We start from the raw sequence: 72,089 nt of genomic DNA on the forward strand, positions 1-72,089 counted from the left end.
TTTGCCTCACTTGACCTAATTTCAGTAATTTAAAAGGTAAGTATTTAGGCTAAACTAGTTAGTTGGACTTTCATACTGTCATGGAAGGAAAATGCAAGAGGCTGCATACTGCATGTACCTTTCTCCACGGAGTGTGGAAGATTCTCAGATGTCTATCTGGGAGCACTTGTTGGTCTTTTAGGCTGCACTGTACAGCACTTGTCCCATAAGCTTCCTCCAGTACAGTTATCTGAACTTCATGCCAAGAAGGAAGTCAGTAATTACCAAAATCACTGTTTTCTTTGTTCCTTTCAACTTACCGATAAAGTTGAAGTCTGACAATTTTACTGGAAACTATTATTTAGCAACAATGTCAAGCTAATGGTCTTTTCCAGTTCCTTGTGTCTCCTTCCTTCTCCAGACTCAAAGAATGGTTTTAGTACTTACAAAACTGTAGTACCTACACTTACAGAGTGCTTCTTTATACAGGAGAAATCTCTGTAGTGATAACTTTTTCTCCATGTGCTTTGACTTTATGCTTGCCTCAAGTTAATCAAAAGTTGATGAAGAAGGAACATAAAAAACAATAGCCAAACGTTTCAAGAAAAGTCATAATTACAAGTAAGAAGTATGTCATTACTGAAATAACCTGCCACATTAATTTTAATTGATATCGCTCATTAAAAGAAATAATCATTTGAATTAATATAACTTTGTATAGAAAAACTAAGAAATGAGGAACACAAATATATCAGCTGGCAGGATGCAGCAGCAAAGTGGGTAAGTGGGGTTAGTGTCAGTGTTTATTACCGGAGTTAACAAATTTAATTCTACAGGAGAGACAGAGATGCTTAGTCAATTTTTATCCATTCTGTGTTTGTTGAGAATATGCACCCAGCAGATGGTACAAATCTGTGCATTTCAGTTCTTTGAACTCTTAGATGTCATGTCAAGAACACAATCAGTTAAGTCCCTGTAATCTGTTTCCTGCTGGTTATGTGCACTTGCCCCCAAAAGTCACATGTTTGCTCAGAGAAGGTCCACAGCTGGAATATAAAGATGAAACCTTATGTGTGTAGACACCTTTGTCAAAGGGCATTCTCTAGTGTGCTTGCATGTTTTCCTTCAGATAAAATTGTCATGTAATTTTTTGGTTTTGTTTTGTTTCTTTCTTTTAATCAGAAACAAAAATATTTTCCATTGAGTAATGGAATTGCCATGAAAATAGTGAGTTTATTTCCTACTAGTAGAGAACAAGTTGTTAACAGTATTTGAAATATTTTAGAATGTAGTACAGTTTAATTCTGCATTTCTTCAATGCTACATTAACTTCTTAAATCACTCAGGTATCATCAGGTTCTCTGCAATACAGACATTAGGAGCTTTTCCCATTGCCTACAATGAGAATAAAATTGTTTTTATGTTAAAGAATGTATAACATTAATTGGAGGAGATTAAAAATATAGTGAAAGTGTGAAAAATATTTTTGTTATAGGAGCTCATCTTTCTTAAACAGTGACAATTCATTGCAAAACACTAGGATTTTATTTAATTAAAAATATTAAAAATAATTTAATTACTGCAGATTTCTGAGGAGATCACTCAGATATCATGGCATGTAAAGATATAGTTAACTTTGGAGTAGGCAATCTGTTAAGTGATTTCTTTAGGTGCCTTCTAGCCCTATTTAGATAATTTCAGAAGCTGTAAAGAGTGTGTATGGAACATTTTTGCTTCTCCTGTTGTGTAATCCATCTTATCCTACATTTCTTTTGTTTGACACATATTGCCCCAATTAATTAGCTTTCTCCTATTCTTCTGTTCAGTTTCCCTTATTCCAGTCCACTGAGAACCCAAAACAGAACAGAGACCATAGTTGCTGTCTGATGACACCAGTGGCTAAATTTTGTTTAATATCACCTTGTTATTCTGCAACAAATTGAGACTAATTGCTTCTCCACTGCTCTGTTAGTTTATGTAAATGCCAGCAACTCCAAGTACTGTCATAGCTCCCCTCCTAATCTCTGTAAGCTTATACAGAAAGGAAACTGGCAAATGAGGTCTGACTGGTAGGTGAATGAAATATCATGATGAAAGATGTGCCCATCATTGACTCCTCTTCGATATTGAAATTCGTGATTTTCACCTCAGGTGTCATGTACATGAGCAGTTGTGACTCTATAAATCTCGTGGAAAGCTCTTTCTTCCTTTTTGCCCTCCTCAGCAAACAAAAATTACATTTATATAAACTCATGTAATGTCTGTTATTGGGTTTATCATGGGTAGGTTTGAATTTTTATTCAATTAATATAATTTCTCCCTTTCTTCTTTAGTGCTAAAAACTACACAATGGCTCTTTAATATTTAATTGAAGATATCGTTTTACGGGTTTTAGTTTAAAGGTAACCATAGCACAAACACATCCATTATTAACTGCCGAACAGCAGTGTAGGTTCTTGGGGATCCTCTTTGGCTTAATATGAGAACCCCTGTCAGCAGAAAACAGTGCTGGTATTGTTGGTAAGCGTGACAAACTGGCAGATCCAATGGGCACTACAGTGGAACAATGCAAACTGCTTATATCGGTAGAAGAGAAGATGTTTAAGAGCGAGGTGAAGGCGGAAGGCGAGAGACTGTCGAGGAAGGTTCGGTTCCGTGTGGCATCCTCTCACAGCGGGAGGGTGCTGAAGGAGGTCTATGCTGACGGGGAGGCCACTGACTCGCTGGACTCTGAATATGCCAGTAGCTCGGAGACCGACCAGACCAGCCGTCTGAGTGAGGTGGAAGGGCAGCAGAATGGACACGTCGGGTCTGAGTGTGATGAGAATGAAAACGAGCAGGATGACTTGCTTATTTTAGTCAGAGCTGCTAAAGAGAAGGGTTTTGGTACAAAGCGAGTCAACATTCTCAGCAAAAATGGCACTGTCAGAGGTGTCAAGCACAAAGTCAGCGCTGGTCAAGCCCTCTTTGACAATCTGTCAAAAGTATTTCAGGTAAGTGATGCAGTACAGCTGGCTCTAGGCCCAGTATCTGTCCCTTTTAATGTTGCACGTTATTCTGTTCCTTTGTCCAGATATCTCTCTTTGACAATTTCTCAGGCTCTGGATTCAATTCTGCCTCCTCCCCTTTGCTGGCTGCTGGCTGCTCTTTCTCAGCACAGTCTCATTCCTCTTTTTGGCTCCACCCTCCAAGCTGACTGTGATATTTTTCTGTCAAAATTGACCTAAAATTTGCTTACGAGCACTGGGTATACTGTGCTTCTCACATCAAGACCAGGAAAGAAACAAAATAGAGGAATTAACTGGGACTTTACCAAAGATCTGTATAGGGGATATGTACAAGGATGTGTCATGTTTCCACCTCTCTTGTATTAGTTCTAATGAGTTTGCAATGCTATCTACTGTCCCCTACATGTAAATATTTATACTTTTAAATTCCATTGTGTTTAATCTGCAAAGTAGATCAAATTAAATGCAGGATGGCAGCAATGACTGTTTTCCCACATGAAAATTTCAGAGGAATGAAATCTTAGTCACATTTATTAATTTATTAGTCTCTTTTATTAATGTCTGTTTTCCATTCATTTTATTGAAGGAGTAGAATATCTGTATTTGAAACAGTATGTGACATGCTGACCCCTTAGGCAGAGAAATACAGGCCTCAGAAAATTCAAGATAAAGTTCTAAAAAATTTAGTTCATATATATAATTTATCTACATAATTATTCAGGTCTTTCAGTCATTAATATTCAAACAAAGGAACAGGTATGCAACCAAACTCTCTCTAAAGTTTGTTAGAACCCAGAATTATGATGCCTATTTAAATTAGCCTATAGTGCCTTCAGTGCCTTCTTTTAAAATAATTTATGCAGCTTTAAATCATGGGGAATTTGATATTAGTAACAACGGCTTTTTGTATTAAAATTAAATATTCTAAAAGTTCTTTGTTACTCTGAAGCTAAGTCATTTCATAATATTTTAGGAATGGCTGTGGACTAGCATTCTCTTGCTTCTGAATACGAACTCACCCCTTATGCTGTACCTATTTTTTTTGTCAGTACTGATGTTTCTGTGTGAGATGACTCTTTCTTCAATGATGAATCATCTGTAATGTCTGTGTTTTGTTCTTTATATCACAGAGCACTCAGAGAAAGCACTGCTTTCTTTCAAGCTACTCACCAAAAACTTTGCTCTTGAGTTCCCCGCTCTGACAAACTCACTGGGGACTTTTTCTAATCCGATATGAGTTAAGAAGTGTTAGCCGGGACTTGTCTGTGTTCTTCTCCCACCTTGATTCCAGACCCTGCTCCATGTTATTTTCCTACAAGATCCTGTTTCCTTAGAGATAAAGTTTGAAGTATAGTGAAAATGGGTGGTTGTTTGCATATCTTTTATGTCATATTGTGATACAATTTTCTGTGCTACTTGGTGAGCACAGAGAAGAGCTAAACAGAGAAGTTGTCTTTGGGGCTGATTTGGAATGGCCTGATCCTGATTTGAAATAAGATCATACTCTGTCTAGCTACAAATGGAGTATAATTTTTTAGGATAACATTGTAAGATAATTTCTAGTTTTCTGTAAGTATGTTCCAGACAGTTTATTGTGCAGCAATACCATGTAGAGAGCAACAACCATTCTGGATTCAAAAATATATTAAGATAGAAATATGTCACTGTAAAAAGATATAACTCAAAATCCCTTGATCTGAGCACTTTCCTAAGTTCACTTGATTGATGTGAGAACATCTACAATTACATGTTTTGCTTCCCTTGGGAAAGCAACAGCAGATGTATAACAACAGCTAAAATGTATATGGAATCTCTTATCCTTGATGAGAGCCTGTTTCTGCCCCTTTGTTGATTCAGCAGTAGATGACCTCATCATACAATTCTCAGAATCAGTGTCAAATCAGCTATTTGTAATCTCAAAGTATGTTCATGACCTCTTGACAGTCCTAAACTGAATACTGATAAATTCTTGAATGCAAACATTTATTATTTAGTTTTAATAGATCACTTATTAACTAAAATATGTATGCAAGAAGTCAAATACTGTGTATTTGCGAGTGTCCTGTGACTGTGAAAGTACTTTTTTGTTTTTCTGCAGTGTCTGTCCTTTGATTCTTCAGACTACACCTGCACACCTCTATTACCCTATTATCCTGAATTGAATGGGATAGGATAGAATAGGATAGGATAGGATAGGATAGGATAGGATAGAATAGAATAGAATAGAATAGAATAGAATAGAATAGAATAGAATAGAATAGAATAGAATAGAATAGAATAGAATAGAATAGTTCAGTTGGAAGAGACCCGCAAAGATCCTCAAGTCCAACTGTCCTTTAAAATAAGTCACTTTGTTCAGATATTCTAAGGGTAAACAGGGATTCATTAAATGGTCCTTAAGTCACACAGTAAAGGTCTTTGATGTATGATGTTCAGAAAAACTTCTGGTATGCCTGTGATGAAAGCATTCCTACGTATTTTTGATATTCCATTGAATACTTGACTTTTTGACTAATTTTTCCCCATTTACTAACTACAGCCTTTCTACAGAATTGGTTTAGACAGCTCCTTCCCACAACAGTCTCATGCAGAAACCTTACATCTTCTGGAGTTTTTGGGAATGTGAATACTGTGAGACATACAGGCAGTATTTGTAGAGGAAAAAAAAAAAATATTGTTATTGTATGATACAAGATTGGTCTGAGAATATATATATACCACCAAATAGATGTGCAGCCCCAGCTACATCTTCCTGCAACCACATGCCAAGCACTTCCATCACCAGCACAGCCACCAAATTCCAATTTCAGGCATTTCTTAAAATGAACTAGGTCCCATGCATTAGCCTGGCCAATGACTGTCCCTGGACACGAGCTGCTGCGGCATAGTGACAGTAGGAGCTGCATCTCCCTTCCCCCTGGGAGGAGCCTGGGGAGCCCAGCAGGAGCATCCGTGCACAGCTGTGGGGCAGAGGTGTGGGGCAGAGAAGCATGTGCTTAGGGTAGCATCTCTGCTCCATGGCAGGAAGTGTTAGGGACAAAAATGCAGGAAGACACCAGCCCCGTTTATGGGGAATGGTGTCTTCCCATAGAAGACCTTCCCCAGGTCTTCAATCCCTCCAGCCTTTTTCTTCCAGGGGTGATGCCACAAGGAGAACATTCCCATAGCAACCATCTCCTGGAGAAAGTAGGCTGCTGGGGCTCCCCTGTGTCCAGTCTGTCCCACCACTATGTCCATCCTGTCCCACCACCATGCCCATTCAGCAGCCAAATCCACCTCACTTGGGACCTGAGGGGTGGCCTCAAGTTCATTTGTACAGGCTGACACTACAGTGGTCAGATAGTCAGAAATATTTTATCCATGAGAAATGTGCATGGTTCAAAACCCTGAAAGGACCATGAGCTCTTGGTATTCCTGGTCATCCACCTTCTCAGAATGAGTGAAATTATCTTAATTGAAATATTAAATCTGACCACACTGGCAGTTCCAGAGCTAAGTAAGTGACCTTCTGATTACACAGGGGCATAAGCTCTTTTCTGAATATATAAAGTAATTATTTTCTTCATGTAACTAAAGTGTTTGTTTTCTAATACTGAAACCTGGACATTGTTAAAATATGAATAGGTTTGAATGCATCCTATATTTTCCCATATGAAACAGAACAGAAATTATTATTGTTTCCTTGAAATAAAATTAATTCTTTTCATAATTACTTTGCGTGTGTGTATGTGTGTCTGGGTGTCTGAACAGGCTGTCCCTGTGATGGCTTCCAGGCGATGCAGAGCAAAAATCCTCGGGTTGCCCAGTATATTGCTAAGTAGTGCAATGTTTGTTTCATGTGAGACTTTGCTGTGCACAGCAATGGAGCTCAGTCAGAGCTTTCACACAGGTCTCCTCTCATTCCCAGTTTCATCACGGGTCCTTTCCTCTAATCCCAAACTTACACACTACACTGGCCTTCCAATATGCTCTGAGAGGTCACTTTCTGTTAAATTAGCTACAGATCTCATTCTCAGGCAGGGCCTGCTGACATCTATTATGGCAGGGCAGGCCTGGTTAACAGACCTGATTAATGCCTTTCTGAACATTGCATGAGAATGAATATGGGTGAAGAGGGACATAATGTGTTTGGTCTTAATGATATTTTCCAGTGCAGTATCACAGGTAGAGCTAGCATTTAACATTACAAAGTGCAAGTCAATATTCAGCCAGATAAAGAATTAGCTTATTAATATTTAGAGGGAGAGATGGGAAGGAAGAGTCAGATAGAGTTAAGAATCAGATAGAGTTTGTTAAGAGAATGAAAGCTTCTAGGGTGGTTAGATTCATTGCCATCTCTGTTTGTTAGTGATCTGGAGAAGTGAACACACTGCAAGACATGCAGATCTCACAAAACCAGAAGGGATGGCTAATACCAAGCCACAGAGAAAATAAAATGAAAGACAGCGACAAAAGCAACAGTCTTCCAAAGAAGGCAGATGCTGAAAAGTACTGGTAAGAATGTTTCTGGTGTAACAGTAAAAGCAAAGGCCTTAGATTGGGTGGCACACTGTATATCAGTCCATCCTCTGAAGTGTAGCACTGCAATCCCCAAAACTATGGGCAGAAGAGAGAGGAAGAGGTCTGTGGTTTTACTGGAGAAGTCATGATGTAACATCATTCCCCTCCATGATTCTTTGGTGGATGGTCAGTGTTGGTTGTGCTCCTGATTCTCCAGCATCATTGGACTCTCTGAACTCAAAAACTTATGCCAGGAATGGACTAAGTTTGTTAGAGGCCTCCTGAGCTTTCTCTTCATATTCTTATCCATAGACACTGTCCTGTGACTCCCAAACAGGCATAGTTCGCAGAAGGAATTGACATGCTGGATTCCCAGTACCTGTCTATAGCAATGGCAGGGAAACCTGCTCATAACCTAAAGCCACAGTTTTTTCCACCCCAGTGAGTTACCTTCTCTGAGATATAAAGTTCAAATGTTTGTTCTTAGTATTCATGAATCTGGAAAACTAAGTATTGAGCAGTGTAGCACTGAAATCCACCTAAGAATAGGAAAAGTTATAATTACAGAGAGTCAAATGACTAAAAAAAAAGGTGTTTTTTACAGAAAATTAGTGTTAACAGGTCATCTGGATCACTACTGGAATGGTCAAACTGTCTTTTCACCTCCTCCTTTGTACCTTCCTATGTACTTTTATCTTCAACCACAACACGTGGGACAGTGATTCAATTAATTCAGTTGATTACGTGATGGCTAAAAATGGTTGTTTCCAGAGCTGGTTGCTGAACAGCCACACTGATTCAAAAAGACAAATGTTCAGGTCTGTCAGTTTTTAACAGGAACCTGGGGTTGGTTTGTACTTAGGATATTAATATTGTTATTACATTGTCCTATAAATCAGCTCTCATATTCTCCTATAAATCAGCTATAAAGCACCAAACAAAAAAAAGAAGTCTGTATTCTTGAGACACTCAGAGCAGAGGCAAACCCCATAGACAGTTCAGACAATTAAATCTTTCTGCTCAGTGTAAATATATGGTTCTGCTTCAGATAAGCATGTACTTTGCTTCTGAAATCACACTTACATTTGCAGTTGAGTGCAATATGTTATAAAACTGAACTGGCATTTCCCCACTGGTTGTACTGTTTTTATTAATTTAGCACAGGTAGACAGGATCACAAAATGCAAGGCAACCGAGAACCAGCCTTTGTGCATTTTGCATCAGAAGTCAGGCATCAGTGATGTGAGTGGTGCAGTTTTGAACCTCAACAGGCTTATCTGTGCACACCAGCCCTTCCTGAAACAGAGACTGTATTGACACTTCCTAGCACTGGTCTGTGAACACCCTTGACACTTGAGTCTCATGTACAGCCAGACTCTGGCAGGAGCAGGATGGGAGCAGCAGTGGGGAGATCATTTTGCACTTTGTTTTCACCTTCTCCCTTCTGCTGATAGAAAGCAACTACTAAGAACTAACTGGTACTGAATAGAGATGTCTCAGACTCACCCCAGCTGGGGTCTAAGTACCCGTGGTCCAAGCAGATTGAGCAGCCTGTGTGAAAAAGCAGAGCTGTTGCCCTGGGCTGTGAGGGAGAACACAATTACATTTTTCTCTCTGTGAAGTCTACACCATGTGGCTACTTTCCCAAGCAGAGTGATTTATTAATAAGTCTCACCCTCTGGCTTTATCCTTTGCATAACAAAGGGCAGAGAGAAGAAGATATGCTTATACTGCAGTGAATACTTATATATGGAATACATATATGTAGTATTAGAGTGAACCAAGACTTTAGGTATAGATTCAAAAAAAGATAGGCTTCTGAATAAGGACTTACAACTAAATTGATTTTCCAAACCCCTCTTTTGTTGCCACCTTGTCTCAAAGGCAAAAAAAAAAACAAAAAAAAACCAACTTTTATTAATGAAAATTTGACTAATGATCTGCCTTGGCCATGTGCCTCATTATCTTGGTATTGACAGGACGTGACAGGTACCTCCTACTCATGTCCTGTGGGAACCACAAAATAGGCGTTCCTTTGCTTGTCTCAACTTCAGGGCTTGATGCAGTAGGTGTCCTCTGAGCATGCCTGGTGGATCGGATCCTACACAAAATATACATAAGCAGATGCTGCTTTGTTACAAAACATGTCTGCAGGAGGCAGTGGTGGGAGTAGTACTTTCAGTTAAGCAGTCATAAGACCACATGAATAAGTTGCTGGAGCGTGAGTGGGGGACAGGCTTGCTGAGTCTCAACTTGTCATCCCAAATACTATACTTGACTTGCATTTCTCTCTCTCTCTCTCTCCAGTCTTACACATTATAAGGTGATGGCATTACTACAGCAATAAAGTGTCCTAGAAAAGCTTGGAACCTGTGACTTACTTGTCAGGGACAGGAGGTAGAGAGCAGACTGAATCCAGGTAGACACGACCTGAGAGACTGCAAGTAACCATGTTCTGCCACTCTCTGCCTCCCTTTAAATCTGAAAAAAACAACCAACCAAACAAATAAACAAACAAAAATACAAAACCAAAAACATTTACTTTCTTTTTGAAAGAAAGAACTAATGTGCTTGTTCTCAGGCAATGAACACAAATGCCAAATGGAAAAAAGTGCCTCCTGGTTGTAGGAAGTAGTATTCCTAAAAATATTGCCCTCAGGAAATTCTCTGAGCTGAAAAGAATCATAAACTTAGAGAGTATTAGGGGGAAATACCATATATATTTTCTATCCTCTCTTAATTATCTGTCTGGTAGATGACCTGGAATACTAGATGAACACTGGTGCTGAGCCCAGTTGCGGCTCTAGTATTCTTACATAATGTCACTTTGCAGAGCTGCTCAAGAAGGTGCTCAGCCTTTGAATGAATGTGGAAAATGCCTCTTCTTCCTTTAAGCTGACCTTATTGGTGATTGAAAAAGAGTAATGTTAAGTAAACTGCTTATCAAAAAATTCTTAGGATATTAGTGCAGAAGTTCTTTCTGCTTATTATAACAGTATGATTATTTTTTTTTTCTGAGAGTTGGCCTCTTACAACAGAGATAAAATGATGAACTGGTTAAAATTAAATGTTAATCAGCAGCAATAACTTTTTTTTTTTTTTTTTTTTTTTTTTTTTTTTTTTTGTGTGTGTGTCTGTGAAGCTCAAATTGGTAACTCAGGAGGACAATTAGGAAAAAATGACTTTCAAAGTATTCTTAAAACTAGGACCATCAAGAAGAATTTAGGTTATTCTCTCTTCTTTGATATGGTACAACATGCTGCCTGCTAGCTCATTTGCTCTGTCCTCTTGCGAATAGATATCTTCATCCCTTTGACGCAGGACAAATGAAGTCTGTGGAACACTTAAAGCTGAAAGTTGAAATACAGTTGTCTACAAATACGAACCATCCTATATGCTTAGTTACTAGCATCAGTCTTGTTTATTTAGATCTAATGATTATGTGCAAATAAACCACCTTGCAACAAGACATTTAAGGGTCCTCATTGTACGTCTCAGGTGATGTATATTTTAGTTACATTTGCAAACATGGAAGCAAATATTTTAGGGCTACTAAGATGATTAAAGGACTGGAGCACCTGTTGTATGAGGACAAGATGAGAGAACTGGGCCTGTTTAACCTGCAAAAGAGAAGACTGAGGGGAGACCTCATCAATCTGCATAAATATATGAGGGGAGAGTGTCGAGCCTGTCTTTTTTCTGTTGTGCCCTGTGACAGGACAAGAGGCAATGGGCACAGACTGAAGCACAGGAGGTTCTGGCTGAATATGAGAGGGCACTTCTCTACTGTGAGGGTGAGAGAGCACTGGAACAGGTTGCCCAGAGAGGTTGTGGAGTCTCCTTCTCTGGAGAGATTCAAAACCCATCTGGATGCCATCCTGTGCAATGTGCTCTAGGTGATCCTGCTCAGTAGGGGGGTTGGACTGATGACCTTTAAGAGGTCACTTCCAACCTTCATTCTGTGATTCTGTGATTTTGCTAGAGCGGGCCAATTTGTCATTAGTTTGCACAGCAGTACAGTTGTGCAATTGTAAAAATATATTAATGATGAGGATAGAGCTCATTTATTTCAAATAATTTTAGCTTCAAAGAGTTAGAATTTTTCTTCACCTTAGCAGTATGGTTCTCCAGGTGTGTACTGATGTTTTTCATTTCATGCCATAAAAGACATTAACAAAAATACTTATTAACAAGTTAATTACATTATGATTCCATGTAATTTACAGATCTCAGAACTACTTCAGATCTGAATTAGGATTTACAAACCCTTTGAAATACCAGTATTTGCAAAGACTAGCTAGTCGACATTAAATGTACACATGCTTTATTGGTACTCTGTTACAATGACCCAAGTAAAGTGTATTTTAGTAGTTGACCAAAAACACATTTCAGGAGTCACCTGCTGCCAATTTAATTGTCATGTATGTGTCATCTCATTTCTTAAGAGAGAAGAAGTGAAGCCATGTTTCTTTGCAGATAATGCTTGCTAGACTGTTCTGGTCTGTCAGCAGCCTGCTCTGACATTTGTCTAGTACTGTTGACAGTTTATTACACACTACACCAACACAAGGTTTGTGATTAACAGTTTGAAAGAAAGAAGTGGTTATAGAGATACCTCTCTTTTTGGCTGGAGCTTTAGCCTGTGGCTGTAATGTTCAGCAGCATCATAAGTTTGTAGCTAAAGAGCAATAAAATATGCTTAAGAATGTAATTTGCAGCAAGAGAGAAAAAGGTTTGACTTTCAGGCATGAAAACCCTCTTCATTGCAACATCCAGTGCTACTTATTACAAAGCATAAAAGTTAAATCTTGCTAAAATTTTCCACATCTTATAAGGTAAATAGTAATTAGGATAACATCCCTAGACTGTTGATTTTGAAAAGGAGTAGGAAAAATATAGCTTCCCAACCAAAGAGGCAGTCTTGTGCTTTTGCTTGGAACGGTTATTCATATTGTAGAGTGTTGGCCACAGTACAGGTCTTTACAACCTCCGTCATACAAAGCAACAGAAATGGTCACAGATGAGCAACTGAAGTCAGTGAGGTAAAGACTTATTTCACACATGACTAGAAAGATGACAGAAAAGCCATCTATATTGCTAGTATGAATTGTGGAAAACATTTTAACAACTTTAGCACAATTTTGCTTTGGAACTATATCTAGAGACACCATCCATCAATAATGTCAGAGAAGTATGTCTTCCATACTACAGAAATGCCACATGAAAACTCACTCTTCCTTCCCTTGTCACAAAGAAATATGGGAAAGCTTACTGGCCAATAACTGCACAAGTTGATAACAAAATGCAGTGTTATCTTCCGCACTGACAAATCAGACAATGCTGGTGCAAAGGCAAAAAAATATTTGTTTGAGATTGACCCTGGTAAGATTTTTGGAATGCCACTGATTGCTAATATTTTAATGAATTTTAACAGTTGTGCAATGTTATTTAATAAAAAAGTATTTCCCCATGCAACTTGTGCATGTACATCAGAAAGTGGACAGTTTCTAAACCTGCATACACAATTGCAGATTTTAAAAGAAAATATGTTCTTTTCCTGCCCAGCTGCTCACATCCTGCTCTTGATGTAGTGCACCTAAATGCAAAGGACTCTCCCTTCCCACACAGGCATCAGTGAAGCATTTCATTGGTATTCAAGTGCAGAATGCCACAAGAGACAGGAAACATCCTTTCCTGATTAAAGAAGGGAATATTGAGTGATTTAACCATTACTGCTAGAGCTCATTCCATCTATTGCAGATCTTAATCTGCATCTTGAGAACTTCCCTTTCCAGGTGTTGGCTGATATTTTCAATCAGATTTCCAAATGTGTAATGGAGAAGTCATTTGTTCTTCTAAATCCCACCATCGTCCAACAATATAAGCAGTTCCATCCAACAGGCAGTTTTATCTCAGCTGCTCTTGCAGCTCTCTTTTAAAGTCACAACAGATAAAGGCAAGAATTGACAAAGAAAAGATGTCAAGTGAACTTTCTGACCATTCTTTCATTCTGTATCAATTATCATATTAGTAGAAAAGTATGTAGCAAACAGAAATATAATCAGTATGGAGTTTCAACATTGCTTGAAGATGTGATACGATATTAGAATAAATGTTCTTACTGTGTTTTTTTTTTTTTTTTAAATTATTATTTATTTATTTATTTATTTAGGGGATTAAATAATACCTATGCAAAGAAGACAGGGAAATGTTGCTCTAAAAGAAAAGCAAATAGCTAACTTAAATAACTCCAGCATCTCCATTTTTATTCATATTCTTTGACCACAACACATTTAACTACATGACATGATATAGATTATATCCCTATTATAAGTACATTATTATAGGAAAATATAATTTTAAGAATAAAAATGTATATTTTATTTTAAAACTATACATCTCTGGACCAAATCCTGCTTTTGACTAGAACATAAAGCTGCTTAAACTGTCCCTATTAAAAAATTTTCACCAACTACAGATGTGATATACAGGACAATTACATTGGCAGCTCTTTTGCTAACAGGTTGGGGTATTCATTTGAAGCATACAACCTGTTACATTCTGATTTTCAGACATTTTATCTATTTGGTTAAAAAAAGGACAAAAAAATAAAAAGCCTATAATTTATTTATTTATTTATTTTTGTCCAACAAGAAACCTATAACTGTTCTGCACTGAGATATAATCTACTTTTCTCACACAAAAATGATGGATGAGTCATCTGTACCTCTTTACATCAAAGCTAGGAATAACAGTATGGGTTATTCCAGGGCTGAGCTAGTATATTTATGCTGTCTAGGAGTTGCATCCTCTTTGTCTACATAAAAATCTCCATCTCTGCCTTTGGTTTTGGAATCCATTCAATAAGAAAAGGAATGATGCACCTTATGTGTTCAATGCACATGGCTCTTTAATTTAAAGAAACAAAGATTGAGTGTGTAATGAGTAATTAACTACTCAGAGTTTGAAGATGAAAGTACCAAAGTTCTAGATATTATTAAGTAATGAAGATATAGCTGAAAGCATAGTTCCAATTATGTTAGGTAATTTAGCAGGGAAACAGGGTCCTTTATCTCTCAGTGTTAATACAGAACTAAGTAGTGCTATAACTTGAAGACATTCCTGTTCATCACTTCCGTGTATTGAGTGATAAGGCTCTCTGTTGTTGCGGAGCAAGGACCGAGTCAGCACTTCATCAGCATTTTGTCAAGCTAAGCATTGCTCAACTTTGCTCTTTGTCTCATTCAGAGACTTGTGGAACATTCATTAGCAGAAGCAGAGTGTTTTGTGGTCCTGGGGGTGAGTATGCTCACTGCACACCTGAAAAAATTATTTGCATTTTCTTTGACTGTGAAGTACAAATGACAACTTCAACTCATTACAGAATAGCCTGTTTTTATCTCAACCCAGATGAGTAATATCTTCAGGTAGTATTTAAATAGTATAGAACAGTGGGAAAGAAAAAGGGAATCATTTTCCACATTAGTGGCAGAAGTTTGGAAATGAAAGTTATACATGCCAGGAGGGTGCTGGTTTCCCAATTTTGCTCAACACTTCTTGTGAGTTTCAAGATGCCAGTGCATATCATTCCAGTTGCCATTCACAGGAATAAAGTAAAAGATTAAATTACTTTTGACAGGTAGCTTATTATCTGCCAAGCATAAAAACTCCAGGGTATATCCCAAATCAAAGTAATATTCATTCAAATTTTTCCTCTGGTTTTCATAGAATAATTTAGATTGGAAAAGACCCATAAGATCATCAAGTCCAGCCATTTGATAGAATAGGAAGGTAAATTGTGAAGAATGGATTACAATTTAGAATTTTCTCTACTGCTGCTACTTGCAGTTCAGAAGTGGCACCAGCAACTTAATCCATTTATGCTATTGCTTTTTTTCAGCTGTTCTGAGTGAGCAGTAGTTCTATTGTGTAAGACAGACTGATTTTTGGTCAGTCTGTAATTTTCGTAATTAAAGGTAAGTTATCACCTGACTTAAATCTAACTGATAAGCGCTTTCCTTGATATTGGTTTGTACTTACACAGTATCTTTAACACTAGAAAAATTAACCTTTTCAGCACTAGTGCAATGTCATGGACTATTGCGTTGTTTCCTGATTTTTATATTTTTGTGTGTGATATACTCAAGGCAAGTCTTAGGAAAACAGAACCATTCACCACACACAGCATAGGTTGACCAAGAAGACAGAAGCATATAATATCATGACCAGGTTCCCACCTGATAAACAGTTTGTTCTGCAGTCAGCAGTGTGATGAATTACATTTGTAAGAAGCTCAACAGGCTAGAGTTCATTTTCATAGAGCAGTAATGCCTTTTAATTAAACAAACTGTAACTGACGTTTGGGAACTGCTGGAAGAATCACTATGTGAGCAAACTGCACCTGGATGTGTTTAAATGTAAAATGATTGTCAGAGATCTATGTATGCTTTATTACACTATTATTAGCATCTATCAATCTCTCCAGCAGTGTAAGGTTACAAAGGGGATATTTTAGAAAGGATGAGTGAGGGACTGGTGAAAGACTGGAGAAAGCAGAAAGAGTGATTATTTATTCAAGCAGAAATCAACCTGCCAAAATAGGAAGGAGTAGCAACCTTTTCTTTTAAAATTCATCTGCCTGCCAAAGAACAATAAACAGGGTTTTCCAAAGCTGCTGCCAAAAAGAAATGGGCTGGAGTAGACACGGTCATTTTCATGACAGCAATTTGCTGCTGATCAACACAACCCTGAAGTATGAAATGTTCCACCGGGGGAAGCAGCAGTGATTACAGACAGATGGGACCAGCATGCTCAAACCAGGACTCAGAGCCATGCTGTTTGCTGACTTTTTCACATGATCTGTGCTCTAAAACAGCTTAATCTTTATCTGCCCACCCTCAGAAAGTCTTGCTTTGCTTCACTTCTGGCTAAGGCCATCCTTACTTATAGGATATTCTCAAACAGGACACAAGCTGTACAATGGAGAGACATGCTCTACATGGAGAGACAACTCAATATTCAAATATCTTGAACAGTGTGATAAACATAAGCAAGAATAAAAGCTGTTTTATTTCTGAAGATAGGATTTGAGACCTAAACCTGTTTAAGACAATTAAATTGTGCTTTTATTTTTTGTTTGTTTGTTTTGTTAGTAATTCAGGGTGACATCATGGGAAGTGTAAATAAACCTTAGAATTAACCCCAGCATTTGAATAATTAGCAGAACAAGATGCTTCTACTCATGACAGGTAATCATATTTGAAAAATCATACTCATGTTATCAGAAAGCAAGGCCCAAAGGAACTTTACAATGTGAACTGAGAGTAATATAACATGCAAGAAAAATAATTAGCAATTCTAAATATTTTGTGAACACAGACAAATATAATCAACTCTAGGTAAGTTTAACATTTCTGTTTGGGCAAGTGGTGAAACACTAAAGACTAGTTACAACTCTTTCAAGTTGACCTATATGCTCTCTTTTATTTTCAGCCCATCTTCTTGTTTTGACTAGAACCAGAAAAAAAAAAGAAAGGCTCAGAAAAAATAAGCACATAAAATCAGAGTGTTTTTTAACTTGAGAAAAATTGCATTTTATTGAAACTCCATTCTCATTTTAATCTGTACCTCCCTGTTCCCAGTGATAAGGAGATAAAGGTGAAATAAAGAGAGAACAAATGTTGAATAATAATTCTTTTCCATACTTCTAGATATAACTTTTAGTACCAAGTAGTATCCTATAAACGTTAAGCAATAGGAAATTAAATGGTGTAATCTAGGTCAAATCTTCTTCTAAGAATAAAGACTAATTCTTAGATATCCAGGACTTGTAAATTTTTTAGAATTTCATAATTAATATTAACATTATTTTCATGATCCATCTGTGATCCATTGTTTGAGTTCTCTGGTCTTCCACACTATTTACAGAGGTATCTTTCGGTAGGCAGATGCTATGCATCTCCAGTCATACATTCATACATTTTTCATTTACGGATGGCAACATTTCTCTAAGTGATATGCAGTAGAGCAGTAGACTTTTTTTTTTTTTTTTTTTTTTTTTTTCCTCTCTTACAGTAATTAATTTCTGTTTCCAAGATGCTTTAGAGAAGTAGCAATGATCTTCCAATTTGCCTGTTCTCTGTTGTCTGTCAGCAGACACAGAAAATTGGTAGGAATGATATGTTGTGAACCACCATTTCTGTTTTCACACTTTATTTGATTTCCCAATTTTCCAGATATTTAGAAATGTTTATATCTTTTGCATGTCAAACGAATGTTGCGTAAACCGTTATGCTGTTCTGCCTCTCTTTGAAGTAATAAAATCATAAGCCATCACCAAGATAACTTAATACAGTGAAAGTTCATGCTAAAAGACTTCCAAATGATTCATGAAGCAAAATAATGTTATACAATTTTGTAGGCATTAGGGCTGTATACAGGCATGTCACAACACAAGCTATGTCTTCCAGAAATAATGTTCATGTAGAAACAGGAGGTTTACAGCTTAAAAATACCCATATTTTATCCTCCTCTATGGGGAATTTTCTTCCTAACTTTGTTGTATCTAGAAAAAACTCTAGAATAATTTTCAGCTAGGACTTCAGTCTGACAACAAGAGAATTTGAGGTTTTGGAAAAATTTTGCAGCTACTACATTTTAATTTTACTATTTTTTTTTTTTCTCCTCAGAATTTCTCTGGCACAGCCTACTTCTTAAGACATACTACTCAAATTTAATTATTATTTCTTTTATAGAATAACAACAATGTGAGATATATATGCATATGTATATTTATGTTATGTATATCCAGAAGCAAACCAGAGAGCTTATATCTCCTGTAAGACTGTAACATAATTTTGTAGAACTATAGATTTCAATTTCCTGATCCAGCAAATACATCAAAGAGAAGTTGTTTATAATGCCACTCAGACTGTTCAGCTGAAAGCCATTTATCAAACATAGCAGATAATCAAATGTTAGTAAAATTAGCTTATAACTCTTCTACCACTGCACCTGTAGAGAACAATTATTTCCCTGGTTGTATGTAAGGTTACAGTTAACTACAATAAATCTTTCAACATAAAATAGGCACATAAAGGAACATGACATATCTTATTGCCAAAGAAAATTATTGTTAGGACAGGTGTTGCTCTCTGCATGATGTGTTCTGTATAGGTTAACGCAGGTATTAAACATGTTCTTGTTAAACATACTCTAAAACATATATTAGAAGTAAAATATATTTTGGAAATTGTAACATTTCCCCACTGAAATTTTGTTTTGCTGGAAGAAAAATCTCTTAGAAGTTAGTGCTGCTCATTGTCTCAAAAGTTCCACTTTTTAAATATTATATTTGTAAGTAAAATAATACCACCACTTTTGTATAGGAAATCTTGGTCCTCTGAAATGATTGATCAGGAAAGGTAAGGTGAAGAAAGTTTAAAATAGGTGATTTAAGTGAGAGCAGTTTTAAACTTTCTTTACTTTCACGTTCCCAAACAGTTCATTTCAGAGATGATGTTACAGTTATTTAGTTAACAAATGACAGAACAAAACCGTACTATACAATGGCACAGCTATAGAAAGTTGAGAAGCTATCGAGCTCTTAGCGAAGATGAAGATCAACATCAGAAAAAACAAGTGTACCTTCCATTTGCTTTGAGGCCACTTTGTTCAGCCAACAAGCAAACACTGTATATAGTAAAATAAACACACTGAGAAACTGTCATGGAGCTTCACTCAGGTGAAGTCACTTCATGGATATGCACTGAAGAAAATGATGGTCCTAGGGTTGCAAAATCATTCTATGAGACTTGTTTCCAATCAAGTGATAAATATTTCTCCTTATCATAATGAATTCTAGGAACTACTGCAGTTTTATTCAGTTTATAATTTGAATGTCTTTCACTTGGTGCACAGCATTCTTTCCACCATGTCTCCTCATACTGACATGAATCCTGGTTGTCAGTTTGGACTGGCTAAAAAACTCCAAATGTATCTATATCATTAATAAAACAAATTGATATAAAATAATCATCCCAGAATGATGCTTTGTGTGGTTTATGATAATTGATATACTCAAAGAAACTAAAGTGATCAGACAACACTTAAACTCTGATTTTAAGTACTACTTAATTCTGGAAACATCTGTCACTAGAAAATCATTTTGTAGGTGAGATCATAATAAGTGTGAAAGGTTTCAGGTATCTGTTTTTTTGTAAGATCCCATAGCACACTTTGTAAATAAAGGGGAAAGTGTTTCTATACCTTGCTGAAACTTGGTTTGGATATTACCTGACTACTGACTTAAAATTGCAATAGAAGTTCTTGGCTATAAATAAACATTATAAATAAACATTATATTGGTTGATAACAATTTTCTGATATTAAGTTCTGTGGATACTGCTGTATCTTAATAGATAGTGCTGTAACTTAACAGATTGCACTGTCTGGAGTTAAGTGCCAGATGTTTCCACTGTGGATGCAGTCATAAAGACTTTGTACTGGCAGTGGAAGTTTCAAAATAATTAGCAGTCTAAAGTCAGTACAGGCCAACTGTAGCAAGGTTACTTGTGGGACAATTTGTCTAGCTCTACTAATTTATTATTTCTCTTGTGCATTCTAACACTGTATTTATCTTGGTGTCTTTATTATGTTGATGAGTGGAGAAGGAGATGCTAAGAAACAATCACAGAGATCTCTGCAACAGCTTATATATATATATATATATATATAAATCTTATAGATCTTATCTTTATATATATATATATATACATATATAAAGATAAGATCTACCAGGCTGATGAAATCTGTAAGGTGCAGAAGATAGAAACACTCATCTAGTGTAGACAACTAAACTATTACCTGTTCTAACCTGTCCCATACCCCAGACTACCTAAAAGCAGCTGCTACAAGACAATCTAGGTACAATTTTTCTGTCTTCAGGCCTCTTTCACCAAAGCCAAGAACATTTAAAAGCATTGTATGATGTTAAATTATTGTTGGACACTGCTACCAAAGAACCTTTTTCAAACAACTTCTAATGCCTTGTGTAAACTACTGAGGGCAAAACTATTTTTGGCTTCTTTTGCTTCTTCCCTTTCAATATTTGTGGGCAGTGAAACTGTGCGACAATGAAATCCTTTTCTTTTCTTGCAAACCCATTCAACATTTCCAAGTGAGACTTCCCAGAAACTCTCTCCCTGTTCTTCTGGAAGGATTTCTTGGAGATATCGAATTGGTAAGCATGAAGAGAGAGAAATAAAGAGTGAGCGAGCAAAAGAGGAAAATAAGCATTATGTCACAGTGAGGTTTCTTCCAGGGAGAATTCCAGGATAGATTAGAATTACTCACAGAAATTATTATTATTATTATTTTTTCTAATTTTCAAAGGCCTCATTTATTCCTATCGTATGCAAAAAGGAATAAATACATTAATAAGAAAATACTGATAGGCATCCCAAAGTATGATAAATAACATCCAATTAGGCATGGACAGACACTGCTCTTTTTTTTTTTTTTCCTACAAATTTGAACACTCTATTAAATTTTGCACTGGCTGACTTCCTTAAGTAAATCAAATTATATTTTATATATTCAAATATATATTCAAAATATATTTTATATATTCAAATTTTATTTATTTATTTATTTATTTTTAAACCAGAGTCAGTGCAATGCTGGTAGCAGGCAGTTTTGGCTTTAGAAAGTACATGCAAACAGAGGCATCAGGGTATAGCAGAAACCATGAACCTGAAGGAGATAACTTGTTCTGTTAGCTGGGGTGGGGTCACCTGAGAGCAGGCTGTATGAGTGTGTGCAGGAAGAATGGTAACAGGAACATTGGGAGGTGAGCTCAGATGTAGTCTTTGTACTTCATGAACCCTTCATGAACTTCATGAATAGCTGAAGCATTACAAAGAGTTGGGAGAAGCAGGGTCACACCCTGTACTCCACTGCTGTGATATTGCAATTATTTTTTCTGGTTTGAAGTGAAAACTCTGACACCTCCTGCACAGCAGTCTGTGCTGGAGAGTATGTGGGAAAGCCTACAGTGGCAGAAAAAATACTATGTCGTGTTATTTGAGGAACAGAAAGGGTCACAATGCACTTATACATGGTGTGAGAGGTTGGACAGGCCTCCTTTTGTTTTCTGAGTACTCAGTCAACTGACTTTTTTTTTTGTCTTTTTTTTTTTTTTTCCCATAAAATGAGGCTTGGGATTCTTTTGGAAGAAAGGAACTATATAAAAATCACATGTAACATTATCACTATTTTTGTTATTTTCATCTGAAATCACAATATTGACATATGATCTGAGAAGTAAAAATGAATTACAGACATCTGTAAAGAAACTATACATATGCCTTAAGCATAATGAAATCCTATATCTATTTTATATTGCTGTTGATGAGCAATTTTGAAGATGCCAGCTTTAGGGAGGTAAAAATGTGCTATTTTACAATCTGCAGTATATGGTGGATGTACAGGCAAGAGAGACAAGAATTGCCCGGGAGCTGGAAGATCAAACAATTCAGTTTCCTGCTGGATCTCAGCCTTTCTCTGTAACTGTGACCAGCTCCTCAGAATTAACTAGCCCTAAAACTGAAACAAATAAAAAATTAGATGCTTCATGCCAGTTTTGGAACATGCAGTCAAGCAGAAGAACAGGTTCTTCTGTACCGCTTTTGGAAATGGATATATTCCTAGGGCTGCTGTTTGTGGAGGAGCAGAATGCCAGAAAGTAGGCAGACAAAAGGCACACAAGTACTTGTGCTATTTTGAAAACTGAGATAAACAGTGACTGAACCAATTTCTTGAACACAACAAAACTACTGTCTGTGTTTGAGACTGTTCCGGTCTCTCTGTCTACCTAGTTTAGAGGTGCAGCTCTTGATGCTGTCATTTGTAAATTGGTATTGATACATCTTTTCAGCTTTCTCATGGTTATGAGTATGATAACTGGTGATATAATTTCACTGTTGCAATGACAAGGTGTCACAAACTCCAAGTCCTACAGTTATGGTCCCTGCAAGTACCAAACCAGATAAGAAAAAGTGTAGTGCTATCAAAGTGATACTTTTAAGAGAAGGTCAGGACATGATTTGATTCGAGTATATGACCTGCTATGTTTCAGAAAATTAGTCTTTATTTTACAGTGCACTACTAAAATGCATAGATTCTTGTATTTAATAAAGTTCGAGTTCTGAATTTTCCCAAATGTTGACATAGTGCCAGGTCCTTGAAGACAATGTAAACAGAACTACCAGCCTTAACATAATAGAGCACTTTAGAGAGTGCTTAAATTAAAAAATAAGTGAACGCTGTGCTTTTGCTGCATGAGCCTATGGAGGGTTTGAACTACAAACAGTGAAATGGAACAGAATGTGATTTTGTACTGAGAGTGCACACCGTGACTGTTTGCAATTCCTTCAGTATGCATAAACAGACCTTACCTGCCAAGGAAAAATATGTTATTTTGGAATATGAGATCCATTCATTGCAAGAGGTCTTATGTCCTGGGAATCAATGCTTTCTGAAAAATGCCATTACATCTTTAATTTGAAATAGACAACCAACAATGACAGACCAAAGGGACTAGTTCACAACTCTATTAGCACTGTACAATGCTGTAGAGTTTTCACTAGACCACAAGCCTTCAGTCTCCAGCCATCTCTTTCAAAGAATGTTACACATCTTCATCTAAAGAGTTTCCTGGTGTCTTTCATTAAATACTATGCATTTTGGAAAACACGTATGCCCTGAGGAAATGTCATGTAAAAAACAAATAAACAAACAAACAAAAAAAAAAAAACAAACAAAAAACATTTTGGTGATTGTTTTTTATGTTAACTTTTCAGAAAGAACACATTTATATTAGTACACATTTAGTATAGATTTTGGAAATCTTTTAAAAGTCAAAAGACAGTACAAACTTTTCAATCTTGAAGAAATTAAATGTTTATTTTGTTTTTCTGCTAAATTTCTTCAACAGTCAGTCATAGTTGCCATCCCTTCCGAGTGTAAAATAAAAATGAAAATCCAAAACAAATCATCATTAGAAAACTACTGTTAGACCACAACTTTTCTTGCCAATTTTTAATACTGATTCAAGCCCTAAGTTATGCAATAACAGTTTTGAATTGAACAGCTTAATTTAAAACTTGTAGATATGCAAACATATATAAATATATATGTGCATGCATTCATGCATACATATATCTATATATACATCTTTTCTCTTGTACAACATTTTCTTTAGGTCATGAATGTTGCATTTACTCATTGAAGCATCTTTTGGTGCAGGGTTTGTAATGTACTTTAGATTCCTTCTTCAGCCAACTTAGTGGATAAGAGATACTTTGCTGGTCTGATAGTATCTAATTGCAAAGCCAAGAGGTGCATATTTCAGTAGAACACTGTGAGATGTTGAAAGACGATATTTTGAGACAGAGAAGGGCATATCAGCCATTGATTTAGGTCAATGAAGCAATTCACTATTGCATGAATAAGATTAGTTGAATGTTATACCTGAACATAGTAAAAATCTTTTAAAATCTCTTATGTGATAAAGGCTGGCATTAAAATTTGGGCTTTTGACAAAGTATTATACAAGCCCATTAATCTTACCAGAAAAAGATTCTGTTTTTACTAGAATTGAGTTGCTCATATAAAGTAAAATAGAGCTGGTTTTCTTTGCTTGCTTGTTTTTTTTGTCATTGGAAACAAGTACTTTAAAAGTGCAAATTTGCAGGTGACACCACCATTGAAATAAATTATATATGAGTATGAATATAAATAGATATTCTTTTCACACCAATGAGATTAAAATACGCATTTATACTTCTGTCCAGAGGGAAGATTATAAAAAACAAACAAACAACAACAACAACAACAAAAAACCAAAAACATCCCCTGATGACTTTCAAAATGTTGCTGTCACAGTTTTCTTTTACAAGCAAATGAAAATGAGGCTAACAACATGGATTCTTCTCCCTGCTAAGTTTGTCTACTCGCTTGTACACATGGTCATATACAAAGGCTTTCAGAAAAAAAAAAAAAAAAAAAAAAAAGGAATTATAACTGCTTAAGAACAACCCCAAGGTCTACCAGTGGTCCTTACACAAGTAGAAAACTGTCAGCTTGGACTACTTCCTCTGCTCTGAATTTGACCAGATCCCAACTGTGCTGCAAAAATATCCATGATATGAATTTTGGTCCAAAGAACCACTCAAAGTCAGCAAGGCAGACATAAAAATGTCATAAAAGATATTAAAATCTTAGCCTTGGGAAAACAATTTATGACAAATATGCTGAAGAAATAATCTAGTATTATTATTCCATAATTCATTTTATATTTTTCCCTCACAAATAGGATTGTGAGTGCTATCTACACAGACTGGAGTAGTGGTCAGGGCCAGCATAGATATGTGATAAGCAGAGGAACACGGACTTTTTTTGCTGCTACTTCAGTTGCAATGGGATTTTGAAGCTAGGTTTAAGATACATTGGGGCAGATCTGAGCCCACAGACATCTACGGAAATTTTACAATGTATGAATTTAAAATACTTTCAGAAGTACCATGGAAACTCCTGGCTGTTACGCAATATTTTCAGAGCTATTGAGATGTCTGTTATTATTGTTGTGGCAGCTGTTGTATAGAAAAAGTAAATTCTCAAATAAATTTTGAATGTGAGTCCCAAATATTTCATGATATTTGTGCAGCTCCAGCAATATGCCTTGCTTAAAAAACAAACAAACAAACAAAACCAAAGTTTTTGTTTGAAACAACTTGGAGATTTGTATATTCCATAACATATTTGCTGTTGAGTACTTTCATTGGCTACCAGGATTTCTGTTTAAAAAAAAGGTTCAAAATGTCATATATTAGTGACCTTGTCTCTGCTTTATTGTTTACTACATTTTGTTTCACTGTCTGTATTTTCTGTCATATTTCTTGCATTATGATTTCTACATTTAGTTTGTACTGCTCGAAATTTGTTGGTACCCAACAAATTATTTTTTGCTTTATCTTTTTTTTTTCTGTTGTTATTTCTGTCTTTTCATCTCTTTTTTCAGTCTCCTACATCCCTTCTTTTTGCTCTTTTTTTTTTTTTTTTCTTCTTTTTGTTCTGAGAAATAAAAAAGAAAAAAAAAACGCATAGAAAAGGCAGCAGTTCCTCAATCACTTAGTGGCATCTGTGTCATTAAGTCATGTAGATTATGTTGCTGCTGTTGCTGTCTACTAGATGGTCCCAAGCCAAATTTAAGCTGTTCAGACTGACACAATAAAACATCCAATGACTTTGTATGCTTCTTTGGATGTTGGTAGCACAGTGTTATTAACTTATGAGCTGTAAATGATGCAGAGCACTGAAACTAAAGCAGGTTTATTTCCATCTGCAGCCTTAAATCTCTTCCTTGACAGTCTTTCTCTATGGACACCTTCTCTGAAACACACTCTTGGCCCATGTGCAAGAGACTTTCTTAATTTGTTACAAAAAGTTGCTGCCTCTGGCCAAATGGTTTTCATAAGCTACAGGTTTCAAGGAGAATCCTAGTTAAGTATAAGAGAATGGTCAATGTAAGTCACTCCAAATCTTTTGGTTTGTACATCTGTCCAACATCCACAGCCTAAGCAAAATTTTGTCATGCCCATTAACATGAGAATTACCTTCTGTTTAAATTCAGCTCAAATTTTCTATGCAAGTATGAGTCATACAAGATGATTTTAATTTGAAGTTTGTTATATTAAATTGTAATATTCATTTTAAAGATTGCCTTTCTATTCATTTGCTTACTTTGCTTGCCATTTATTATGTTTTTGCAACAGTTCCAGCCTAGGAAGTTCCTTTTCCTAGGAAGGAAAAGCAGAGGATTCAAACATTATTCTGCTGATTTATTTCAAGAGCATATTCTATCAATTAAACGTTACAGGCTTTAGCTGTTGAATAGGATAGAAAAATAGAAATTAACATAGATTCTCATTAAGGAAAAAAAACACACACATGTAAATCCCTCTAATTATCTTTATTATTATTATTTTTTTATTAATTACCAATGTGGTTCAGGAAAGGTGAGAGGAAGGATTTTCTCTGGTATGATAAAGTCCTGCCAAGGATAAATTATGTGCATTTTTAGCAATGAAAACAAGGTATTTAATAAAATTTCCCTAAAGAATTTTTTAATCATCAATGCCCTTGATATTTCTTCGCAGAGCAAACAAGAGCTATTCTTCACTGCCACATCAGGGAAAAATAATGGAATAAGTGTAAAAGTGACTCTGTGTACACACCTTCCACTTGATATCTTTCCAGATTACTTTACAACTTTCCATTTTTCCATGTCTTCAGCTGCTTGTTTGTATGCTACAGGGACACCACAGCCCTGATGCTTTGCTAGATAATGACTGTCTGTATCTCTTCTGCCAGCCCCTGCTGTCTGGGAACAAACAGCATTAAAGATTAGAGCTATGAAGCAACACGAATTTCCATCCTGTTGAATGGTTTTCCACTTCAAAATGTATTTTCACTCCAAAGAGGAGAAAACAATGAGTATGTGAAATTATCTTGTGAAAGAATATTTTAAGACCTCCTTTTGGTTACTTCTGCAAAGGATGAACTCATCTTCCTTCCATGCACAGTTACTACAATATTCGGCAGTGTCTAAGTAGATTACTTGTCTTTTAAGCAGAGGACAAGCTAATCCTTTCACTTGGGATGTGTGAATAATATTCTGGAGAAGAGTCAATTTGCAGTAGAGATATAACAGATTTTCAGCACAGAAAAAAGACTAGAGAAAAGTAGCTCTCTTTTTGTAACATTATTTATAACATTTATTTTTTTTTTCCTAAAATGAAAGCTCTGAATTCTATTCAAAGAGAAATAAATACTGACGTACGACAACATGCTTCTTTCCTAGGATGGCAGATGGAAAATAGGTAAATTACATATATCTGCAATTAAACTTCCAGTGATCTGTAAGTGATCTATAAAACTCACGTGTTCTTCTGAGAATTCTTTGCTGTACATTGAACCATGTAGAAATCTTTTTAAATAGATTATGCTTTCAAAGAAACATTTTTCTTCAATTTAAATAGTAAGATAAATCATGACCATATTATTTGACAAAATCTCCAGTGGCTTCTACCCAGTTTTGTCTTTACAATTATTACATGACATGGTTCAAAAGTATCCATACACCCATCAAGCTTTGCTTTGCATAGATTGCTACAGTGCATTATAGGTATCTTTACTTATTATTTTCTAACTTGTGGTTTTACTCCTGGAATAGCACTGAAATAATGAAATTTCCTTTGCAATATAGTATAGATAACCTTGGGAATGTCATACTAACTTTTAGAAAAGCAAGGATTTTAGCTATTCATTAGTACATAGTGTCTTTGATTAGAGCAAAGATTCTCAGGATTTTTTTTAAATATACTGTTCTCTCTTGGACAAAATAACCCCTGTAGTATTTACACTCCATATTTTTCTTCATCGTAGAAATGAAATATGAGGTATAAACTTATACCTATGAAGAATTGGCCTGCATATTACGGGCCAATATTACTTATTACAGTCAATGGAACTGTGTCTCCTAACTGCAGTGAACTTTGATTTGGAGAATGAGTACACACAAAATACACTTTTTAATGTTGGCTGGATTTTAGAATGATTTTTTAGGTCCCCACTAAAAAATTAGTGATAAATCTGTCCTCTCTCCAATCCAGATCTAGCTCAGCATGGAGATAAATTATTCTATGTCAGCGTTGGTTCATGGATGTGATAGAGCTTTTAGCATTGGTTCTTGCTTGAAGGTTCTTTAGCATTGACCTTGCTGAAAGGAAGCTGTTAACACCTTAGCTATCAAGTCTGGACTTCATCTGGATACTACAGATTGTGTTTGTATAAACGCAAGGAGTCACTGTTGTAACAGAATCAGGCAGTTTTAAAAACAGTGGGGAACCCTGCATTCAAGTTTCTGTTGTTTCTTTGAAGAATTTGTGCTTTTGCAAATGAAATGGGTTTAACCCAAAGCATTGTGTCTTACAGCTTGGGGAAGGTTGGTGAATCTGTATACAGTACAACAACAAAAGAGTGATGACTTACTCAAGTTTGGAAGCCCACCAGTTCTAAAATATGTCTGTTTCTTGAAAATGTTGTACTTGATTAACTATCTCCAAAGCTTTCCAAAAGAAGTAAAGTTTGCACCTTACTTTGATAAGCAGTTTAAATTGCCTTAAGGTGGTGATTACAAACACTTAGTTCCTCACACTCCATCTTTACATTTCAATAAAGTACAGAAAAGATTGTGTTTCTCTTTTTTGCTTAAATAATATTTTTAATGAAATTATTCAGTATGTGGATGTTACAGCAGCCAGAAAAAAAAGAAAAAAAAAGAAAAAAAGAAACAAAAAATCTTTTAACACTTCATATACTTAACACTTCATATACTGCAAGTGGAACTTTTTTTTTTTGTTTCCTTTCCAGGTGTCATCAGTGCCAGAATTTGGCCGTATAATAATTTATACTACCAGCCTTCGTGTGGTGAGAACCACTTTTGAAAGATGTGAACTGGTTAGAAAGATCTTTCAAAACCACAGAGTTAAATTTGAAGAAAAAAATATTGCTCTTAACAGTGATTACGGAAAAGAACTAGATGAGAGATGCAGGAAGGTGTGTGAAGTTCCCTCCCTCCCTGTTGTGTTTATTGATGGCCATTACCTTGGGGTAAGTAAAACATGAGACTATGAAGTCTGTAAGAACAGAAGAAAGTCATTATGTTTTTATGAAATCGTTTGCAATGCTGGAATGATGGGAACAAAGACAGAGGCCCCTTTGTGGGATGTGTTGTACCCATCCACACTGGTAAGTTTGATGTAAAGACACAACAGAGCTGGAGAGAGGCTTTCAGGAGGGGAGTAAGATGTAGTAATGCAATGGAAGTGATGCTGTGTTTCTAAGAAAAGAATTCATCTTTGTAGTTGAAACCATGGAAATCTAGAGAAATAGAGTTTTTTTCCTCATGAAAACCTATGTATATTATTGACCTAGGAAAATTAACACACAAAACATACCTGTCACTTAGTAATAACTCTTTTGGATATTAGAATGTCTAACAGCTTCAAGTTTAAGAACTTAAACATGCACTGAATTTTATATAATGTAGTCTGTATTGGGCAACTATAATCAGTGGAACATTGTTTTAGGTACAGGATTGGTTAATACTTAAAATCTAGCAATAAAACCAGCCTAACTCTGCTCTGTTGTGAGACATAACTCCAAGTAGAAAATTATAATAAAAATTTGTACATTGGTACTCTGTGTCTAAAACTGCACCTTTGTATTAGGGACAACCTGTTCTTTAGAAATGTGTCTTTCATAAACTGAAAAATCAGAGTTTAAAAGCAAAACAATCTGGAAAGCAACCAACGAAATAGGTTGGGATCTCAGAAAAGGTATTTGTCTCAAGTGTTGAAGAATTAGCAATTAACACCAACTGCGAGACCATGATTTGTGGAGGCAAACTGTATTTAAACACAGCAGGGTTATTTTGTTGGTATTGCCTAACGCTTTCATTTTTATAAAAGATTTAAGTAATGGAATAAAATGCAATCAACAAACAGCATATAATTGGTGCTGGGGCTGCAAAGACACTCAAGCACACATTCTTCCCTTCCTTTCGTGGCACTGGCAGGACTCTGTCAAACTCTTAATGCTCTGCTTAGGACTGGTTTCTCTGAGCAGTCCACTTCACCAGACAACACTAGTACTTGCAGAATGGGCCATGCGCAGGGTATTAGCAGACAGAGAAATTTAGTTCAACATAGAGACTGCTTTTATCAAATCCAGGAAACAGAGATGTCTCCAACCAGCCAACAACAGAAGTCCTTCTTCTAGAAAAGCCTAAAATTCACCAGGATTCAGACTAAGATTTGCTTACCCAACTGTCATGTTAAAGAAAATAATAATTAAAAAAACAACACGAGTTATGACCAAGTCCAAGAAAATCTCACTGTGATCAATTTTGTCAAAATAAATCATGTAAAATACTGAAATGTATTGACTAAATTATTTGCTAAGCTCTAGCTGATGCCCAATTACAGTCACTTTGGTGTGATGGATGGCCCATTAATTCACTGCCACTTTTTTTTTTAGAAGACCATACGAAACTTGTCTTTAACAGATGAGCAACAGTGTAACAAGCAATACAATTTTATTAAAACTATTTAATTATTTTATGAGATATTTAACAGACATATAGGAAGGAAGGAAAGTGAATTAGGAAGCTAAATAAATGTGGGAGAGATATCAAACTGTCAAACTACCTGCTGACACCATTGGTTAAAAATTGAAGAAAGAATGTAGTGTTCTGGTCTACACACATTTATTACAGCATGGAAGCTCCATTCATATTGTTTAAGACAAGAAAAAGTATCTGTTGATCTGGTAAAAAACAAAATTGGCCAAAATCAAATCACTGTGGAAGAGAAATAAGTTGGAGGACAGTTTGCATATAAGGAAGGTTACAAATGTTTTACCAGTCTTTCAGGATCTGGCCATGAAGCAATCACTCCCCAGCTATTTCTATGCCTCATGGATGTGACATCTTAAGAAAACAACTTGTCAGGGACTCACAGGGCAGCAAGCTGGCTGCATCTTTCACTGGGCTTGTGTTTCAGCAAAATGTGATTGAGAACTCACACAGAATTTGGTCTCACTGGTAACAGTGGACATTTCTGTAATGGCTTTTATGATAATTATATTCTGATATGCAATCATAAAACAGAAATCCACAAGGCTGGTGTGTCAGTAAATTAAACATGCAATATTTTCTCTCTCTTGCTCTCTCTCTCTTTTTAATTTTGAATATTTATTTCCTGGCAAATCCCTCGCTAAAGGAGATCGCATGTAGCAATACAAAAGAGAATCTCTATTGAGCCAGGAACCTTTCAATGTGTCATAGGATAAAAAAACATCCTAATTAAAATATGAAGAGTTTTGAAAAGGGACAAGATTATTTTTAATGAGATAAATGTAACAAAAGCACCAGAACACAGCATATGTGCATGTGACATAGTACACAGTATTCGAGCTGCTCAGAAATCCTGACAGGGTTGCTAGAGTACTGCAAGCTGTGTGGATAAATCTTCACAATACTGTGGAATTTATCATTGCCTACACAGGGGGAATGAGACAAATCAGCTACTTGGGCAAAAGCAATAGAAAAATCATATTTAGTCCCTGTCAAGTAAAGTCCAGTGTGCTGTAGTACAGAAAGTTTTTTAATCTTTTCATTTCTTTCAGGATTGAATCATTGTATTTTTGACACACGCTGTCTAAATATCAGTCTTTCAGGAAATGTCAGGTTCTTTCTGCAACATGTTCCTTCCCATTTGATACAATACCACCCCCACCCCCCCTCCCTTTTCACCTGAGGCTGTCTCCATCTCTCCATCTGAAATGGAATTATGCCATCTGCTGGGGCGCCAAAGCAGAATAAAAAATAATTTCCAGAAAGCAGAATGCAATGCAGAAATAAATAAATAAATAAATAAAAAAGGAACATTCTCTTACTCGTACAAAGGAACCCAGGATTGCTAGAGATTTATGTTATGTAAAAGCCCACCTTACTGGAAAAGAGATGCAGATAAAAAAGACAGAGCCATCCCTAATATACATATTAGCTCATTATAGATATTAATACATAATGCACTATATTTTAAAAATACATTTGTTTATGTATCACTTTAAGCACATGAGTAAATTCCAGTATTCAGCTGCCTTTCACAGAATCTCAGAATGGCCAAGGTTTGAAGGGACCTCTGAAGATCCTCTAGTCCAACCCCCCTGCCAAGCTGGATCACCTAAAGTGCATTGCACAGGATGGCATCCAGGCAGGTTTTGAATATCCCCAGAGAAGGAGACTCCACAAACTCTCTGGGCAACTTGTCCCAGTGCTCTGTCACCCTCACAGTAAAGTGACCCCTCTCATATTCAGCCAGAACCTCCTGTGATTCAGTTTGTGTCCATTGCCTCTTGTCCTGTCACTGGGAACAACTGAGAAGAGACTGGATCCATCCTCTTGACACCCTCCCCTCATATATTTATGCACATTGAGTGGTCTCCCCTCAGTCTTCTCTTTTGCAGGCTAAACAGGCCCAGTTCTCTCATCCTGTCCTTGTATGACGGGTGCTGCAGTCCCCTAATTATCTTCAAAGCTCTCCTCTGGACTCACTCCAGTAGTTCCATGTCCCTCTGGTACTGAGGAGCCCAGAACTGGACACAATACTCCAGGTGCGGCCTCACCAGGCCTGAGTAGAGGGGGGGGGAATCACCTGCCTTGACCTGCTGGCAACACTTTTCCTAATTCACCCCAGAATACTGTTCTTCTTGTCCACAAGGGCACACTGCTGGCTCATGGTCAGCCTGCTGTCCCCCAGGACTCCCAGATCCCTCTCTGCAGAGCAGCACTCCAGCAGGCCAGCCCCCAGCCTGTACTGGTGCTTGGGGTTATTCCTCCTTAGGTGCAAGACCTTGTACTTTCCCTTGTTGAACTCCATGAGGTTCCTCTTGGCCCAACTCTCCAGCCTGTCCAGGTCCTTCTGAATGGCAGCACAGACGTCTGGGGCATCAGCCATTCCTCCTTTCAAACTTAGTCAAAACATTTTCAAATATGTACATTGTTTTACATGAAGAAACAACTTCCTACTTAGTCTTGTAATGAATCTACAATGGCATGAATTTTACAGTCAAAATATTCTGACTCATTGGTTATGACCATTTACTAAGAATGATAAAGTTATTTTTGTAATTAACTTTAGAAAATACCTGTGTAAATTCTGTTTCTTTATTAAAATATTAACAGTTTCCTTTTTGCCTTTTTTCCAGTGGTCAATTATGATTAGTAGTTCTCCATTGCCTTATTGTTTTGCTAGAGTAAAAGCATTTTCCTGACCTTCACTTGATGGGGTAAATATCTGCTCTGTGGCAATAAAGCTATGATATAATTATTTCATTCAGTCATCTGCTTCCTCTGTTTTGCAGTTTAACATTTCAGGAACAGCAGGGTTTAATTGCATGTCCTCTTAATACAAAATCTGATAGCTCTTTGCATATCAAATCTAACATTTCTTATGCTACAGTCACACTTTTATCAGTTTATTGGCAGATTTCCAGGCATTTAATCAAATTCCTTACAAGTCCACAACAGATACTTGGGTTTGTCTATTTCCTGCAAACCTAACTCTCTCACATGGTGGTCAAGGTTGGTTTCCAGCCCACTCTCATTTAACATTTCAGTGCTGTATTAATTTTTCTCTGAATGTAGGAAATAATGCAAAAGAGAGTCTGCTACCCCAAATCAGCAGGCAGTCTAGTACAGCCAAATGCAGAACATTTGCATACAAATGTGTACATCTAGGTGCATTCCTTGATGAGGAATTACATCATGAAAATAGTAACAGGTTACATTCATGGTGGATTATCAACAAGCTGGTTCACTAACAAGACAGAGCTGGAGCAGTAGAAAATTTACTGGACTTGTCCTAATTCTGCAGATAGTGGGACCATGCCTGAAATATGATGCTAATTGCTAAATATCTCAAGGGAAAATTGGGAAATATTTTGAAGCAAAAAAATAGTTTAGAAAACCTGTTGAATGATTTAGCAAAGTCCGTAGCATTAACAGGTGGGTGCTTTGAACCTTAACCTGGTTAACAAAATGTTTGTGTTTGGAGGGACAGATTCTTAACTTTTTCACATCCTTTTATGGGTAATTGTGGACAGAACACAATCTAAGAATAAAAAGAAAGGTGTCAATTTTTGGTCAGAGAGCAGCTATTGGACATATTTTACAGGTGCTTTCATTATTCTATTAATTGCAGGCACTGAGAATTAAGATTCACAGATCTAAAGGGTAGATTAACCTCTGCAAAGTATATTTTATTCAAATTTCAGTTGAGGCAGACATTAATCACAGAAGACATACAGAAACACTTAAAAATGTTGATAGACATTTAGAACTTTGGTTTTTAATTTTAAAGCTATAATAATAAGACTTTCCACTTTGGAAATAACACAGCTAGCTGATGAATGTCATCTGAAATATAAATCCTTTGAAATATCAATCTATAATGGGAAACCTGTCAGATTTTTAATTACAGGGCTGCAAAAGCCAGTCAGCATTACAGTACAGTACCATTGTATCACAGAACAGAAGTCACAGGAATGCTTTTTGCCAGCTGTTGCCACGGAGAAGAGATCCCTGTCTAAATGAGGGCAAATCATGGTTTGTCCAGATTAGGGAATTTGCAGTGCCACAATTACATCAATAAAGCTCCAGATACTTAATGTTTTTGCCTAGCACAGGCAGTACAAGCTCTGTCTTAAGCAACTGCAGAGCATTCAAGACCAGAGCTAATACCCTGTGGTTCCTGGCAAACCCTTGCTTTTCTGTGCCAGTCACTCCTGTTGCCCATTCTGTGTGAAAATAGAGAAATATTAGAGGGCAAGCGTGAAGGAGGCTGGTCAACTGCTAAAAGCTTCTCTTCTGGGGACACAGAGGGATGCAATGCATATGCTGAAGCTGGTATACACTGAACCTGTGATATATAATAGATTTCAACAGAGGAAGACTCAGCACAAGCAATGCTAGCTGATCTGAATATCCTGTCATCTTCCACATAATTAAACACAAATAATTACATTGTAAATACTTATAATAATAATAATAATTATTATTATTATTATTATTTAATCTCTTTGAAAGTGTAGCACTGAAGCAGTAGCATTCACTGCAGAAGTTACACTCACATCCACTAAAATATTAATACCTTGCTTTTTAAGAGAAATGCAATGCTGTGATTACAAACATCTCTGAACAAGAAACATGAACATGGTAAAGAAGTCAGCAAGGGGCCTATTTAGTATATCACCATACACAGAGTCAAAAGTCTTTGTAGAAAGCCACAGCTAAAAGACCTTGCAGAGGCAAACCAACCTCACTAGGGTGTCATGCAAAATCCCTTGCAACATTTCTGTGCCCCTTGGCTGACGTTTGTGTTACACACTGAAGTGGTTCTGTACCCTGTGCTCAGCTATTGGTAGAGCTGTGGGCTTCTTCCCTTCTCCCTGCTGTGCACCTTGGTAGAAGTTCCATCCGAATGCTAGCTGTGTGTGTGTGTTGGGTCCCTGGGTCCCTCTGGGGTTGGTCTGTGACCATGGCTTTACAAGACAAAAAAGGGATACTGGAAAGATGATGCAGCATAGGAAGTCTCTAGCAAGGCACTCGTCTGACACTAGCACATATGTTACTGATGTATATGCTCCCTGGCATCCCTTCCTGTACCTCCACATGATGGGGAGAATGGTGCTGGTGAGGAGCAGGAGCTGAGAGCCCCTCAGGGCCCTGCAGATGGCCATGTCTTAGTAGACATGAGCCGGCTCAAGTCTTAGTAGTTTGCCAGCATTCCACTTCCAGCATCCCACCACACCTCCCAGCTCATGTGGAGTCTACAAAAGATGAATTTTAGCAGTCTGGGCATTCAGTTACCTGAAAAATGGGACAATGAGTGTCATGGAACCACCACTTGTGGCCAATTTTCCACAGCAGTGAGTAAGCACAAGACAGTGAGGTGAGAACATAGGTCTTATCTGAGCTCTGCTGTAAGCTGGCTTCAAGACTGTGCAATTCCTTCTGTCTATGCCTCAGTTTCCTTACCTTTTGTAAATTTTTTCTGAACCACTGATTAAAAGTACTTGTAAGCATTCAGGAATATTTAGTAATCAGTATATTTGGCTATATAACTGAAGCATAAGCATTCAAATATGTTCCTCTAACTACAGAGGGAGAAGAAATTAAATTAATTAAAGAAAAGGGAAAAAGAGATTTACATCATCTTTGACAGTTTTGTTTTGTCTGCAATAATCTCTCAGCCTTTACTGTCAGAGGGAAAAAGAACTACTTGAGTGCTGTCTTGGTTCAGATCACAGAACCCCTCAGAGGCCTAATGTACTCAGACTAAATTATTATTATTCATTGTTGTGTCTGACTTTAATGTTGTTATGGTATTTTCATTACCCTTTTTTTCCTTCTGTTATACATTAGGCATATTATATCTTAATTCAATGCTAAACTGCTATAATACTTGAAATAAAATTTCCTCCTCTCATTTAGTTGCAGTCTCTGATGTGTTTTATATTTATATAATTGTGATTTTTGACATAGTAACTAGACATATTTTGTATTCTGTCAGGAACCACACCCTGTAAAATAAAGTGAACACAACCAGAATTTCCGAGCCATGTCACCTTTTACAAAGGGGAAATGCAATATGACATCTGGTGACTAACCTCAAACAGTTCTACCACAACAATGATTAGATTCTTTCCTTCTAGCTTTCCTAATGTTGACCTAATTACAAAATGCTTAATGTGAGTCAAATTTGTCCTCAGCTTGTTTAAATTTCAAGGACAAATCTTCTAAACATCTCTACTTTTCACGTTAAACTGGCTGACCTTTTTCTTCCTCTTACTAATAGGGTGCTGAGAAAATTTTACTAATGAATGAATCTGGGGAACTGCAGGATCTCTTAACCAAAATTGAGGTAACTATTTCTGCAAATAATCACAGTGAATGTACATTGAATACTTGCAATTGAGAACATTTTTCTGAATGGATTCCCTTTCTTCTGTTATCTTTCTTGTTATCTGTCTTCTTCCTTCTTTCTTCTTTCTTCTTTCTTCTTTCTTCTTTCTTCTTTCTTCTTTCTTCTTTCTTCTTTCTCCTTTCTCCTTTCTTCTTTCTTCTTCTTTCTTCTCTATTCCTTCTCTTTATTCTCTTTATTCTTCGTTTATTTCTCTTTATTCTTTGTTTATTTCTCTTTATTCTTTTCTTTATTATTTCTTCTCTATTAGTTCTTCCTCTGTTATTCTTTCTTCTGTTATATAATGATCCCAAATGCTGGTTTGTTTTTTGCTCTTTGAATGAATGATATCACAGTATCACAGCCTATTAAGTTTGAGAAAACTCAGTGATAACATGAAACCCAAATGTCCACCTACTATATTTTTTCTTATTTGCCACAGCGAGAAAGGCAGGTAATTTTCACGTTCCTAGAACTTTTGACAACACCTTTGATATTTAATCTTCACCATGTCCCAAAGGATTCAAGCCTCTTGTGTGGATGCTGACCCACTTTCTCTGTGCCACAGTGAACATGCTTTTCATGCACATCTCCTGCATTCTGGTTAGACCTGAAAGTGGACATCTAGAAAATCTGAGCAAAGTTGGAAGTTTTCAGTCACACCAATTTACACAAAATTACACAGACCTCACATTACAGATTGTTATGCCTTTCTCCAGCTCTTAGTTTGCCTTGTTAGTTCAAGTACTTTGGGGCTTATTTGTCTTTAGTTTTGAACATTTGATATACTCTCCCTGAGGACTCTTGGTCTCAGTGCAAGACTGCTCCAACTTGTGCATTCTTAGCTATCTTACTTAGCTTTCTACATGAAAAGGTTGCTATTTATAAGCATAAGAAGTAATAACGAATTGAATTATTACAATATTATCTTAAAAAGTTGAGATTAATTACAATAATGTCCAATGAAGTAAACTTCCATCTTAAATTATGAATGACGTGCACTCCCAAGATAGAAGAGAACAAAAACATTACATTATATTCTTCTAAACATTGTCCCTGGAGAAGTTAACAGTAAAAGGAGTTGTATGTCCAGTGAAGAAGAATGGCAAATTTATGAACTACAGTACAAAACAAACAAACAAATAATAATAATAAAAAATCCGATACTATTATACTGCATTTCTATTTGTTTTGTCCCTCAAAAATTTCCCATATAACTTTGATCTTTGTTTGACAGATGTATATATCGCATAATCTGTTAGTCATGCTGTGTCTTCTGCTAACCTATAAGGATAAGCTAATGGACAAACATGCCAAGCACATGGCAAGAAAGATTAACGGAAATGTTTTGCAAATCTATTAAGAAAAAATCTATCTTAGAGAGATTTGCACTACAGCTCCTGTGCAGCAGCCCAAATACTGTTGTAGCAACAGTACTGACAAGTGAAATAAGTAGAAAGCTACTTCTACATTACAATAAAGATTCAGAACAGAAAGATACACCAACATGACAGCAGCAGCAAGTATGATGCTGCAGGTGCATCATACCTCTGTTAGAGCCTATACTATCCTTACTACAACAACCCACAAGCCCTGCTGGGCGTACTGTGCACTTTGAAATCTGCATTTCACCTAATCAAACCCATGTGAAAATAAGTTTTTGTAGATTATGAGTCAGATTTTCTACTACATCAAACTGACATGGACTTCAAAGCAGCTGAAATGACTTACATCAGCTAAGACTCTTTCCTTTCATCTTATACTCTTTTTTTTTTTTTTTTTTTTTCCTAATGTTTATCTAAGTTGTCAACAGATGAATGCTGGTTTTAATAACTTTGCAGCAATCTCTTCAGTTTTCTCAATGATGCTTAAAAAAGGGCTATGTTAGTTCTACATATTTTAGTATGCTTTGGTAACATTTTTTGACTAATATTTTCAGTGGTGTATGATTCCTCAGAGCAACACTAACAGGAATTTTATGGATTACCCTTCTTCCTTTATAAATAAATCTACAAAGACTTTACTCAACAGCACAATATTAAAGCTAAATATCTGTGCTGTGGTAACTACTGGTCTACTTTTCATTTATTTGGTACAGAACTTTCAAGCAACCACTAAATAAATTAGCAATATTTTCAGTAACTGTAACTTAAAAATGTCTTCAAAATATCTTCCTGTGTTCTCAATCATCTTTAATCCATCACAAAGTAGAGTTAAACTACTGTTTTACTCATGAAATAAGAAAATTGAGGGAGCCCAAGTATTTCCTGCAGCAGTTTTCTCCAGGTATAACTGCTGAATGTTAATGATCTTTCTCTTTCCTACTTAAAGCTTCAGCATTCTACACCCGTAAATTTGAATACCTCACTTATTTCCTAAAGCACTCCTTGTCAGAAACTATGATTTGCTTTTTTTGATATGATCAGCTCTAACTGTAATAGGAACAACATATTCATCATGAGCATGTACAAATGATAAAAGTACTCATATCTTAACATATAACATAGAAAAATGTAACATCAACATAAACTGCCTGGAGTTCAGAATCAATCAATTGCAATACCTGTTAGAATTGATCTAGGTCTAAGACTACATCAGTGTAATGTATGCAAGGATCACTTAGCCAGCTCTTTTGACAACTATCAACACAGGCTTCTGAGGTGTAATGTGACTGATGATCCCACAGTGAGCATTTCTAATCATTGCATGTGGGTCCATACAGAGGCAGACGTATGGGTCATCTGTGATGGTATACCACGGGGTGGGGAAGTGGATGTTTCTCACGACAGAAACCTAAATGTGTTTCTGAGAAGCTGTCCTGGAACCTTCTTTGTCCTAGAGATATGACTGTTGAGGAGGTAACATTGTGATCTTTCTTACTTTCTTCTTTGAGCAGAGAGTCCAGCACCCTCATGAGTGCCTCTCTTGCGGGGGCTTTGGATTCCTTCCGTGCTCAGTGTGCCATGGGAGCAAGATGTCTGTGTTTCGGAACTGCTTTACGGACTCATTCAAAGCCCTCAAGTGTACTGCTTGCAATGAGAATGGGCTACAGCGCTGCAGGAGCTGTGCAGGCTAAGAATGGCATTTCCACATGTGCAAACTCATTTTACTGTACTGCAGCAGTTTGTAATATGATTTTTTTTTTTTTAAATGAATCTGTTTATCTAACTCAGTCAATAAAAATCAATTTATAGTATACTTCTGCTGGTTTGATTATTGAAGCCATTTAAACATGACCGTATCATGAATCTTGAAGTGTATGTTTCTACAGTCTTTATAGAGAGATTTGTTGTCTACTGAACGTAGGGTATTATCAGCCACTTGGGTGTGAATTCTTCCTTTTTTTTTACATACAGAACAATGAATAATAGTGATCTAGTGAGAACACATGATAGCTTTATAAATTGCATGGAAATTTCTGATCAGGCTGCTGTTATGTTTCAAGGGCTGGTCTATGCCCTAAGTATGGCTTGCAAAAAATTCTCTTCTGAAACTTTGTTTCTTGATTTCCCTTATCTGAATCAACAAAAAAAGAACTTTTCCTCCACTTTCATTCCACTTGCTATATCTAGAGGTAGTAGTTAGTGATGAGCTGGAGAAGTTGGACTAACATATTTTTGAACTTTTGAATATAGAAGGCTTATGTGTATTCTATGAGATATTAAATGTGCAGGCTTGAAAGTGCTATAAGAACCTACTGCTCTTCTAGCTTCTATAGTGAGGCTCAGAGGGAGCATCTGGATCTTCTGCATAACATGAGAGAGATTATATTTTCTAAAGAGAACATCCAAAAAACTTGGCAACACCACAGCTATAAAACTGAATTGTGGATGTGTTTAACTGAGTGTATGTGGAAGAAATTAAAAAAAAAAAAAAAAAAAAAAAAAAAAAAGAAAGAAAGAAAGAAAAGAAAATACGGTTCCCTTTACAGTTCCCTTCTTGTGTTTAATACCATCCTGTAACCTTTATTTCTGGCAAATATTGCAGTCCACACTGGTGTAGTAGGGAATGAAATATAACACAAAGAAGAATACTGATTCTTAGAACCATCATTTCTCTTGCACGAAACCTTATTTTTTTAAGATGTTAACATATTGTGGCTCTAGGGGGTGAGAGTATTCATGGTAGCTAATACCAGACCTCACATGACATAAACAAATGTGTTCTTGAGGGAAATTATTTTTGAAGAGAATGCTAGTGTATTTGTGATTTTTTAATTCCACAGTCTTTATCCTGGATAGACATTTACCTGATGGCATAAATCATGTCACCATTCTTCCACTGAAGTACTACATGGCTAAATTGTTATAACAGATAAGAGTATGGTTAAAATTTTCATTGAAACTAAATTCTTCATCACTCTGGAGTAAGGGTTTGAAGCTGTTTTCCTCACCTCTCAGGGGATGAGAGAATTCATTCTCTTAAGAGTGAGATGAATAAATTAAATCCAGTTCATTCCATTGCCCAGGGGGCATGTAAGAAACCTAGAGAGACTATCCAAGCCTAGGCATTACTGTTAGAAGTAACAGAGACATTTCACTCCTACAAGCAAAGATGAGATAGAACTATTATGGATTTTTGAAGAAGAAATGATGAAAGCAAAATGTCATGTTTTTTAGAATATTTTTAAGAAACTAGAAGATAACATTATAAAACCACAGGACAAGTAATGATCATAAGTAGAGAATTCCTCAGGCACTATTTTTTCAAGAAGCCTATGAAAATTTTCCAGTACTAGAAACACTCTTGTGTTTTGTTTTGTTTTGTTTTGTTTTGTTTTTTTTCTTTTGTCATCAGATGAATTACCAGCCTTTTCTCTCCAGCTATATTTTCCTTGTAACAGCCTGCATGAAAACCAAAACCAGATAATAATTTGTTGCAAGAGGATGCTTTTACTACATGGTTTGCTGTCTTTGCTAGAGCTTTAGGTCTGGTTCCTCAGCTCACTCCAATCAACCTAGAAGCACTGAGGTCAATGAAGACAAGATTTCCAAGATTTCCAAGGCAAGTCCAGGAGCCAGAAAAAGTCAACAGCAAGAGCATCATTTCAGGGGTATGATACTTTCTGGTGTAAGAGATGTATTGGGCAGCTAGTAATATGACTTTTATGCCAGTATGAGAATAGAGAAGGAGTGTATTTCTGTTGTGATTAGAATTAGCATAGCATCTTTGATTCCAAGGAGTTAACAGTAGTCTCCTCTGATATAACAAATAAGACTCAGTTGCATCTTTGCACAAGAAATTTTCTTTTTTAAAACACGTCAAGCTTGTTTCTGGCCCCCTGCTACACTGAGGTAAGGAACCATGTAGATGTTCTTTGGCTGACAGCTCAGCATATTAACATATATGAGAGCAAGTAACAGAATAAGGTAATCCCTAGGCTGTCTGTATTGCAAAAATAATCTTTTTTAATCCTGAGAAAGATAAAGGTTTGGAGTTCTCAGTCCTGTAGCCTCCATCATGTTTTTCAGTGGCTTTGCATCCCTCATACTGATATGCTACAGCCATCAGGTGGCCTGGCTTTATCAGGATTCATGCCACAACATAATGTAAATCATTGATTTTACTATAAAATTAATTTCTCATTTCCCTATTTCATGAGCTCTGGTTACTCTTTCTTGTCATGAAAATTAAACAAAAAACAGAAATTGAAATGCTGCAGGGAGATGGCTTCCACACTAGAACCACTTGAAATCTCACATTCCCAAACTTCATGGATAAACTAAAGCTGTCCCATGGCAAAGGCTCCTACTGACTGAAATATAAAGGTATTGTTTCAGATATGAGCAACAAAGACTCTGCCACTACTGCTTTGGAGATTGTATATATCATTCTAAGTAATTGGCCTGACAAATATGATGTTGCAGTATACATACATATATACAGTATATATAAATTGACCATCAGATTACACACATTTTTGTGGCTTCAGGACATTTTTAAAAGAAGAAAAATTTTGAACTAATTGCCTAAATAAAGAAACTTAAAAAGAAATAAAAAGGGGTGCTTAGAAGAGAGGGGAAAACAAAACAGAGCTGACCTATGTTCCCATTTCTAAAGTTTGCTGACCCCAAACACAGTTCTCTCAAATTAATTAAAATTATTCTAGTGATTTAAACACCTGTTTGATTGGGTCTAGCTTATCCTTTACTAGTGAAACACTGCGAGAAACTGAATTACCAAATTAACTCCGTACAGTACATAGTATAAATGTCTCTTAAAATAATGCATTGTATCTTGAAGCCCTCCATGTTGTTCACTCTGTGAGTTAAATTTTTGCATGCAGGAAATCATACTTATGCATGAAAGGAGTCTGATAGGTCTTTGTACTGGGTCTGGCTGGGATGGAGTTAACTTTCCCTGCATCAGTCCATACTGTGCTGTTCTCTGCACTTGTAGCTAGAACAGCACTGGTATCACACCAGTGTTGTGTCTATTGCTGAGCAATACTGACACAGCATCAGGATTCCCTCTAATACCCCCAGAGCCAGCAGGCTGGTGGGGAGCAAGAGGTGAGGAAAGAACACTCACAGGCAGCTGACCTAGACCAACCAATGGGATATTCTATACCATGTGGCATCACACTCAGTCATAAAAGGTGGAAAAAGGAAGAAAAGGTGTGTGTGGGGGGTGAACTCCTGTGAAAATGTCTGTCCTCCTGAACTATGTTGAGGCCCTGTTTCAAGGATGTGGTCAAATATTGCTTGTTGGTGGGAAGTAGACAGTAATTCCTTTCCTCTGCACTTTCATGCAGCCTTTGTTTGACCTTTTTCCTTTCCCTCTTTCCTTTGTTCCTTTAGTTAAATTATTTAATTAATGATAAATTTCCCTTAATAGTTATTTTTCCTTTAATTAAATTATCCTTATCTCAACCCATGAGTTGTTTTCCTTTTCTTCTTCCCCTTCTCTTCTGAGGAGAGGGAGTGAGGGGTTGTGATGGAGTGATGGAGTTCAGCTGCCCATCTGGGTTAAACCACAACAATCTTGAAACGTGAGAAACTAATTCTGCTGTAAGTAAACTTGTATTTGAAGAAAGCTTTCTACTTTTGATGTCAGTGACACATGAAAAAACAATCAACAAATTCCTGAGAGGTTTGTGTTTTTATTAATGAAAGTAAGAAATGAATTTTACTGAGTTGGTTTTCACAGTTTTTGTGAGAAAATTCATAATGGTAGACACTTTGGTTACCTTTTCCAGCTATTGCCTTTTTATTATTGCATTAAATTTAACTTTATTCACTTAGCCTTAGATACATTATTTGATCACAAAAGCATTCAACAGGGAACATTTATGCCCTAAATAATTTATGAAGGAGAAGAATTTAGATTGCTTAGCTTACTTTAAATAATTTAGAGATGATAGTAAAAGACATAGTAATCCAACAATAATTTAAAAAGTAGAAATTATTAGAAATAAATCTTTATATTTAATCCAATTTTTCTTCCTTCTTCCATTAATTTGCTTAGGGGTGATGAATCAGGAAATAATTACGTTAGACGGAAAGGGCTGTAAAAAAAACTTGCAGATTAAGCTTCTTCTAGCTTATCAACTCTACTTTGAAAAATTGCTTTAGAATGTGTTAGAAGAATTATGAAATCCAATAAGTTCTCCACTCAAGAAGATCCACACTATAATACAACATATAATGCCTGCCATTTTTCTCTTTGAGGTCTCCTAATTTTTCCCCTGAAGGAAGGATCATCTTTTTGAAAGCAAAGGTTTATTTAAAAAAAAAAAAAAAAGATTAGACATTAAGTACAAGAAAAGTTATTATAGTTTACTGACCTGAAATTTGAAAGTATATATAAAATAAATATTTTTCAGGGCAATGCCCTCTAGTAGGTGACAAAGAGTTATACTTTGATATGGAGGAAAAAAGCAGTTGTGAGTTCTCAAAACGAGCAAGGATTTTATGATCACTCAGAAAGGCTGACTGTAGCTGTTATTTTTATTATTGATCACGATCTGTTCAAAATAAACAAATAATGATCAGTAGAAAATCATCAAATCATCATTTAAATGTCAACATTCATAAAACTATCACTTAAAATTTGCTGGTTTATCACATTAAATCTGGGGGATACCCTCTTGACTGTCAAATACAAAAGAAATTCCCTTCTAATCTCAGTTCAGTTAAATTATGAATGTGTGAGGATGACAAATCTATGAAGCATCATATAAATCTGAGTACTTTGTTTTATTCTAGCTTCAAGACAACTGGACTTTAAAGTTCTTTAGTCTTACCACAAAAGTTCATTTGTGCATTAGTTTTCCTCATCCAAAGACAACTGGGAATAGCACAGTAAGAGAGAGATATTATACTTCAACAAAATCCACCAGATCTGTGGGATGATATATTTATGCTAAAGTTTATGCATCAATAGGGCTGAACTGGCAACTTGCGCTTTCTACTGCCTCAGGGGTCTAGTCAGACAGACAGGACATAAAATCAATACCTCAGTCTGCACATTTATAGGACTCAGCAAAAACTTGTCTTTTTATTTTTTTTATTTTTAAATATAAGCACAAATATAATAAGCAGTCATCGTCATTACTCATGTCTTTGGGATATTGCAATCATTGCATTTAGTATTATAGGAAAATCATGCTGCCTCTCATTGCAGACTGATGGTAATATACAGTAAGTTTTGCCTGTCATCATAATCACAAAAAAATTTCCATGTATGCTATCAAACAATAAAACCGCATTTTTAAACATAAGTAGAATATTATTATTGTTATTCCATACATTGTTAAGATCTCAGGAATACTGACAAAGAGAAATATGTCAGAAGATTTAGGCTATAGTTCTCTTCCCTAGTGTTTTGAGACACCTGTGCAGAATTTTGCAACAGGCGTCCTTGATGTTTGATAGAGTCCTCTTCCAATATCTCCTGGCAATGCACACAGTGCACCCAGACAGCTGGTGTTATGCTTTCTTTTTCCATGTCTCATGTTCTTTTACCAGTTTGGGACATAATGAGCCTAAACTTGTCATTTTTTTCTCACATTATCAACTAAATGTTCACATCCTGTGTCAAAAAAGAACTAGCAATAAAATTCTCTCCTCTCTTTATAGCCACTATAGCTGGTCTTCCAGCACATACTTTGTGAGCAATATGGTTTGAAAAACCCTATAATATTTTTCTGTATTTATTCTCCCCTCTTTTATCTGGTCTATGATGGTAATAACTCTTTCCTATTGCAGCTTGTGCATCTTACAGAGCATCTTGTGTTCAATAATGTCAAATATGTCACACTGCACTTTGCACTTACCTACAGCCAACTCAGTATAGCTACTTATTATATGATTTATAGCCTCAGAGTATAGCCACAAATCCTATTGTCCCATCTTGGAGCTTTCCTACCACCTGCCTATGCTGTTCTATAACTTATGGTGCAGAATATTTTACTATACCATAACTCAGTTTTACAGTTTGATCCCACATTCACACATTTCATCTTCTCTTCCTCAGACGGCTTGTTCATCCTGTTTAATAGAAATAGTTTATTCCATCCTGTTATGCCAAATTCACAACTGGTGTCAGGCTTTGTCCTCCACTCATCCTGACTTTGGTAGGGGTATTAACCAGTATTAACCTCTTCTAACCAACTGTCTATCCAGTGTACACCTGCAGAGCAAAAGTGCTCAAGAGTGGAGAAGATCCCTTTTTCCCTTTCCCTTTCCCTTTCCCTTTCCCTTTCCCTTTCCCTTTCCCTTTCCCTTTCCCTTTCCCTTTCCCTTTCCCTTTCCCTTTCCCTTTCCCTTTCCCTTTCCCTCTCCTCTCCTCTCCTCTCCTCTCCTCTCCTCTCCTCTCCTCTCCTCTCCTCTCCTCTCCTCTCCTCTCCTCTCCTCTCCTCTCCTCTCCTCTCCTCTCCTCTCCTCTCCTCTCCTCTCCTCTCCTCTCCTCTCCTCTCCTCTCCTCTCCTCTCCTCTCCTCTCCTCTCCTCTCCTCTCCTCTCCTCTCCTCTTCTCTCCTCTCCTCTCCTCTCCTCTCCTCTCCTCTCCTCTCCTCCCCAGCTTAACTTCATAGCAGGATTTATTTTCAAGAGTTTTATCAAAATGACTTTTTTTTTTTTTTTCCATTATGGAATTTCATATTGATAACAGTAACAATTACTAACTGATAACGGAATTCCTGTCTGTGGATCTGAAAGTATTTCATAAACAGTGAAAATCATCACAGCAATTCTGAATGAAGAGTGAGATTTAGTATCCCTGTTTTAGCATCCTGGCTTGCCTCAGAGGCAATGAGGGAGAAAAAATTAATCTGAATCGCCAGACAAAAGCAATCTTTGCTAATGCTCATATTCATGTAGAGGTTATTAGGCAGAAATTGTAATACACTAAGTCTTCTGTCCCCTAAATAGTTCCTTTGAAGGATTCAGCTACCCCTCCCCCCCCCATCCTTTCTTTTTTTTTTTTAAAAAAAAAAGAGTATAGAGCTTGCCAAAAGTTTGCTATCTGAAAAGCTAGAAGTTTCTGAGTTTTCTAATTTCCTTCCTCAGTTCATGCTGTTAGATACCCGGAAATGCCATGCTCTTAGGTACCTGGAAATAATTAAATTGTTAAAAATATCTATAGCACGACTGTCTTAACATTTAAAATCTGATTGTGTACAAAAAATCATATATATTGTAAATTGAAAAGCTTTGTGTTGTAAGTGTGCTACCTAACTCTGATCAGGCAATTCACCATGTCATCACTGTTCATTAGAAACAGACATCAATTGTAATTTACTGGTAGCAAGTTTGGTAATGTTTTCTCATATTTATGGGTATTTGATTCTTTCTATTACTATTAATATTTTCAGCAGTCATTACACTCAGTGTTTTATATGGCAGTACAAAAGGATCATATCATGTCTGCAGAAACAAGGATTCATGCTTCATACTGAGAGAAGTCACAACAAGTTTTTGGAAAGCTTTTTTGTTTCTGAACATTTGTGATTGTGATTAATAATCTGCAGTTGAAATAGGATAGTTGACTATGGATTTTTTTCTTTTTGTAATTTATCACATATATATAAGAATTTTTAAACACTGTTTCTATGGACAAAATATGGAAAAATGTCTTATCCACAAAGAACAACTACTACACTAATTGCAAAAGAAAAAGCTAATGATGATACATGTATTAGCTGGATACTTCATCTAATTAAAAGAAAAATAACAACCACCCTTCATGGATGTTTGTGTGTTTTGCTGTTAAATGTTTCAATCAAATTGAGATTATTAACTAAATACAATTTACCTTCCTACTCTTATGAACTTTTGTTCTAGAGCTTGATATGTGTGCAATCTGTTCAGAATGTTTTTTCTTAATTGAAAGGAGATTATGAAAAGCTGAGATAATATTTACAAGTAACATCAGTGGCTGAAAAAACAAAAAAAACAAACAAAAAACAACAAAAACCCACCACAAAACAGCTAAAAACAAAACTCAGAGTAATAAAGCCCCATTTTCTTCCTTTGTTTCTGAAGGAAATAATACAAATGCTTGTCCCATTGTTCCCAGCAATTAACAAGTTATCCTGTTCACAAGCATTCCTCACTGACACTTTCAGTCCTGCATGAGACACAATGGACTGCAGCAGAGGCTTTGGATGCCACATTATGCCACTTGTACCTCCATGCCTGCTCCAGCCCCCTGGTAGGATGGCACACAGAGCATATTCGATGCAGTAGCACCTGTGTATTGGATGCAGTAGTACTGCTAGTGCACCTCCATGTATAGGCCAAAATCTGCATTGTAGCCAGGAAAATGCATCCAATCTTAGATAATGCTGTTGTAATTCACAAAATAAACTTAACTTTTATGTTACACAGCCCAAATTTGATAACCATGTTTTTTAAAATATTTTTTTGTGTGTGTGTGTGTGTGTAACACTTTTGAAGTAACTTATTCTGTTAATGTTTCATTTTATATGATCTGTTTTAAGGCTAGAAGTTGTTACTAGTAAATGTATACAGACCTATGGCTAAGACAATGTATTTCAAATAAGATGTAAACATTTCTGTTCACATCTAAAAATATAAAGGAAATGTAAAAGCCATCTATCTTAAGCGTTCTGTTTAGAATGAAAGACTGGATTTCTGCAGTTATACTTTCTTAATAATTATGTCTTTGTTTCAGAAAGATGGAGCAGAAGAATGTTTTCTTCTATTTAAAAGATACATTTAATGACTAGAGGTGTGTATAATTAATTGACAGATATTTATTAATGACATTATATGCTGGAGAGAGAAGTGTACTGTTTCAGTATAGTTCAGTGTGAAACAAAGAAAGAAAGAGCTAAGGTGAACTTATTTACAATGTTCTAATACCTAAGCAAACAATAGCATATTGATTGTTTGATACCTAAAAAATCAGTGATCCAGTGATCACAGATAAAGTAATTCTATTAATTTGTCTTGTAGTATAGAATATAACCTCGTAATAATAACTACCAAGGTGTCTCTATATACATACATTTATATGCTTAATTTTATTTAAATAACAGTTATGTCTTCTGACTCCCGCTCTCACAATTTTAGATTCCATAACCCAGAGATTGAATTAGAAAAAATTGTTTTGCTTCTGGGAAAATTTCCCTACTTTCAACCCTACATCCTAGCACAGTGTTTTCTCTTCCAGCATATTCTCAGAGGTATAATCTGAGAACATCCTTCAAAGACCTCACATGTTCTCCCCTGTACTCCTGGAAAGATCTTTTTTTATATTTTATTGTGTCTGCTAGCTTCTCAGATTTTCTTTTATGGAAATTTTTCAGTTATTTTCTTTCTTTCATAACAAGGAGTCTTGAATTGTTCACAGAGATTTGAGTTTTCCCTTATCAAAAGAAATTAAAAAAAAAGAGGCAACACTACTGGTCTGTGCAAAGGGAGAATAATTTCACATAGACTTATTCCTCCTTGAAGAGGAAATTATAACAATTTTTTGCAATCACGTCTAATTTGTTGTTTGCTGGACATTTTCACATTCTTGCAGGCGGATCTTGCTACACTGAACATTTTCTCTTTGAAGCACACTATCTAAGTTATATCTTATTCCTTCATTTCTTGGCCAGTTCCTCTTATGTGTACTAATTTAATTTCTATTTTCTACTGTGACAGTAATCAACCTAATATAATTAAATAAGCAAAAAATCTGTGTCTTATATAGCAATTATATTGTGCGACTGTTACATTACTAATGGTTAGAATAATAAAAAAGATATTTTGATACATAGCATTACTGGAAACACAGTTTTCTAGAGTAAGTGAGGAGGGGATTTCTTCCTTCTTTTAGAAGTAATTGATTATTTATATATTTATTTTCTAATAACAGGGAAGTTAGCCTGATTAAATCCACCAGGACTATATAACAAATGGAAATTATTGTCTCAATCAAAAGACGGTGATCATATGATGGTATTAAATGTACATAGAAACTAAAAGCAATCCCCAAAATAGTATTTAAGTAGTGCTGATGTATAACTTCACTAAAGAATTCAGAAAGATCTAAGATGGCACCGTGGTCTCATGTTACCTGTAATAAAGAATGGGCTGACTTGCGCTCTAGCATTAACTGTGAAGGTCTTTTCTCTGTTTTTTTTTTTTTTTTTTTTCCTGCCCTTACCCAACTGGTTAAGGAGTGTGACAAATCAGAGTAGACATTGACACTGTGAGACCTGTAGCAGAAAAAATAGTGAGACGCTGTAGTTTCTTTTACTTATACTTTCTGGACTTTTGGGGAGCTTCAGGCAAGTTGAGGATTTTCAACACTGACCTTATGTTGCAAATATCTTTGTATTACTGAAGGATATTCTCTACAGCAATTGAACTCATAAATGTATTTTTAGAATAGATTTTTGTCAGCACTGATTTCTTAAAAAAAAAAATAAAATGGATTTGCTACTGTAATAGCTATAGATACGGCTGGGACCAGAAAATATTACCTAGATATATTCAAGGTTATCTGATCTGGAGGTAGTCAGGTAGTCATTTGAGGGTCTATTTTTACTTCATTGGGAAAGGACATGAAATCCTGAAAAAATATTGCTGGAAAATGGCAGACTGCCCATAGCAGTCGTGGAAAGGGAACACGTCTTCCTGACTGAATGCAACAGAAATTGTGGTGCAGCAAAACGGATGCTGAAGGACTTCTGGAGTCCCTTTAAAGAAATTGATATTAGAAGCAGAAGTGCAGAAGTGTTATTTAATTTAGGGAAAATAGTGATACCTTTGAGAAACAAAGAGCAGCCAAGAAACATCATTGCTTTTCTCTAACCTTGCTTAATGATACTTCTGTATAAATGATGTAAATAATACATAGATTGTTGTAAATGAGAAACATCATGAACAGGACTGAACAGACAGTGAGAACAGACTTGTTTTGAAAGAGATGGTGTGGATTTCATGTTCCTGATGAAAACTAGATGTTAGTTTTTAATGTACCTATCTTACTCCAAGAGTTTTGGTCCCTCTAATTTTAGCTGCTCGAAGCTCATGATTTAAGTGCATATCATATAAAGCTCATGATTTACGTGCATATCACATATCATGAGAGATCAGTTAGATGAATTGACTGAATTTTATTGATGTGATGGGGGAAATTCCTGTTGTGAGGATTCATGGTGATCCAGGACAATAGCTTAGATTCCAAAACTGTGAGAAGTATACTGGTCTCAGCTTGGACCTTGACAATTTTGACACAGATTTATTATAGAGCTCGATGTGAACCAGGACATTTAAAAATATATTGGAGTTTTGGCTAGTTTTTCATCCTCAGAGATAATGTGGTATACAAATCAGGCAACGGAGGAAAATATTGTTCTGTTTCTTTATCCCTGAAAAATTGTTAACGAACCAAGTTTTTGAAGTAAAGTTGTAAAGTCTCCTTATTCTTCTCTAGATATGAGGAATAATAAACAGAATTTTACAAATAAAGAAGTACAAAATTTAGATTGCTTCTTCAATGACTTCCTAGATTCTTGGACCAAGTAAAGAATGTAGACGTGTCCAAGTTTTTGTCTATTCTTGTATGCAATAGGCATTATTCATTTTAGAGTTCAGAATATCTTTTTAGAAACTAATCTTCATCTCACAAGAAAAACAAACAAACCTTTGGATTTGTATCAAAATTGTCATGAACTTGAATCTTGTCATGTTATCCCAGCATCATACAAAGTTATATTCTTCAGCAGCAATCTCATTAAAAAGGTGTAAGATTTCTACCCTCCACCACTGTGTTATGAGATGAATTGCAAGTTTGCTTACAAGAAAACCGAGATTGTAGATATTCTTCCACAAATTCCAAAAGATCAAATTTTGTTTTGGAATTTGCAATAGACACTGCAATTAAAAAGGCTTGAAGGAAGTTAAAAAAAAAAAAAAAAGCAAAACACAAACTACCTGAGAAACTTCAAATCATAAAACTCAAGCTGCTATTTACTTCTCAATTCTTCAGTCTGAATAGACAAATCCAAAGCACAGCTGCTGAGTGCCATTGACACCTCCTGAAATGCTGAGAGGGGTCAGGAACTCCCAGAAGAATTCCTAAGTGAGCATGTAAGATAGCTGAAGTGCTTTCCTTTGATTTCCTACCACTGTACTGAATTATGATTAAGATGGGAAGAAGATGCAATTGATCTCCATCCTGTCTTTGACCAAGAAAGCACACAGTAATGTGGTACATGGAATTATAGCCAAAAGCTGCTATATATTGTTTGTGCTCTGAACTTTCACATCACAATGGCAGCTGTTTCTGAAAATGTGAAATACCCTGTTTGTAATATCAGCAGTGAACTGCAGGGATTAGAAGAATTTTCAATAAAGAGAACGATATAGTAGGAAACACTGATACCACAACGTTGATGAAAACAATGGAACCAGAATCTGGAGCACAGCAGAAAAAAAACATTCTTTCTAGTATCATTGTAAATCAGAACCTGTCAGAGTAGGTAGAAGTCCATGTGGGATATGCTATATATTACAAGAGAACCAGTGTGCCGAAAGCATTTTATTATCAGCAGTTTTATGAGATACCAGGAGTAATTCAAAATGGTTAGGAAGCTCCTTAATGACCCTATTGTTTACACATTGGGCAAAATTTGTAGTCACACTGAGAGAACTAGTGATATGCCATTATATAGTGTTACAATATTTTCTTGTCATATTATTTCCTTTCCTGACCACATAATAATAATAATATTAATAATAACAACAACAATAATAAATATGATATATAATATAATGGATAATATATCATAATATATAATGTATATAATTGTAGTGGGTTTACGTGGCAAAGTTTTGGTAGCAGGGGGCTACAGGGGTGGTTTCTGTGAGAAAGATCTAGAAGCTGTCCCATGTTTGGGAAGGGCCCCATTGTTTTCCAGATCTGAGCCAATAAGTGATGTTGTTTTGTGCCTCTGTGAGAGCATATTTAAGACAGGGAAGAAAACGCTGTGCCACACAGCAGCTGGGAGGGAGAGAGCAGTGAGGAACAGCCTTGTAGGCACCAAGGTCAGTGTAGAAGGAGGGATAGAGGTGCTCCAGGTGCTGGAGCAGAAGTCCCCTGCGGCCTGTGGTGAGGACCATGGTGAAGCAGGATGTCCCCCTGCAGCCCATGGAGTACCATGGTGGAGCAGGGTTCCACGCTGCAGCCCGTGGAGGAGACCACGGTGGAGCAGGTGGCCCTGCACTGATGGAGGCTGCCGCCTGTGGAAGACCCCTGCTGGAGCAGATTCTGGGCTGGACCTGTAGCCCGTGGAGAGGAGACCACGCAGGAGCAGGTGACCCAGCAGGAGCTGCTGCCCGTAGGGGAGCCAGGTTGGAGCAGTTTTCTCCTGAGGGATGGACCACATGGTACGGACCCATATCTGGAGCAGTTCTGGAAGAGCTGCTGCCTGTGGGAAGCCCACGCCAGATCAGTTCATCAAGGACTGCATCCTGTGGGTGGGACCCCACAGCACAGGGGACGAGAGTGACCGAGAAGGAGCGGCAGAGAAGAAGTGCTGTAGACTGACCGTAACCCCCATTCCCCCATTCCCCTGCGCCGCTCGGGGGGAGGAGGAGGAAGGGGGTGGATGAGGGGGGAAGGTGCTTTTGGTTTCTTTCCTTTGTTTCTCACTTCTCTAGCTTGTTAGTAATGAGCAATAAATCTTACTATCTTATGCTGAGTCTGTTTTGCCCGTTACAATGATTATTGTGTGATTTTCTCATCCTTATCTCAACCCTTGAGCCCTTTTCACATATTTTCTCCCCATTCCTCTTTGAGGAGGGGAGTGAGAGAGCAGCTGTGGTGGAGGTCGGCTGCCCACTCGAGCGGAACCACGACAATAATACAATATTAATAATAATAATATGTACTGTGGCATAAGAGGGACAGAACTGTTTCTTTACCTGCTTCTTTGCCTGTTGGCTGCAGAATTTCCTGTTTCCCCATTCTGTTGCTCAGCAGGCTTGTGTCATTTTGACTACTGCAAAGCTTCATTGCAGCTCCTGAAACCTTCAGAACAGGGTAAGGTTAAAGGGGAAGGAGAAAGCATCCAGCTCTGGAAGACTGAGTTTACAATTACACAAGAATAATTAGTTGCCTATGGTAAAGGAATGTTGTTTTCACCATGCACAGAGACAACCCAAATACCACATTCCTGGTGGACAAGAAAATGTCTGGTGAGTACTAGCAGAAGTTGAGGCCCATCACTCACAAAGAGAGGCCATCCAAACTGTGACACCAGTGCTTCTCAGGTTGAGATCAAAAGGAGTGAATGCAGAGGGGGGAAATTTGTGTTGCTTTAATATCGCTGAAATATGACGTAAAAGAATCTTCTTCAAAGAAATAATCTTCACTAAGTTAGCCTTTTCCATCCTACAGGAACGACCACAGAGATTGTCACTGTGGTGTTTTCTCTTCTGACCCATGCAAATACTACTGAATTTCAGCTAGCAAAAAAACATTTTAAAGATATACATAACTATTTGGATGAAATATTTTTGAAAAAACAAGAGTGGATCAGTACTGTTTGGACAACTGTAAATATGGGCAGGTAAACTCATCTGAAATTAAACCATGCCTAAGAAAGGTGACCTTAAACAGGTCACAGACATGTTAATTATACACACATATTTATATATATTTGCACACACACATAAATATACACTTAATATATTTTTATGTATTTATATATACAATGTACATACTATTGATATGGAATACATATTTGTACACACATATAAACAATAATGTTTGGACCATGAACAAGCATGTAGGTCTGTTTTAGCCTTCTCATTCATCCTTTGAAATGCATCATCAACTATCCACCCTGCTTATATATTTCGAGTGTATGATTTTTAGGTCACTGAATGCTTCCCTTATGCTTCCTGTGACATATATTTATATGGAAAAAATATAATAAATAACAAAAATATTTACAAATAACAGTATTTTTATACGAGGATATCATTTTTCTGAGGCCTTCCAGAACCTTTCAGACCTCAATAAACACGACTGATCATGATTTAGTAAGACAGAGATTGTTTTCCCTTCAGACTTGGCTTGGAAAAGAAACAAACTAGAACTTTATCTGTACAGGGCATTTCTGCATTCTGGCAAGAGGTGGTGGATTGTAAAGATGTTGACACATTCATACAGGAAGTTATCAAGGTACAGCTGTCTCTATTTGAAAGATAATTTTAGTCATAAAGAGAAAGCAAGAAAATACATTGATCACTGATGATATTATGAACTGAGGATGAAAAGGTAAAATAAAATGTGCCTGTATGGAAACAAAAAGCATTTTACAATAATTTATATTTTTATTGTGCAACAACAAATCCTGCTAATGTTGTTTTAATTTGGTAGTGATGATAAATTGATATCAGATAAGTGTTTCAGTAGTAATTACTCAGGTCTGGGTATGTAAAGGTATTAGTCTGGGTTATACAGAGAAAAAAAGTTTTTTCAGTTCCTAATTTCAAAAGCATGTTTTTTCTTATGTTCCTTTTCTTTCCTTCCCCCATTTCCTAACACAGAACTGACTAGGCACAGACTTCAAATGTGAGATAAAAAGTACTGTAAAGGAAACTGTGCTCATGTAATTCCCATTGAAACACCATGAAGTAAAGAAAAGCTGTCAGGTATAAAACCTGCTGATCCTTAGGGATGACTTGGAGGACATTTTGCCTTTAATAGCTTCATCCATTACCAAGCTGTAATTCACTTACATTTCTGTCAACATCCTCATCAATGTATGACTATGACTTTCATGAAGATTACTGTACTATAAAACTTTCTTTTCTATGTGATCTTAATTGATTGCTACACAGGAGCAGAAAGACAATAGAATCATGATACCGTATTATTTTGCCTCTATTCTTCATAACTATCTCTGCTAGGTAATAAAAAAAAAAGATGTAGCACCTCTGCAAATGTTTTTTTCAATGCCTTTAATAAGACAACAAGCCAAAGGGCAAGTGACCTTAACCAGCAGAAATCTTCAAAGATATCTTAGAAAAACACCTGAAGTGAAACAGTTTGGGCTGGGGTCGGTCAGTCAGTCTGTCCAGCCATTGTTGTCATGTAGGAGCATTCAAATGTCAGGGACTTCTTTAGAAACTAAGGCTTTGCAGTCTCTGGGCACTAGAAAGTACTTAAAGCCTAGCATTTACTGGGCTCCCCTGCCATCGACATGACAGCCATAATTGCAACAGAGGAGTAGCTGGGTATTTCTGCCTGTGTATGTTAGCTTATCTGGATCACAGGGTAAAACACAAAAGCAGACTCAAGACATTTTGAGAAAGTCTTTGGTCTTATCCTGAAGGCAATAGCAATTTAGTGAAGGAAGCCCATGGGAACAAGACTGGAGTTGCTGTGCACAAGTTGAGCAACAGAGGTAGAAATGAAAGCTGCCTTGCTCCTGTACAGAAAGTTCAGCTTCCATCAAATGAGTCAGTTTGTGGTCACAATGAGACCAGCTGGCTATAAGAAAACTTAATTGGCTTCAGCAAAATTTGGGAAAAGACAGATGTTGCAGGGCTGGCTGTGTTCCTGCAACATGATTGTCATAGTGTAATTTCCTGCTGGTGTGTTTCATATTCTCGTAAGCCCAATTAACAAACTAAGCTTTGCTTGCAGCAAGCAGAACTAGGAATGCACTGGTTTTCCCTTGGGCTGCTACTTTCTTGTTTTCTGCATCCAGAGAAAAATAAAAAAAAAAATTGTCTTATTCAGTTAACTGAACCAGAGCACCAGTGCTTTATACTAGTAAGGCTTTTAAAGCAAGGCTTTAAAAAGAGGCTATTCTATATATTCAGAATGTACCCATTATTTATCCATGCATTGTAATGTTTTCCTTCCAAAATGACACCTTCAGGATTTCTTATACCTTTTTCTGGGCAACATATAATTTTATTGTTATATCTGATTCAACCCCACAGCCCTCCAAGTCATTTCCAAAACATACTGTTTCTTTAGCTGTAGCTCTTTCATCACTGTTTTCAGGACTTTACACTTCTTATCTTGGTTCTTCTGCTTACTTTTATTCCATGGATTTCCCTACTCCCCTCATATCTACCAAAACCAGCTGTACTACAGCCATCCCCACATACACTACACACTTTTAATTCTTTAAAGAGTTCAGTGAAAGCACCAGAACTGCTCTGTCCTGTGCAAGTTTATCTGTGTGTCATGGTTTTGGCTGGAACAGAGTGAATTTTCTTCACAGAGGCTCACACAATGCTGTGTTTTAGATTTTTGATTAAAATAGTGGTGATAACATGTTGATGTTTTGCAGAGCGGTGCTTACACAGAGCCAAGGACTTTTCAGCTTCTCATGCTGCCCTGCCAGCAAGGGGGATGGAGGTGCACCAGGAACTGGGAGGGAGCATAGCCAAGACAACTGACCTAGGCTGGCCAAAGAGATGTTCCTTACCATACAGCATCATGCTATAACACTCAGCCATTACAGCTGGAGTAAAGAAGGAGGAAGGGTGAGTGTGTGGAGGAGCATTCAGAGTGATAGCATTCTGCATGAGATGTGGACATACATGTGGACCCTGGATGTGGTTGAACACCTGCCTGTTGATGGGAAGTAGCAAATGAATTCCTTGTTTTGCTTTGAGTAAACAGCATTTGTTTTACCTGGTGAATTGTCTGTACATAAGCCTATGAGGTTTTGTACTTTTACCTTTCCAATTCTCTCACCCATCCCACCTGGGGAGAGTGAGAGAATGGCTGGGTGGTGTTGAGATGTTGCTGGGCCTAAACCACAACACTGTACTCTACTCCTTTCATATGCATAGATGTGTGTTGAACACTAAAGAACAAGGATGGCAGTAGAAGATTTAGATTCTTACTCTTATTTCCAGAGAAATAGCCTCTTAGTTTTTTCTTACCTTTCTTTGAGATGATCTGTGCAGCTGAATTTCATGCCAATGGTGGTTTGAAGAAAAGTGATTGTTCTCATTTGTATCAGCTACATTATCTTCAGTCCAGCCATCAACATTTCTTTTCTATGTAAGCCTTGTGCATTGCCAAAGATGCTGCAAAGATACTTTTCATTCACCTGTCATGGAGTGGATAGGCTGAGTGACTGGAGTGCTTTAGAAGATGCTCTCCGTTCACACAAGGACCATACTGGAAATGAGTATAATAACCCTTATTCTACGGTAACAAGATGTGAAGGTCAGCATTTGAAGACTGATTATTAATACACAGTTGACATCAAGCATCTCCACTGAAGCTTTGGATGACTTGGAAACGCATTGGCACAACACCAGCTTCTTGACATGCAGAAACCAGAGGTTTCAAGAGAGCAGAATGGCTACTGGTCTTCCAGCACATCTGGAGAAAGTATCCACCCTGAAACAGAAGTTTATGCACAGACTAAAGGTGCATATACATAAAAGTGAAAATGAAAAATTGTGTCAACTTCATTAACTCCCCAAAAAATTCACATAACCAGAAAAGAAGACTTTTTATCTATGATGATACAACTCTATCTGTCAAGGACCATAAAGCCTTGATCTTACTGAACAAACAGTTTTTACATATTAACTTAAAGAAGCTATTCTGTTTTGGAATGCAGTGAGAGTTGGTGGCTTACAGATGGAAAATGGGACTTCATTCCAGCATGAAATTTGATGTTGCTATTGTCTAGTTATATAAAATGTTAACATTGTCAGGTGTTTATAGATATCCCAAAAGACGTGGGAGTATAGCCATGTATGTTCTTCCATGTAGGTTCAGGGGAGAAAACAGCAACTTTTCCAATGCATAAAGGACTCTTTATATCTTGCAATGCTTTACAGACATTGCACAGGTCTTGTCCTGGTGTATAGATCCACAGGATTTATAGACATTAAAGGATCTTGAATCATTTTCTTTCACATACTTTCAAACAGGTTTCATTTAACAAATGTATATCTCCAGGAAAGACATTTAATCTCGATACAAAGGCATGAAACAATTACAAATCCACCATTTCCCTTAGGAGTTCCCTATGATTAATCATCTTCATTGTTGGAAAAATGTCAAGCCAGAAAAGTTTGGCGTTACTTTCTATACATATGTTCTTATTATCACTCTACTATATTAAACATCCTCTTAATACATAATTTATTGCTATGGAGGTACTTGCAAGCAGTAATCAAGTCACCTCTCAAGCCCCTCTATTTGGGCTGAACAGATTGGACTTTCAAACCCTTACTGCAAGGCAATTTCTCCAGCTTTTAAATTGCCTATTTGACTTTCAACTAGAGAATTTCTAGCTACTTTTTTACTTTATGGATGCTCAAACTGTACACATTTTCACAATATTGGTGTCAGTCTTGGCTTAGGTAAAAAATAGTTTATTTTCTCATACCCTTATTACTAATTTAATCATCACATGAATGCAGCTGTTTTTGCTGCAGCATCATATAGGAGCTTATAAGGAGTAGCTTTTATTATGAATATGACACCAAGTCCTTTATTCCTTCAAAGTCTGCACTTGGTTTCTTGCATTACAACCTTGCTTATATGTTTTGTTGGGTATTACCGCCTTATTATTCAGATAGTAATCTAATTCACTAATATTACTAATCTATTCAGCTTTCTTGCCATTTTCCCCTTTGTCCATATAGTTTTGCATATTTATTACATTCACTACAGATACGTGTTTTTAACACTTTCTCACTTTCTCAGAGTGCTAATCAACAGAAGCGCTCTGTGATGCTTGTATTATAAGTATAAAATAAATAACATAAAAGAAACAAAACCCATAAATATGTTCACACTTCCCACCTTCTTATTGGCTTTTTTTTTTTTTTAAACTTTCCAGCATTTGTTGTTGTTGTTGTTTTTGTTTTTATTGATGTATAATTTTATAAATTTTATAATCCATTTTATATCCTGTATCTCTTTTAGGGATAAAGATAGATTTTATATTTATTTATTTATATATATATATTTTAACTGAGATCTTTAGCTTTGGTTATTTATTCACAGCAAATTGATTGCTTATATTGATTCCATGTTTCCAATTTCCCCCTTCCACATGCATTTGCCAGGAATCACCTTCCCACCCCTTCTGAACTGCTTCAGTTTTGATCCAAGTAGTCTATTAAATAAGGTTGTCATCTGTCTTTGAAATGTAATTCTTAGAACAGGTTTGGGGAGATAGTGGCACACCAACTAGAGATTGCCTATCCTATATTAAAAAGCTGCACCTTTAGATGTAGTTAATGTGGAAGTTCTATTGATTACATGAAAGCTTTCAGCAATGTAAAGGCCATGCAAGGTCTAGAATATAAAGATGTGCAACCACGAAACATAAAAGAAAGATCAAGATACAACAAAATGAACAGCTAGACCATTGTTGGAGAGGCTTATTTTTACCTGAGTTTATTCTTCCTAAACAAGCAAAAAAACAAACAAAAAACCCAGTAACAGACTGCTAACCTACAGATAGTTTGCAGAGTATTGCAAACAAGTTCTTCCACAGAGGCAAAATCAAGATAAATTTATCTACCTTAACAGATCCTACTTAATGCTTGAACCTCCCTTTCCTTATCTTTTTTTTCATTTTTTTTCTTTCAAATTCATTTCATTTCTTTCTTTTGAATGCACATCTGTGCATCTCAGGCTTTTATTAAAAAAAAAAAAAATGAAAAAAATAAAAAAAAAGAAAAAAAGGTTTTGATGTTTTGTGCTTATGTATATTCAGCTGCAACCAGTTACTTTCCAGCTGGGATACTAGTGAGCTTCAGTACTGATTTACCCCTTTTAGAGACACACTCAAAGCCTGGCAAAAAAAGGTTTCTCCCAGGAGTTGGGCTGGCTTGCTGAGAGCTACTAAACCCATGTGTATCTTCTTGTATGTGGTACAGAAGTAAGACTGCTTTCCAACCCCTCAGCTTACTGCGGTTCTGGTCTGCGATGCTGTGGGACGATGAACATGATCTCTGCAGCCTATGGAATGTGGCAAGATGAATTTGCAATACCTTGAAGCTCAGAACCTGTTTCTCTGTTGAAACCAATCCCTTCAATAGTTCTGTGGCATGTTTGTCATCTTTGCAGTCATGGAAGATAGGACAGAATGAGGACAACCTATATGAACCTTAGAAACCTCTAGTTGTAGAGGGAATATTTAAAGCATAAAACTATGCTGTGTTCTTTCTGATGCCTGATTGATACTGCCTTTTTTTTTTTTTTTTCTATTTCACTTTCTTTTTCTTTCTGTCTCCTTCCCTCTGAAGCAGCCTGAAGGATTTGTGTTGGGTTTTCAGAGAGGCTGCCTCTCAAGCTGTGTGGAATCATGTTCTATCTTAAATAGGAGATATTCATGAAAGGAAACACCCAGAGGTTATTGAGAAGCTTTACCACAAACTCAGATGAAGCTTCTTGGTATTAGAATTAGCACAATGGCTAAGTAAAATATGCTAAGTAACTGTGTAACTGAATGCCCTAGATTTTCCACCAGATTAACAGCTGGGGTGTAACAAGTATACATGCATTCCCAGAGGTGGTGAAGTTGGTATCTGTAAAAAGTTCCCCCTAGACATTGCCTTCATAGGACAACAAATATTTCACTAGAACACTCTTCAAATAATAAATAATAATAATAATAATAATAACAATGCTGACAACAACAACAGTAACAATAAATCAACCAACTAAGAAACAAAACACCCACAAAGAACGAACACCTTCATATCTATATCTTCCATCTCTATAGCTTTTTTGCTTGTCTCAGAAACTAATGGTTGAACGGATCAGGTACAGAATAGATTCCTTGTTACCCCTGTAGTACAACTCAGAGCTAAGAGAAGAGATGCTGAGCAAAAATGTTGATAATGAGAAGCCTAAGCAAGTACAGCAGGAGATAGTAAGCCAACCTCCTATATGTGGGATCTGTTTAATATTACAAGCTTCTGTGAGTTCACAGATGCATCGTTGCATGAGGCTGGAACAAAACACTATCCTTAGCTGACAGAATGCTTTAGGAACCTGCATCAAAAGAGTCTATTTTTAAAAGAGTGTGTTGTTCAGAAGTCATACAAATTTTTTTTTGTGCAAGTGTTGTTTTCTTTGCATTTGTGGTTTTCATATTATTATTATTACTATTATTACTATTACTATTACTATTATTATTATTATTATTATTATAAAAAATAATAATAAATATATAAATCTAAGCTTCTTTTGAGCTTCCTTGCTGCCCTTGGAAGCAACAGCCTACCTACAGGATTTGGGCAGAGAATACCCACAGCAAGATCTAGGACTGATTTAAGCCTTCCAGTAACCTCCTCTAAACAACTGGCTGCTCTCTTACACGTGAAATAGATCCTCTTCTGTTAAGGCTAAACTCCACAGAAAGACTAACACTAAAGTTGGTTTCATTAATAATTGCATGTAAAAACAACACACTGGTAGGGATGTTTTATTTTTCCTGACCAAGGTGTTTCCTGCTTGGCTCACGTTATGATTTAGAGGCACTTAGAAGTCTTATTTTGGGATACAATCTATTCTCAGTCCAGCTTCTTAAAGTTTAATAGTGGAGAAACAATCTTCCTTTAATATATCTGTAAACTGCCAGGACTTACCAGGCAGAAAAATACCTGGTGTAAGGAGTTCTGGCTGTTGACCTTACTTTAGTGTTAGAGTTACTGGCTACATGCCAGCTTGAGCTTTATCAAGAAGGAATTTTGTCTTGTCTGTTTTCATTATTTTGTCGTTTTATTTATTTTCTTATTAATTATATTTTCCAGACTTAAAGCTGTAAAATACAGGTTTCAGTGATTTCTACGCCAAATTTTCATTTAACTTATACTCCAGGTTATTTTCTCTGGTGGGGTAAGGCAGTGAAAAGTGGTCAGTTATTTTTCCTTGATTATTGGTGTATCAATTTTTCATGAGTAAATAGGAAATATAACTTTTGACATATAATCTATCTATCTATCTATCTATCTATCTATCTATCTATCTATCGATCTATTTTTTTTTGGTACAAAAGACACAATCTTTTGAGTTAATTTAATTCAGCATTTCTTATCCCTCCATATGATCTTCTTACCTTTACATCTTTCAAAACAGAAAAAATATTTTCTATTGAAAATCTAAATGTGGTAAGAACATGTTCGATAATGATAAAGGTGTTGAAATATATGGAGGTCAGTAAAAACAGGAAATGTTATGAGGATGGGTGATTCATTGCTGAGGCGATCCGCTCCGGGGCAGACACGTTCTGCAGTGGAGCAGGGGATCAGACAGGCAGGGCTAATTTTTCCGGCACCAAGCCCACTCGAAGGAGCCGCCAGGACCCGGCAGCCCTCGTGAGGGCGGTGAAGGAGGGGAGAATGACGTGTAGGCAGAGCCAGCAGCGCCCCCTTCCAGTCATTCAAAAGCTGCTCCTAGGGAGTGTGAGCAACCAGGAGCGAGGCAAACAAGATGGGCAAGCAGGGCGTGGCGCGTCAGAAGGGAGTGGCGCGGCAGTTGGCGTGGCAATTGGTGCAGGCAGGGTGAGCAGGCAGGGCAGAGCACTCCCCCCTGCCCATACGAACACCTCCTCTAACGGTGGTCTACCACTAGTTCAGCTGCAATGGTGTACACCAGGCACAGTGCGCTCTCCAGGAAGTCTGTACACACCCAGACCGACTGCCTGCTCAAAACTGCGGCAGTTCAGGTCTCCGGGTGCAGGGAGTGCCTGAGCCTGTTGCTATCACCTGCGGGGGGCAAAGAGACTGTGTGCGTGAGGTGCGAGCAGGTGGACGACCTGGTCTGCCAGTGGCAGAACTCAAGGAGGAGGTCAAGAGGTTGAGGAATATCAGGGAGTGTGAGCGGGAGATAGACTTGTGGAGCAACTCCCTGAGCGGCCTGAAGGACAGGTGCTGGGGTGAGACACCCCAGATGGGGGTGGACCCCCTGCCCTGTTGCTGTCGGGCAGAGGCAGGGGACCTAGGAGTTGAGGAAGAATGGAAACAGGTCCCTGCTCGACATCGCAGGAGATGCCCTTCCCCACTGGCCCCACCTTCCCAGGTGCCCTTACGCAACAGGTTTGAGGCCCTGCAGCTTGAGAGACCGGTAGCTGAGGAAGAGGTAGAAAGTCTACCCAGGAGGATGCCTAGGGTGAGGAAGTCAACTCCACGCCTCAGGACTGCCTCCACCAGGAAAGAAAGAAGGGTGATTGTTGTGGGCGACTCCCTTCTCAGGGGAACAGAGGGACCTATTTGTCGCCTGACCCTACCCGTAGGGAAGTCTGCTGCCTCCCTGGGGCCAGGGTCAGGGACATTTCCAGAAAGCTTCCCAACCTGGTCCATCCCTCTGACCATTATCCTCTTTTAATAGTCCAGGCTGGCAGTGATGACATTGAAGAGAGAAGCCTGAAGACCATCAAACAGGACTTTAGGGGACTGGGACGGTTAGTGGATGGAGCAGGAGTACAGGTGGTGTTTTGTCCATCCCTACGGTGGCAGGGAGGGGTACAGAGAGGACACGGAAAGCCCACCTGATAAACACATGGCTCAGAGGCTGGTGCCAACACAGAAATTTTGCTTTTTTTTGACCATGGGGCGCTTTAGTCAGCACCCGGCCTGATGGCTGCAGACAGGTCCCTATCTCTATGGGGAAAATGGATCCTAGGCCAGGAGCTGGCAGGGCTTATTGAGAGGGCCTTAAACTAGGTGAGAAGTTGGACGGGGCTGAAACAAGGCTTGTTAGAGCTGTGCCAGGGGTGACAATGGCAAGGCTGGGAGAGAAGGCAATGGCCCAACTGAAGTGCATCTACACTAATGCACGCAGCATGGGTAACAAACAGGAGGAGATGGAAGGCATTGTGCGTCAGGCAGGCTACGACTTGGTTGCCATCACGGAAACGTGCTGGGACCACTCTCATGACTGGAGTGCTGCAATGTCTGGCTAAAGGCTCTTCAGAAGGGACAGGCAGCATGGAAGGGGTGGTGGTGTGGCTGTCTATATCAGAGAGAGTTTTGATGTCACGGAACTTGAGGCTGGGAATGATAAGGTTAAGTCCCTATGGGTTAGGATCAGCGGGAAGGCCAACAAGGGAAGCATCCTGGTGGGGGTCTGTTATAGACCGCCGAACCAGGATGAGGAGACTGATGAGGAGTTCTACAGGCAACTGACAAAAGTTGTGAAATCGTCAGCACTTGTTCTTGTGGGGGACTTCAACTTCCCAGACATATCCTGCAAGCACAACACAGCCCAGAGAAAGCAGTCTAGGAGGTTTCTGGAGAGTGTGGAAGATAGCTTCCTGACGCAGCTTGTTAGTGAGCCCACCAGGGGAGGTGCCCCGCTAGACCTTCTCTTTACAAACAGAGAAGGACTGGTGGGAGATGTGGTGGTTGGAAACTGTCTTGGGCAGAGTGACCATGAAATGGTAGAGTTCTCCATTCTCGGAGAAGCCAGGAAGAGGACCAGTAAAACTGCTGTATTGGACTTCTGGAGGGCTGACTTTGAACTGTTCAGGACTCTGGTTGGTAGAGTCCCTTGGTAGGTGGTTCTGAAGGGCAGAGGAGTCCAGGAAGGCTGGGAGCTCTTCAAAAAGGAAATCTTAATGGCGCAGGAGCAGTCTGTCCCCACATGCCCAAATACGAGCCATCAGGGAAGAAGACTGGTCTGGCTGAACAGAGAACTGTGGCTTGAGCTTAGCAGGAAAAAGGGCATTTACAATCTTTGGAAAAGAGGACGGGCCACTCGGGAGGACTATAAGGATGTTGCGAGGCAGTGCAGGGACAAAATTAGAAAGTCCGAAGCTCATCTGGAGCTCAATGTGGCTACTACTGTCAAAGACAACAAAAAATGTTTTTACAAATACATTAATGCAAAACGGAGGACTAAGGAGAATCTCCATCCTTTACTAGATGCGGGGGGGAACTTAATTACAAAAGATGAAGAAAAGGCGGAGGTGTTTAATGCCTTCTTTGCCTCAGTCTTTAGCGGCAAAACCAGTCGCTTTCTGGATACCCAGTACCCTGAACTGGTGGAAGGGGATGGGGAGCAGAATGTGGCCTTCACTATCCATGAATAAATGTTTGGTGACCTGCTACAGCACTTGGATGTACGCAAGTCGATGGGGCCAGATGGGATCCACCCAAGGATACTGAGAGAACTGGCAGAGGAGCTGGCCAAGCCACTTACCATCATTTATCAGCAGTCCTGGCTATTGGGGGAGGTACCAGTTGACTGGCGGCTAGCAAACATGATGCCCATCTACAAGAAGGGCTGGAGGTCAGACCAGGGAAACTATAGGCCTGTCAGTTTGACCTCAGTGCCAGGGAAGCTCATGGAGCAGATCCTCTTGAGAGTCATCACGCAGCACTTGCAGGGCAAGCAGGTGATCAGGCCCAGTCAGCATGGGTTTCTGAAAGGCAGGTCCTGCTTGACGAACCTGATCTCCTTCTACGACAAAGTGATGCGCTTGGTGGATGAGGGAAAGGCTGTGGATGTGGTCTACCTTGACTTCAGCAAGGCTTTTGACACCATTTCCCACAGCATTCTCCTCAAGAAACTGTCTGCTCGTGGCTTGGAGTGGTGTATGCTTCATTGGGTTAAAAACTGGCTGGATAGCCGGGCCCAAAGAGTCGTGGTGAATGGAATCAAATCCAGTTGGAGGCCAGTCACTAGTGGCATTCCCCAGGGCTTGGTACTGGGGCTGGTCCTCTTTAATATCTTTATCGATGATCTGGATGAGGGGATCGAGTGCACCCTCAGTAAGTTCGCAGATGACACCAAGTTAGGTGCGTGTGTCAATCTGCTTGAGGGTAGGAAGGCTCTGCAGGAGGATCTGGATAAGCTGGACTGATGGGCTGAGGTCAACTGTATGAAGTTCAACAAGGCCAAGTGCCAGGTCGTGTACCTGGGGCGCAATAACCCCAAGCAGAGCTACAGGCTGGGAGATGAGTGGATGGAGAGCTCCCAGGAGAAGGACCTGGGAGTATTGGTGGGTAGTCGGCTGAATATGAGCCAGCAGTGTGCTCAGGTGGCCAAGAAGGCCAACGGCATCCTGGCTTGTATAAGAAGCAGTGTGACCAGCAGGTCTAGGGAAGTGATTGTCCCACTGTACTCGGCTCTGGTGAGGCCACAGCTCAAGTACTGTGTTCAGTTTTGGGCCCCTTGCTACAAGAAGGACATTGAGGTGCTTGAGCGAGTCCAGAGAAGGGCGACGAATCTGATGAGGGGCCTGGAGAACAAGTCCTATGAGGAGCGGCTGAGGGAGCTGGGGTTGTTCAGCCTGGAGAAGAGGAGGCTCAGGGGTGACCTTATCACTCTTTATAAGTACATTAAAGGAGGCTGTAGAGAGGTGGGGGTTGGTCTGTTCTCCCATGTACGTGGTGACAGGATGAGGGGGAACAGGCTAAAGTTGCACTAGGGGTGTTTTAGGTTGAATATTAGGAAGAACTTCTTTACTGAGAGGGTTGTGAGGCATTGAAATGGGCTGCCCAGGGAAGTGGTGGAGTCACCATCCCTGGAGGTCTTTAAAAGACGTTTAGATGTTGAACTTAGCGATATGGTTTAGTGGAGGACTTTTTAGTGTTAGGTCAGAGGTTGGACTCGATGATCTTGAGGTCTCTTCGAACCTAGATAATTCTGTGATTCTGTGATTTTTTTTTAATGCTGCTCTATTTTTACTCTGAAGGACAATATGTTTTAGTAGATTTTAAGACAACATTGTTAATATATAGATATTTATTATTTTATCTTTGACAAAGGTGTTTTTTTTTTTTTTACTTTGTTATCTGCTTTTAGTAGTCATCTCTTAATATGAACTGTCTGATGCAAACAGATGTCCTGTCAAACGTTGATATTTGGGTAAAGCTCTGCTGAAACAGTTTCAGCAGATGGAGCTAGTGTGCTTCTAATCTTTGACAACTGTGCCTACTGTGAAAAAGATGAGCACAAAAGCACACAAGACTGTGGCTAGGGATTTATTGGGGTCAGTGCTGAAGATTTTCTTTTGGCTTAATGGAAAAGTAGCAAGCATAAGTGGAAATTAAATACCCTTTATCAAGCACTGGTGGCTATGAAGAGTGCAGCTGTGTGATTCAAACACTTATGTACCATAGCATGGCAAAAATCGTAGAAGCATATAAGACACTGTAGCTGTCTCCCAAGTTTTTATGATATCCTGCTATTTCACAGTTACTCTCATAGAATAATACACTATGTTCATGAAGTGCCATTAAATATTAAGGGATTCAGAAAACATGTGGTTGATTGTTTAGGTCTTATGGGGCACGCTGTTCATATTGGGTTATGGTAAACATGGAGAAGTCCCTGTGGATCTGCAGCCAATTACTTCAACCCTGAACTGACCTGAAGAATAGATTTCAATTATATTCAGTGACAAGGGACTTGTATAGTCATTGACGTTTACAGAAATTTTAATGTAGGAAGATGCTAGGAACACCCTTCTTCCCATCAAAATACTAATAAGATGTCTGCTGGTTAGTAAAAATAAAGCCTGTTGTTCTCCACTTCTTAAACCATGACCTTCCACACTGGAATCCAAGTTTCCTAGTTCCAAAGGAACACCAAAGCTCCTCCTGCCCCCAGCATTCAGGGCACAGATAGGAGCGAGGGCTTATCCGTAGTTCCTGTTCATAACAACAATTTCTCCTTTTTCTCTGAACTAATTTAGATGGTCCTTTCCTGCAGAGGGTGTTCCTGTGACAGCAGCTCTTAATGAATATGAAGGCTCATAGCTATCCAAACATAAAAAGTGTGAAAAAAAAGTGTGGGTTCTTGGATGTAATCCACAGGGCCCAATGTGAAGTACAACACCTATAGCACCTATAATCCATGTAGAGCTCCAGGGTTGAACCTGCCATTGCTTCCTTTGCCTTGAGTCACACTGGTGAGTGTATGTAAGGGAGCCAAAAGACCTATAGAGCAGAGCTGTCCTTACCATGGCAGCCTCGCTGGATTCAGTTCTCAGTACGGCAGTTTTCATTTGATATCCTAACAAATGCAGAAGATAGGAGCCTCAAAAAACTCTGCTTTAACATGGTGCTGGAGGGCAATGACAGATGAAAGAGAATGCTCAGATCTGTCAGCCAACTTTTGCAGTTGTTATACCCTGGATAGATCACCCAGTGACTTGGGATTTAATTTGCATACCTATATGTGCAGGCAGGCAGGGAAAGGGTTGGAAGGTAGGAAAGAACAGTTCAGTAAACTTTCTAGTCTGCACAAAACTTCAGGATATTCTGCTTGTGACATCAACTTTCTAGGCACTGGTAGCATCAAGAAGCTGCCCTTTGTCCTTGCCTGGGGGGAAGGACTCACCCTGTTCACACCCCTGATAACTTTATTTCAGTACTCTGAGGAGAGCTATGTGCTATTTCAGAAGTTTATATGCAGTAGCAGTGCTATCAGATTGTACCTTCTGTACAGTTCTCTGATTCTTACATTGTGATTTAGTGTAGTGCATTACTAGAGCAGTGTGAGAGTTTCAAAGCTGTCATTGGTCATTGCTACAGCAGCATAACACTGACAAGCAACTGATGGAAAAAAAGGTTTTATTACTATTCTGTTCTCTCCTTGTTGCCCATTTAGGTCTTCAGCTTCTGTACTTTAATGACTCTATACTCTGCTAAATTTTTGAGCAAAGTTTCAGTGGGTATAAAGTAAGGCATTACTTTGTTATCTGCATGTCTGTTACTGAAAGGACAATTTTTGCTTTATTGTAAATTGCTTGCTGCAGCAACAAATTAAGCCATGGTTCTGCACACACATACATAAATTTGACATCCTGGTTTTGAATTCATGTTGTTTTGTTTTCATGACCTAATTTGAAGTTTGCAGACTTTAAAAGATTTTCTTTTGCAGATTGTCATCTATTGTTAGTATTTCAAAACTTTGTTCCATAAGTCCATAAGACCTTGATTATCCAGAACCCTTGCTGGAGATTACCGCTCTAAGATGCCAGGCATGTAGTGTAAAAATGCAGGAATTCAACATATGTAAGATTCTGCTCTGCATTTTCATATGTCTCATGTTAGTTATATACAGCATATATCCAACACTAATTATACTTGGAGTGCAATTTCCTGTAAAGGAGCAAACATTGCAAAATGTTAGTTAATTTTAATAGTTACTATGAGTCAGCTGAGTTATGACAATAAATCCCAACTTGAAACCCAGAGATTTTTATTTTTATTTATTTATTTATTTTTTTTGTTTAACCAAGTCTCTGACAATATTTCTGAATGACTAGTGCTTTTATTGTTCATGGTCACAGTCTGTAAAACATTACTTGTGTTAATTGCCTTCTGTAAATTCCTTGAACTTAGTGCATTAAAAGTTTTGTTTAAAATTGCATTGTTGTCTGCAAAACAACATATCCACAGTTTCCTTTTCTGCTATGAATGACATGTCTATGTAGAAAGCTGGTGCACAATAAAAGACAGTTTGAATTTACAGTGTGTGGCTTACAGTGCGTGGCCCTGGCTCCAAGTGAGGCATTCCCAGCACAGCTATCTATCTCACCTGGCTGCAGGTGTCTCCAGGCTTCTGCACTGCCAATGGAGAGTCTCCTGCAGAGGGAGATTCCAAGCACATAAGATAGACATGTGCTGTGATCTCTGTTCCAGAGATCTCTCTGTTCCATGCTCTCTCCCCACTGTGACTCTAAAGAGAGTCTGTGGAGAACAGATCCCACCTCAAGTGATGTGACATCTCTCCCTCTCACCTGCTCTGCCTCTCACTGCTGCCTATGAGACAAATGTCTCCACACTGAGTTTGGAACTAATTGTACACGCTCTCAAAGATATGCTCATGGGGCACAGACTCCCTCTGCAACCAGCAGGAAAAAGAAAGAAAAAAAAAAAAAGAAAAAGATTATTTTATTTGGAAATTGATTCAGAACAGGACAGGCTTTGCTTCTCTTTTTCCTTCTCTGGTAAAAGGGGTGGCAGACTATCCTCCAAAGCATAAAGTCAACCTTTGTGATGGGCAGATAAGGAGCTGGCATTAAAAAACTCATAATTTACACTCTCCCTAATTCATGACACTCACTGTCTTTTCCATGTTGTCAAACCAAAGTGATAGCTTAATAACAAAAATTCTATCTGTCTAAAGATTCCCAGAAAGCGAATCAGAGTCCCAGGGGGTAAAGACTTTACATCCAGTCTTGGGCTTTGATAGTACTCCAGATATTGCCAGGGAATATTTAAATAAGCAACATACAGAATTATTTTCCCAGTGGTAATACTTAATAAAACTAAAAGTACTGTTGGTTCTTTATTATTGTGAAACTATGTACTGTGCATTTACAACCAATATGATCATTTCAGTGAAATATCATCACCTTGCTGATGTCACTGTTTTAAACCCATGTGAGCCGCTGAAACTACATTATGCAGTAAAATAATTTTAAAAGAAAATGGGTCATAGTAGATAGCCAGCAACACACATGAGATGTGTGTGAGTCCTTAGAGCTTTGTAAGGACTAGTGTAGGAATTAGACT

General features: G+C 37.6%; 1 protein-coding gene across 1 annotated transcript; it reads left to right on the plus strand.

The window, feature by feature from the left end:
- Positions 1-2,525: 2,525 nt before the first annotated feature.
- Positions 2,526-40,211, plus strand: GRXCR1 (glutaredoxin and cysteine rich domain containing 1; the record flags this gene model as incomplete). Its single annotated transcript, XM_084519008.1, has 4 exons — positions 2,526-2,972; positions 28,980-29,219; positions 37,031-37,096; positions 40,032-40,211. 4 exons carry the CDS (start codon positions 2,526-2,528, stop codon positions 40,209-40,211), a joined length of 933 nt encoding a protein of 310 aa, XP_084375134.1.
- Positions 40,212-72,089: the final 31,878 nt, after the last annotated feature.

Source organism: Aythya ferina (assembly GCF_964211825.1).
Source record: "Aythya ferina genome assembly, chromosome: 4".
In the NCBI taxonomy this organism is placed as follows: domain Eukaryota; kingdom Metazoa; phylum Chordata; class Aves; order Anseriformes; family Anatidae; genus Aythya; species Aythya ferina.